The following is a 71208-nucleotide window of genomic DNA, read 5'->3' as shown; positions in this document are numbered from 1 at the left end:
GGCTAATAGGAGCCTATATAAGAAAAAGACCCATTAATCGGGACTGTCCCTATAAAATCGGGACATCTGGTCACCCTGCCCCTGCCCGGTCTGTAAGTGCCTCCTGCTTCCATTGCTGTCACCTCTCCTAAGGACTCATGCGACCAGTGGGTGTATAATCGGGGAATCACACACAGGCCTAGGGAGGTTATTTTACCTCTGTATTTGGCTCTGGCGTGACCACTGCTCAAATCCTGTGTCCAGTTCTGGGGCCCACGACTCCAGAAGGGTGGTGATAAGTGGGAGAGGGGTCAGAGAAGAGCTACGGAAGGATGAAAGGATTAGAAAACCTGCCTCCAGGAGCTCCAGCTTTTTAGCTTAACACAGAGAAGGTTCGGGATGACTTGACCACAGTCTGTAAGTACCTTCATGGGGAACAAATATTTGGTGATGGGCTCTTCAGTCGGGCAGAGGACAGCATCGCCTGAGCCAATGCAAGTAGAAGCGAGACAAATTCAGGCTAGAGCTAAAGGTTACATTTTTCTAGTGAGGGTAATTAACCATTGGAACAACTTGTCAAGGGTCGTGGTGGATTCTCCATCACCGACAATTTTAAAATCACAACTGGATGTTTCTCTAAAGCGCTGCTCCTGTTCGAACAGCAGTTAACTCTGGGAAGCCCTCTGGCCTGGGCTATACGGAGGGCAGACTGGATGGTCGCATAGTCCCTTCTGGCCTGACATCTGTGAATCTTCTCTGCCCTCCCTGCTACCCACATCTCTCCCCTGGCCTGCTGTCCAAAATGATCTCCCTGGCCCAGCACTCAGACCCTGCCACTGCCCTCTGGGTCTCCCACTTTGTCAACTTCAGACTCTCCTTTGAGGCCTTGCCTTCAGACTCTGCCCTGGCCTCCATCTCAGCCTATGTCTCCTGTTGGGATCCCCAGCCCCCTCCACTCCGCCAGCAATGCCAGCCAGCATCCGCTCCACACATCTCAGTCTGTCTTCCCTTGCGGGCTCCCTCTCTCTCTCTGCGGGGCTGATCCTGCTTCAACTCCCCCTGGCTTGCTATCACATCCCCCTGACTGCACCCGGTTCACTCCTGATTCAGGTTCCATCAGGCTCCGCTGGTCCGAGCTCTGGGCTGGACAATGCTCCTGCCCCACACCTAGCTGGTCGGAGGAATGTCAGCTGCCCCCCGCCCTGGGCAGCTGGGCAAACGGTGAGGGCCCGCAGTGTCGTTATGGCTGATGCATCAGGAGGGGGGAGACCACCTGCTTCTCATGTCCCCAGGAAGCTTTTGTTCATGCGCGGTTTCTGTGACAGCCAGTGCACGACTGTGGGGCATGAACGGTTGCAAAGAGGCCCTGGCCCACCACTGCCCTGTGGCTTCAGGCTCTGCCCTGGTTGCCTTTCCCCGTACTTTGGAGGGGGGCAGGGAAGAAGCCCGGGCTGAACTCTATATGTGGGTTTTCAATTACACAATTAAATGCACAATTAGGTATAATTACCAGTGCTCAGAAGCCGCGACTGTTCATAATAGGCATGTAATCTACTGCAGTCACTGTTTATACTGCTCAGCTCCGCTCCCTAATGATTATGGAATGCTTTCACATTTGCATTGTTGCCATGGAAATTGTGTTGGGAGCTGACAAATGGCATTATGGATGGATGGTCCCGAGATTTCTCCACGCCACATTCTCAGCCGAGCTGGGGGATAGGGTGACCAGATAGCAAGGGTAAAAAAATGGGATGGGGGTGGGGAGTAATAGGAGCCTATATAAGAAAAAGCCCCCAAAATCGGGACTGTCCCTATAAAATCGGGATATCTGGTCACCCTACTGGGGGATGAGGCAGGATTGGGACTGTTCAGAGACCCGACGTTGCAAAGGGCCGAGAGGTCTCTGTGCCGTGCTCACTGGGGTGGCAGGAAGCAGAGCTCACACACTCAGACTGGAGAGATTGATGGCACGGTCAGCTCAAAAGGCGGGTTCCCCAGGAAATTCTGGGCAGGAGGAAGCAGGAGTTATGTGGAAAGACCCTTAACTTCAGCAGGTGCTACCAGTGTCATTGGTATTAGCCCAATTGGGGTTACGGAGCCCAAAAGAACATACAAAAGACACATGGCCGGCCATATAGACAGGACTACAATGTGTGTGGACAGATAGATAGGGATGTATGGGGATGGATAGATAGATACATAGATAGATAGATAGGGGTGTATGGGGATAGATAGATAGAGGGGGTATATGGAGATAGATAGATGGGGTGTATGGGGATAGGTAGATAGATAGATAGAGGGGGTGTATGGGGATAGATAGATAGATAGATAGATAGAAAGATAGATAGATAGAGGGGGTGTATGGGGATAGATAGATAGAGGGGGTGTATGGAGATAGGAGTATATGGGGATCGATAATAGATAGACAGGGATGTATGGGGATGGATAGATAGATAGAGGGGGTGTATGGAGATAGGAGTATATGGGGATAGATAATAGATAGACAGGGATGTACGGGGATGGACAGATAGATAGGGGTGTATGGGGATAGATAGATAGAGGGGGTATACGGTGATAGATAGATAGAGGGGGTGTATGGAGATAGATAGATAGGGTGTATGGGGATAGGAGTATATGGGGATCGATAATAGATAGACAGGGATGTACGGGGATAAATAGATATAAACACATTTATGTATGCATTATTTATATACAGATGACCTGATGGTCTGCTATAAAGGCTTTATTGGCATGTGTTTGGGCAGGACTCATTACTCTTGAATGGTGAAGGTATGAATGAATATGTAGACCCCACCCCTGCCTGTATGCTGCACGCTCCAGAAAAACTCTGTTTTGGACAGCTTTAGTGACACCGTTTTTGCCTCCTTTCCCTGTGAAGCCAGGCCGCATTTAGACCAATGTATTATTAAGGAACCTTTCAAAATGGCCAAAAATAGCATTTCTCTACCTACTGCTGCCGTGGCTTGTGAGTCTCGGAGCGCTCTGTGCCGCTGGGGAGCCAGGAATCTCCCCTCTCCACTGCGATTGGTAGAAGGCTCCTGTATGTAGCTCTGGGGGATGTCAGGGTTTAAATCTGCTGTGGATGCAGGATGAAGTAGGAGGCTGGTGACGTTGGGGGGGAAATTCCACTCTTTGAGGGAAGCAGGAAGCAGCTGTTGTTATTTGTATTACAGTCAGACCTACAGGCTTTAGCTAAGATCAGGTCCCCACTGTGCTAAGTGCTGCTCAGACCCGTAGTCAGAGAAAGTCCCGGCCCCAAAGACCTTCCAGCCTCACTAGACAAACGGTTCTCGCGCCACTCCCTGGCGACAGGGATCGATTTCTAAGCAAATGACTTTGCAAGAAAAACGTGTTCACTTTGCCTTAGGGAGCCGGTGCTGTGTGCTGGACAGAGCAAGAATGAGAATGTCAGGACTCCTGGGTTCTATTCCCAGAGCTGCCACTGACTTGCTGTGTGGGGCAGTGGTGATGGGGTGCTCACCTCTCACTAGCCCTGGAGGGGTTCATATAGGCAAGAGAGGCCAGGTAGCCGTAGGCTGCACCTGGAGGCTAGGATGCCATGAGGCTTAACTGGGGAAGAAGCTCACCTGGGCAGGAACAGGCGGGGCTGCTATGAAGCCAGGGACCCGGTAACGGGGGGGCGGGGGGTGGCTGCGATGTGGAAGTAGCAGGCTGGAACAGGCAGTGTAGGAAGCAGTCCAGGGAAGGAACAGCAAGGGCAGAGAGAGTAAAGCTCTGAGCTGCTGGGGCAAGGGTCCCTGGATTGGTGTAGAGGACAGGCCCAGGTTCCCCTCCACAAGTGGCCTGCTAGAGGAGCCTATCTAGGGACTGCCGGAGACAACTGCGAAGGAGACTTTGGTAATAGCCTGGAAATGGGGGAACACCAGTGTGACTTGGCTGGAGGGCTAGGCCACGGAGGGAAAGTGCTGCGGCTCCAGGAGCGTGAGAAAGGCTGCGGAGTGAGTGAGCGGGATGATGGGCTGAGTAACCGCAGGAAGGGGCGTCAGACTGTGCGGCGAGCTAATCCCCCGATGGGCCACTAGGAGGCAGCAGAGCAGTACGAGAGCGTTCCCTGGTACAGGTGGCCTGGGAGAAGGCAGAAAAGCGCTAGTTTGAAAATGTACGTGGGCGCTGGAGGCGGGAGTTGACAGCTCAGTAGCGAATGAGAGCAGGTAGGTGGGGCAGGGATATACCTGGAAGGGCCTTGAAAGGGAAGACAAGCTGCTCGTTTTTGATGTGAGAGAGAAGGGGATGCCCAGAGACAGGGCTGGATTAACCTTTGTGGGCACTGGCCCTGCCCCCTGCTCTGCCCCGGGGCCTTGCTCCGCCCTAATGTGCCTCGAGGCTCCGCCCCTGAGGCCAAGCTCCGCCCCCAAGGCCCTGCTCCGGCCTGAGACCCTGCACCCCCTGCTACCCCGCAAGGCCCCGCTCCCCCCCAGCTCTGCCCACGCTATGCCCTGAGGCCTCACCTCCACTCAGCCTCTTACCCCTGAGCCCTGCCTGCTGTTCGCAAGGGGGAAGGGGCGGAGAGGAGCGAGCAGGGAGCAGGGCCTCGGAGGGAAGAGGCTGAGCGGGAGCAGGGTCTCAGAGCGGGGGTGCTGAGGCCCCTTCTGAGTGTGGGCTTGGCGCCACTGGTGCCATTGTAAACCTGGTACTGCCCGGAGAAGAATGCAAACCGACGGGTGACGTGGTCAAAGCGACAGGCCAGGACACTGGGCTTCGCAGCAGCTCTCTGAACAGATTGTTGCTGCAATCCAGCTGCCAGATGATGGGAGCCGGGATGGGACGTGTAACTGTGTGGATGTAGGAAAGGCCGTATCTTAGAGACGTTATGCAGAAGGAATCGGTAAGTTTGAAATGCAGCCAGCCCCTGAGGACCTAGAGAGGGGCCTGAGTCGAAGGTAATGCCCAGGTGCGGGGCTGAGTGCCAGGCAGCATGACGTTGTTGTCCACAATGCCTGAGAAAGGAGGTAGCAGGGGAGGCTGGGGGGGAGGGGGGGGGGGAGATTAGGCGCTCTGGTTCAGCCACGTTGAGCTTGAGCTGATGGCTGGACCCCCCTAAGGAGATCTGACAAAGACGGGCTGAGATTTTAGTTTGGACAGCAGGAGACAGGTCTGGAGGCGAGAGGTAGAGCTGTGAGCGGGCAGTTGAGCTTGTGTTTGTGGCAGGGCCGGCTCCAGGCACCAGCCTACCAAGCATGTGCTTGGGGCGGCACCTGGAGGGGGGCGGCGTTGGGGAGAGTGGGGCCGCGGCCGGGCTCTCCGCCCTCCTCCCGGCACTCTGGCCTGTTGGGGAGAGCGAGGCCGCAGCCGGGCTCGCCGCCCTCCTCTGCCGCGCTCCCCGCCGCGGGGCGGTGGGAGGCTTTTTTGCCTGGGGCGTCAAAAAAGCCAGAGCCGGCCCTGGTTTGTGGATGAGATTACGCAGAGATAAGGTGGAGAGAGAAGAGACGGGGCCAAGGCCAGAGCCCTGTGAAACCCCACCCAAGAAAGCTGGCAGGGGGGTGAGGTGGTTTCGCCCAGGGAGAATGAAGGAGCAGTTAGAGAGGGCGGGGGAGAACCACCAGAGGATGGAGTCATGAAAGCCAAGGGAGGACATGGCCGACTGTGTCAAAGGCAACTGACAGGTCAAGGAGGTGAGGATTGGGACCACTGGCTCTGGGCTTTAGCTGGAAAGAGGTAACTGGCGACTGGCAGAGGGTTTCAGTGTAGACCAGGGGTGAGAGCTGGACTGGAGAGGGTCTAGGAGGGAACTGGGCGGGAGGAGCTCCAGCCAGCGATTGTAGACAGCGCGGTCAATGAGTTCAGAGAGGAGAGGGAAATGGGGCAGTAGTTGGAGAGGCCAAAGGTAGGTTTTGTTGTGAGGGGAAGAGCCAGAGGAGAGGGCAAGGTTAAAAAGAAGAGTAGAGTGGGGGGAGGCGGGAGATCAGGAAATGGGATGGGGTCACTGGAGCAAGTGAAGATGTTAGCAGAGGAAATCAGACAAGAAACTTCTGTGTCTGTGAGAGGGGAGAAGGTAGTGAGAATTGTAGGGGGGAAGGAAATGGGGAATTATCATCCAACGGGGGTGTTTCTAGAGGGGTTCTCAGGGATCTGATCCCAGCCAACTGCTAGTCAAAAGCTTTATGAATGAGCTGGAAGAAATTATAAAACCAGTGCTGGTAACATTTGCAGATGACTCAGAAACTGGTGGAGTGGTAACTGATGGGGACAGGTCAGTTGTACAGGGTGATCTGGATCACTTGGTAGGATGGGTGTTTAGAAGTTAACACAGCCAAATGCAAGCCCACACCTCTGGAACCCGTGCCTGATGGGGGACTGTATGCTGAAGAACAGTGACTCTGAACAGTGGATAACCAAGTGAATATGAGCTCCCAACGTGATGCTGTAGCTAAGTGGGTGAATGTGATCCTGGGATATAAAAGCAGGGGGATATCGCGTAGGAGCAGGGAGATGATATGACCTCTGTATATAGCACGGGGAGACCATCAATGGATAGAAACTGTGTTCAGTTCTAAAGTCCTCCCTTCAAAAAGGATGTTGAAAATTGGCGAGGGTACAGAAAAGAGCCAAAAGAAGGATTTGAGGTTCGACAAACCTGCCTTATAATGAAAGACTAGAGACGCTCAAATAAGTTTATCCAACAGAAGGCTAAAAGGTGACTTAATCACAGTCTACAAAATCTTATGTGGGAAAAAAATTCTGATAGTAAATGGCAGAAAAAGACAGAACAAGATCTAATGGCTGGAAGCTGAAGTGAGACAAATTCAGATGAGAAATGAAGTGCCCACTTGTAACACCCAGGGTAATTAACCACCGGCACAGTTTATTTAGGGATGGGAATATGGGATGGATTCTCCATAACTTTAATTCTTTAAATCAAGACAGCATCTTTTTCTTAAAGACATGCTACCACTCAGACAGAAGTTATGGGGCTTGATGCAGAAATTCCTGGGTTAAATTCTCTGGCCTGTGCTCTGCGGGTGGTCAAGACAAGAGGATCATAAATGCTCCCTTCTGACTTTAAAATCTATGAATCTACATTCCACCTGGTAGTTTTTTCAGCTCTGATTTCTTGGTCCTTAAGTGGCAGGACTTAGGGGCCTGGCTAGTTATCACACACCGTTACACTGCTGTGAATGTTAAGGGTAAGGGTTTTAGAAATTAAAAATGTATTTTATTAGTTATTGGCATGGAAGAACAGCAATCGTGTTTGTTTGTTTTGCCGTGGAGTAAAGCGGAAGCTAAAAGGTTTGTGGATCAATAAACATCTTGGCCTGTATCCTCTGCGTTTTATTTATTCACCAACTCTGAACTCTGCCTCCTGACAAACTCCCAGGAAGGAGATAATTACTGCTTAATAAAACTAGATAAGAAGCAACCCCCAAGGCGAGGCCTGATTGGGGCAATTTGAGCAGAGAAAGCTCATTGTCAAGGAGCTCTGCAATGCTAGAGAAGGAGTTTTTTCCCTTTGTGCAGCTAGTGCATGCAGAAACGCTGTTCAGTGGGTAGAAGATGGGGGGAGGATCAGAATTCCTGGGTTCTGTGCCTGACTCTGGGAGGAAGTGAGGTCTAGTGGTTAGAATAAGGCACTGGGAATTGTGTGTCTGGGGATCGATGCCTAGCTCTCAGGGCAGAGTGTGGTTTACAAGTTAAAGCAGGAGGGAAGGAGTGAGAATGCCTGGGCTCTGACCCTGGGAGGGAGCATGGACTGGAGGTTGGAATAGGGGACTGGGAATTTGCACTCTTGAGTTTTACTCTCAGCTCTCGCATTGACTTGCTGTGCAAGTCTTGGGCATGTTGATGCCCATCTGCCCTGTGTGCTGGCAAACACCGATCGCATAGTGCCCGCCTGCCCTGTGTGCTGGCAAACATCGATCGCATGGTGCCTGCCTGCCCTGTGTGCTGGCAAACACCGATCACGTGGTGCCCACCTGCCCTGTGTGCTGGCAAACACCGATCGCATGGTGCCTGCCTGCCCTGTGTGCTGGCAAACACTGATCACGTGGTGCCCGCCTGCCCTGTGTGCTGGCAAACACCGATTGCGTGGTGCCCGCCTGCCCTGGTTTGGGAGCGGTGTGCTGGTTGTGGGGGTTTCAGTGAAAGATGCTGTTCCTTCCGACTCCGTACTGAGCCTAGTGCCCCGTCACTTGCCGAGAGGGGTATGGGCTGTTAATGCACTTTGAAAAGTGCCTCCAGCGCCAGCCAGTGCAGGGATGGTTATTATGCATTGATTGCTGCAGCGCCTCTCACAAGCTGGCAGGTGATTTCCAGGAGTGTCGCGTGCAGTGATTGCTTCGCCCAGCAGGGAGACGCAGCTGCCTCTGGGGGATGGGGAGCAGGGCAGGAACCTGTCATTACCTCATCAGCGACTTGGCACAGCGAGTTTAGGACAGGAAGTGAAGGCCCTGCTGCTTTGCGTGCGCAGTTCAAGCCACAGACCTGAGTCAAGTATGGACACGTTAGCATGGCTGTGAGACCCAGGCCCAGCAATTGTAAGCCCAGGTTTACAATGCAGTGTGGATGCGTAAGGTGGGAAACACCATGTCTGCAAGCCCGGGGCCCGCAGATCTGGGTTCACGATGAAGTGCAGACACACCCTTAGGGGCCTCCCAGCCACAGACTGACCACCTGAGCCGGTTGGACATTTCTCCATCGGAACTGCAGCTTTGGCGACGCAAAACGTTTCCTGGAAACGTCGATCTTGATGAAATTTTGTTATGAAGAAAAAATTGGACTCAAACACTTTGATAAGGCGGAAATGTCTCGCCTCGGCCTTTTCTTGGGAACGTCACATTTCGATTTTCCCTTTCAAATCCGCTTTCCGTTTTCAAACAAATGTTATACCACCTAACATAAGCTGAAATGGGAACGGAACATTTTGTTTCTATCGAAATGCAACACTTTCCACTGCCCCAGTCGCATCTTTGTCCAGCCTTTCCTTCCTGGGAAAATGTTGGTTTTCGTCCTGATTAGGACGAGAAACAAATGTCGAAACCCCAGATTTCCCTGCGAAATGAAAACTCCACTTCCACCCCAGCCCAGCCCGACCGCCTCAGCCAAACCTGCTGGCTCGCTCCTGGGCTCCCTCCACCATCTGGGGCTCTGGGAGAGACCAGAGCCTGGGCGCTGGCTGCGTGGGGAAGGCCAGGTGGCTGGCAGGAAAGCTTGTTGGCAGGGCACTAGCAGGAAATGGGGAGATCTAGCAGGGGGCTCTCTGAAGTGACTGTATGTGTTGCAGCCTGGGCACAGGTCACAGAATCTGAGGGTTGGAAAGGACCTCAGGAGGTCATCTAGTCCAACCCCCTGCTCAAAGCAGGACCAATCCCCAGACAGATTTTTGCCCCAGATTCCTAAGTGGCCCCCTCAAGGATTGAACTCACAACCCTGGGTTTAGCAGGCAAATGCTCAAACCACTGAGCTATCCCTCCCCCCATCTGATCTAACCCTGTGACAGTCCCAGGCAGGGGCAGGGCATGTGCGATAGGGATGGTAGAGTGGCAGGGCTTGTGGGCAGGGCAGCTCGCAGCACATGGAATCTGTCATGCCAAGGGATAGCAGCACGAAGAGACACCAGGGAATCCAGCCCCTGGGAACAACAAGCTGATCCTTTGCTGCCCCCTGGCAGAGGGATGGATGAGGTTGGGCAGCTGGGGTATCAGCCCTGAGGAGTTCAGGGCACAGACTGCCCCTAGAGGCTGAGTTGGGAATTACTGGGTTTTGTCATTTGCAGTAAGTGACTGAGCCCTTGCCCCGAGGGTATTTGCTCCTTGCGTTCTGCAGCCCTGGTCAGCGATCGTCACACTGAGCCACGTGCCCTGGTGCTTATTGGACCCGAGTCACGGTGCACCTGGCACTAGTAAATAGCCAAGGGAGACTGGGGCCCTGGGACTCCCAGCAGCCCGTGGGCTGGGGTCGGTTACACTGAGCAGCTTGTGAGATGTGCCGGTGTGTGTCTGGGCCATGGAGCCCCTGCACTACCGCCAGGGGCATGAGTCTGGCTCTGGGTGTGTGGGTGTGTGTGGGGGGGAGAGTGCATGGGGTGTTTTCTCCTGATTATCCCCTCTCCTGTGTCCCCTGACTTGCACACCACCTTTGCCCACGGAGCTACCTGTCTGCAGACTCAAGCAGGCAGCACTGTGCTGGTCCAGGCCGTGTTTGGACCCTTTTCTCCACAGCTATAAGGACTCTCCAACTGAAGCTTGAATTCTGCTAAAATGTCCAGCCCCCTCTCCTTGGCCAGGGGAAGCTTCCGGCTCACCACGAGCAGGGCAGGGAGGAAGCGCGTGGATTGGCCTGGACAAATGCATGTGTGGACGGCCGGCTGGACACACACACACAGACAGGCACCAAACGGGCTCATTGCAATAACTGACCCAGGCCTGCCGGCCCAGATCTAAGTATTTCCCTTCAGAATTGGGAGCTGGTGTGTGGCCCTGTGCAGCCCCAGGAGGGCAGCGCTCTTGTCCCCACTGGTGGAACTGGTCTCCAGTGCTCCCTCAGGGGTAGCTCCATACAGCCAGGGCAGCCTGATGTTGGATGGTGCTGGAGCTGGCTGTTATCCCCCCGCCCGTGCTCTCCCCTGCCAGTAGGGCTGGCACATGGCTCCAGCATGTTTCCATGAGGCAGGTGTCAGAGGGGGGCGGGGCAGGGGAACCGTGGGGCCCACGCGAGAGGCACAGCCCCACCACGCATGTTTGCCAGTGCACCCCAGCTTCTGGCATTAAGGAGTGGAACCCCGTAGAGACGGCAGCACCGTCTGACTCGCACTTGCCGCTCCCCCAGCTGTGCGAGGAGGGGCATGAAGCGGCGCTTGCTAGCACGTGGGCTGATGGGGAGCTAGAGGGGCTTAGAGAGTGGAGAAGCTAAAGGAAGCGCCATGTCTGGGGAAGGACATGGCCAGCGGAGGGCCGCAGAGGGCTTGAGCATTTGTCAGTGGGGGAGGGATAGCTCAGTGGTTTGAGCATTGGCCTGCTAAACCCAGCGTTGTGAGTTTAATCCTTGAGGGGGCTAGTTGGGAATTAGTCCTGCTTTGAGCAGGGGGTTGGACTAGATGACCTCCTGAGGTCCCTTCCAACCCTGATATTCTATGAACATTTTTTATTTTTCTCGCCAAAACAAACAAACAAAAATCTAAAAAAAGCCCCTCATTTTGAGTTAAAGAAAAGATTTTATTCGACCTGAAACAATTTCTTGAAGGGGGTAAGGGGGTCGTTTAGTTTTGAGTCATTTCAGGGGGTTTTCACCCTTTTCTTTGTTTTTTTTTAATTAGCTAAATTTCACACTAAAACCTCCACATGTTTCAGGTAGAAACGGCAGAAAGGAATTGCTTTGACCTGCTTCCGACATTTTTTCAACCCAAACTGTCAACCGATTTTGCCCCGCCTTTGCAACTCGTTTCGGTGTCCCGAAAAATGCATTTTTGGGGGGCAGATTTGCTGCTGGCCAAAACAACTTCACCCAGCTCTGCTTGGAACCCGATCCTGGCTCTCCGGCTGACTCTCTGTGTGCGCCTGCAATTGACTTTGCTCCTCTGTGCCTGCTCTTCTCTAGCGGTACAAAGGGATGAGGATCTTGATTTTTCCTCCATGAAGCACTTGGAGACCTGGATGTGAAAACCACCAAGTGGTACCAGTATTGACCAGCTGGCCTTTCCTGATTCAATGCTGTGATCTAATCCTGACACCGGGATGTCAAGATGGCCCTGGCTCTTGGTCAGAGGCCCCTTGATGTTCTTGTGAGCCTAGTTTATAGGACACAGGGTCTGACTGACCCATCACCGTTGGCATGATCCCACTTGGAATGGGCAGGCAGGAGGGTGCCGCTCATGGGGAAGGGAGGCTGGTGTGAAAAATGTCCCATGAAAATAAAATGATAATAATTTTGTCTATAAATCCCCCTCCCCCCACGCCCTCCTGGGGATTCTGAACACCAGTAAAAAAGACAATCTCTCACTCCTCAATGAAAGAACTGTCTGGCTGCAGCCGTGTTACAGACAAGGTGGTTAAATTAATCCAGTCAGAGTGGAGCAGTCAAGCAATAGTGGCAGTAATTTAAAAACATCTCTGGACAAAATAACCGGACGATTTAGGCATTTTTTAAAAGGGAGGAGCCAGGCAGGGAGATGGGTTTCAGGAGAGAGCCAGTCCCACCGCAGCAAAAGCTCTGGCATCGCCCGAGTTCAGGCCCGATGGTGGAGGGCGAGCGCCAGAACCTGCCAGGAAACAGCTCCGAAATCCGTTCTCTGGTGCACCGTGCCTGACAAGCTCATCCTTCTCTGCGGGCTGCCGCCGCCCTCCCGGCCTTGGTTGGCGGATATCCCCTGAATCAGTGCCCTGCCGTTCTCACCTGCTGATGAGCCAGGCACCGGTTAAACTCTCAGCGGGGGACGGCGCAGGGGATTCAGGAGACATTGCATGGTGGTGATAAACGGGCCTTGCAGTGCTCCCGTTAATTAGCGGAGCCAGGGCTGAAAGGCTCACAGCAGAGGGCCGCAGTACACATTTCCAGCTGCCATCATTAAACAGCAGGGCTGTGGGGTGAGGGATGGTGGAGCCCCTCCACGCATGCTAGCCTGGTTCTCCCCAGGGATGGATGATGGCCCCACACCCCAGGCGTCAGTGGGTGCAGGGGTGCAAGCTCTGGGGCAGAGCTGGAGGCATGAGGCTTTTGAGCGCTCTAAGCCTGGGGCAACCATTTCTGTTGCATTGCAATGAATAATGAGCTTGGGCCCTGTAGCAGGGTGGTTACCCTGCTCCTGCCCTGAAGGGCTTAAAACAGCGCTGGGAGAGGACTGTGGCAGGGGAAAGGCTGGGCTGATTGGAAAGCAGCCATCGCTGTGGCTGGCTTCCTGAGGGCCCAGCTGGCCCTTATAAGAAGGCTGTGAGCCAGAGGCCCCACAAGAAGTCTCTCTCCAGAGTCCAGGCTGGGAGAGAGCAGGGCCTGGCTGCCTGCAGGAAGGGGACTGGAAGTGAAGCAGGGCTGGGGAGAGTCAGGGGAGCTCCAGGCTGGCAACTCCCCAGGCTGCAGGGCCTGATCCAAGGCCCATAGAGGTAATGGGAGGCAGAGGAAGGCAGCAGGCCCGAACCCCCTTGCCTATGATGGGTGGCTTTTACACTGCAGTCTGCCCCAGGGAGCGGAGGCTTGGTGATGACTGGCAGTAGCCCAGACTGAGGCAAGATGAGGATTAGAGGATTGGGGGTTTCCCGGAGAGGGAAGACCCATAGAGACTGGTGGGGTATTGCCAGGGGGCAGCCACAGGGTAAAGGGGCAGTGGGGTCTGGGAGGGACACGGGGCCAGTGGCAAGCGGGACACTGGCCTGCAGAGGGCGCTCAGGAGGCTGGAAAAGAGCTAATTCCCAGAGACGACCAGCAGGAGGCGCCGCAGGGGTGAGTCCCGCACCGTCACAGGCCCCAATCCAGCATTCAGCTCCACTGTCCTTTGATTGGGGATTGCCAGGGCGAAGCCCCAGTGGAATTACAGACGGAAAGAGACGCTGACAAGGCTGGTCTCTCTGTCCCAGTCGAGTGACCCAAGCAGTCCTGACTGCAGGAGCAGGGCCTTGGGGAATGTATTCTGAGAGATGCTAGGGTTACGTCTGTTCTCTCCAGGTTTCATGAAGCACATTGCGAAGCGAGGATGCTGTTGGGATTAAAAGCGAACGTGCACAGCCCTCAGCTTCACCACAACAGGAAACAACCGGAAAACTGAAGGGGCTTTTTGTCAGACCCGGTGAAATTCACCCCTGTGCAGGGGGCCTGCACTAACGGCCCATTTCACCAGGGTGTAAGTGGTGCTTAGTCCTTGTGCTGGGCTGAATGTCACCCTTGATGTGGTCCGTTTCCGTTTTCCACGTCACCCAGCTGGGACGGTGAAGCCATCCTGGTTAGTTTCCCTTTGTGTTTATAGTCCAATTCCCTCTCTTGTTCTCTAGTCTCAGCTTAATGTGGTGCTCACTGATCTTCTCATGCTACAAATCCACTGACTCATCTTCTTTTGTGAATATGTGTATTAAAGGTCAGGAAACTGTTTTTATTAATATCGTATTTAAAAATCCTTTGTGCCAGCCTCCCAGTTTGCACCTAAACTACCTGATGGTGCCCCTTTAAGCTAAGCCTAGGGCAGTCTGGGTGGGGGGTGGAGAGAGGGGCTCTCCATGCTTGTCACCCCTGCCCAGAAAGAACATTGGCAGAGTTTGGACTTTGGTGTCCCGCCCTCCATCAATGGTTGGCTTGGTGGGAGAGGGGAGACAGTTAAAAAGGGAGGGTCCCGAGAAAGACAACGAGAGAAACCAGGTGGTGAATTTTCTTACCCCTGAGCAACAACGTAGTCGTACCGAAGTAAGTTTGTAGCGTAGACTTGGCCTACTTGACGGTATCTCTTTAAAAGTGGGGGAGGGGTAGGAGGGGAACAATTAAAAGGCACAGGCAGCACAGACAATGCAGAAGAGGCAAAGGGTTTGGGGTGCCATTATCTCGCAGAAAGCCATCAACTGCTCCCCAGGACCGGCCGTGGCTGTTGTCATGGTAAAGATGGATTCATAGGCAGAGGTCATGCGCAGCTCTTTTGCTCTCCTAAGCATCCCGAGGTTCCATGCGCCCTTTAGGCGTGTGACACTACAGAGGAAGCCTGTGCCCGCATTAGCATAACGATCTCTGACCAGACAGGCACCCGTCCCCCTCCTGCCTGGGGAGAAGCCGGCTTCAGAGATGGTGCAGAGAAATCAGTGAAACCGACCTGGCACAAAGCGCTGTCAGACACACAAAGGGTGGGGGAAGGAAGAGACATTCTTTTTTCCCTTCTGTCTCTTTCTGTTGCAGGCATCTTAGGTGTGTTCCCTGGAGCCCTCCCAGGTATGAATGTTAGACAGGGTGTCGATGTTAAGCTAATGATTCTCCTCTGACCTGCTGTTATAAGAACAAGGACATGCAGAAGGGACTTTTGCAGAACCATGGCGGGGAGGAGATGGAAGGTCTAGTGGTTAGCGCACAGGCCTGGGCACCAGGTGAGGTGGGACCCTGGGGACTACCTACAAAGATTTAAGACTGTCAAGGGAGGAGTGGAGCAAGGGATCAGTGGGGTGGGACTGAAGTCAATGGAGCTGGGCTGATTTTCACCAGCTGAGGATATGGCCCTTTGAGCACCTCTGCTGTCAAGCTCTGTATAGTTTGATCTAGGCCACCCTCTGTACCCCGTGTAGGCCAGCACCCCGCTCTGGATTCTCCAGGCCTTCCTTTAGACTCCTCTGGACCATCCCAAGTACCAGGGCTTCTACCCTGTCCTTCGGGGAGTCTAGCCCCAGCATAAGGTCTGTCCGCACGTGGAGGCAGGGGGTGATTCCCAGCTGGAGGAGACATCCCTGCGTGAGCTCTGATTGAATGGGTGTGCTCAAAGCGGAGTCTCGAACGGGGATGTCCTCGGGGCAGCTGCTCCACGGGGCTGTGGGTGCACTCTTTGTAGTGATCCGAGCTAGCCCAGGTGCAACTCACCCTCCAGCTTCCTCTGTACAGGCACCCTGAGAGGGCCGCCTCTGCCTTGCTCATGGTCCAGGTTATTTACTGAGCCTATGATCCCTGTGTGAGAGGGTGCAATGAACTAGGCACCCGAACTGCACCGCTCGTCCCTCCCTGGCGAAGGTATATCGGAGGGGGAGGCGCAGACGGCTGGTGTTTTCATCACCTGCCTGCAGTGACAGAGGCTTGTTTGCTGTTCTATGAACAAGGACAATTGTGCAGGCCGAGAAGTGGAGGGAAAAGCCCTGCCTTGCCCCCGAATGCTGGGGGCTCTGTGCTGGCCTAAGAGCCTGTTGCTGTTTTGTCTCCGGAAAGCTCACGCCTCGGCTCTGCTCAGCTCTGAAGTTGGGCACCTAAAGAGGGAGGCAGCCAGGATCAGTGGCTGCTTTTGGAAACCTGCCTGTCGAAGGATCCAAAACATACAGGACTACAACGAGCACCGGTTGTTGCTCACTGTGAGAGGGGGGTCGTGCGCGCCCCAATGGCTGCTTTAGAGAGGGGCTAGCTCTTACGCCGCTAGCTCAGATAACCAGGGCCCGAGCTAGGGAGCTGGATGTCCAGGAGCGTCCCCCCAGCTGCTGATCGATGGGGGGGGATGACATGGCTCACAGAGAACAGACCCCTTGCCGGGGGGGTTGTGCTTTAAAATGCTGAAAATCTGCAAAGTTGGGTGTGGATCGCCCGATCAGCGTGTTTCCCATTTCAGTCACACTCTGCTTGTGCAACTCGCCGCTCAGCGGGTGTGTGAAGGAGACAGAGCAAGAGAGGTGTGTGGGCCCCCCAGGGCCTTATCCAGAGGAAGTCTGGGCCAGCACCCAGCTTTGAGAGACTGGGTCAGCGGTTTGATTCCTGCTGGCAGCCAAGAGGATCTCAAAGTTTGGGGTGCGGCTGCAGAAGCTGGGGGCCGGATTGCCTTGGGGCTGGAGGTGGGAGTGAAAGCCGCTGGAGTGTGTTGTCAGCGGCACAGCGAAGGCGCAAAGGACTATCCAGAGCTCCCCCTGTGACTCATTCCCGGGCGTGGGGTATCTCCTGCTGCAGTCTGCACTGCCGCTAACCGCAGCTTTGGTGGGCTAACGTCCCTCCCATCTCCCCGGCAGGCGGGAACGCATTGGAGCAGAGAGCAAAGCAGACGCGCTGCCGATGCTTGTTCGGTGCTGCTGGGGAAGGCATTAGACCCCAAAGTTTTCTGAGGCGGCCTGGGCCCATGCACTGCGTCTCTTAGGGCCTGCCTGTCATTCCTGCGTGTTGAGCTGATGCCTGTCCCCTTGTCACAGCGCTCGTTTGGCCTGTCAGAGGCTGTTTGAACAATTGAATTCTGCGTCCCCGGCTCCTGCCAGCTTTTTGTTTCCCGTGTTGTACACGGGCTGGGAGTTGGCGAGAGCTGTCATCTCCGAGATTCACTGTGTTGACACGGCGCTTCTCAAATGTAACCGAAAAATGGCTCCGTGGGCCAGACACGGACGAGCGCTGGGAAAATCAACATGTCTCTGTCACCCCTCTGACAGGACCAGTCATTCCTCTCCCGCGAAGGGGCCAGGCATGCTACTCTGGGAAGGGGCAGAAAACCTCATTTGGGTGGGGGAAAGTTGTGTGTTTAAATCCTGGCTGATGATCCTGATTGGTCTTCACACCTGGTGTCTTCAGAGTCACTCCTGCCCAGCCCAGCTCTGACTGTGGCCCCGGTGGGTGGATCGGTGCAGAGCTGTTGGAGCTCGTGGCCTTGCGTGTCCCAGAGAAGGTCAGGACAGCAATCAGTGCATTTCCAGTCACATACCAGGGACCTGGGGGAATCTACATCACATGGGGCACGGGGAAGTAAACTCTCTAGCAACAGGACCCGGTTCTGCAGCTCAGGGTGGGCTGTTTTCCCCTTCCTGGGTGGGGATGCAACCAGTGGTGTGTGTGTGTGTGTTTAGCTTAGAACTGTGTGGAGAAGCAAACCGCTGTGGAGAAGTCCCATCAGCTCCCATCGAGGCAGCTCCCTACCCATGCCGGATAGTTCCCTACAGCAACAAGGGACTATCGGTGGCAACAAACTCTAGTGGGCTGGAAAGCAGGACTTCTGGGTTCCCTTCCTGGTTCTGTTCATAACTCATGTGACCTTGGGCCAGTCACTCAAACTCTGGCTTTGTCTATGCTGCGGACACACACCTGTGGCTGGCCCATGCCAGCTGATGCAGGCTTGTGGGGCTCGATTTAAGGGGTTGTTTTATTGCTGTGTAGAGTTCGGGATCCCCCTTGTCCACATGCTTGTTGACCCCCTCAGAGGATTCTAGTAGATTGCTGAGGCATGATTTCCCTTTACAAAAACCATGTTGACTCTTCTGCAACAAATCGTGTTCATCTATGTGTCTGATAATTCTGGTCTTTACTATAGTTTTAACCAGTTTGCCCGGTACTGAAGTCAGGCTTACCAGCCTGTAATTACCGGGATCACCTCTGGAGACTTTTTTTTAAAAATTGGTGTCCCATTAGCTACCCTCCAGTCATCCCGTACACATTTCACATTGGATGGCTACTGTGGCTTCACTGCTCTGGGACATGAGCTAGCGTTAATCTAGTTAGCTTGGATATGTCTACATGAGGTCCTGTCACACCCCATGATTACAGTGTGGACATACCCTAGAAGGTGCTGTGATTCCCTAGTATGCAGTGCCCTGCCAGCCTGCCCACCAAAGCTTCTTGGGTCATTTGATTATTTCCATGTCCGTGGTGCGAAGACCCTTTGCAGCCATTTCTGTAGCCTGTTTAGACGGTAAGTGCAGAGATTGCACCTGCAGGGTCCTTGTCTGCACTCAGCCCGCGGGAGTAGGTTGGGCGAATGGTGATCCCTAGGGCGAATGCTCCAGTGCGAATGGGTGGGGGCTTGGGGGGAGAGTGACCAGCTGCTTAATTGTCCTTAATTGTGCATCTGTCCTTTGTTCAAGCTGTAGAAGGAATTTGTGGCTTCAGGAATATCCCAGGATCCTCCCCAGTGTTAGTGCAGATGGGTCAGATACTGCCCAGTTACACAGGGGGAAATGCACCATCTCCACTATTAGTAATAACAATAATGATTAGGGTTTGCCACTAGAGCTCTACATATTCTTTGGTATAGCGGTACGGATATATACACACCCGTATAGCTAGACCGTGAAAACCTTCCTGGAGGCGAAGCTGATACCAGCAAAAAGGGACTTTTCCCAGTACAGTTTATAGCGATTTGGTGAGTGAAACAAAAACCCGGCCAGCAAAAGCACAATTATGTTGGTAAAATTGCATCATATTCGTGCTTTTGCCAGCACAGCTACGTCCCCAAAATTGTATCCTAACCAACCCAGCTATGTCCCCAAAGTTGTACCTGAAACTGACTCAGCTCCGTCCCCAAAATTGTACCGTAACCAACCTAGCTATATCCCCAGAATCGTACCCCAAAGCGACCCAGCTACATCCCAAAATTGGTCCCCTAACTGGCCCAGCAATGCCAACAAAACTTCTAAGGGTCAATCTGGCCTAACTCTGGTAGTCTATGGGCCAGACCCTCTGCTGGGGCAAGTCAGAAAATCTCCGTTGACTTCACCGGAGCTACCCACATTGGTGTAAATGCATAAAGATTGATGTCCTGAGAATTCTTCCATCACCTGTATGAAAATCCTGGTCTCAGATCTGGCCCTCTGGAGGAGGAGAGGTGGCCTCGTCTGTTTGCATCAGATGGTGGTTGGTTCATGACTGGGGTGTATTTGTTACACTCCTATATCAACATCCAAGCTGGAAACCAGGTTTTGTGTGGCTGTCACAGGGCTTTGTGGGTGGGCCTGGGAGAACCCCAGGTTACTCTAACCTCCATGAGGTCCTGGGATGGAGGTGGAGTTCATGTGGTCATGGGAATCCCCAGGGACAATAAGTCTTGGCAACTCCAACCCCAGGCTTGACCCCAGCTCTGCTGGTTCAGATGGAGGAGATACGGCTTGTGGGAAGGGCTGGCTGGGAACTGGTTTTCCTGTCTCATGAGAATTTTCAAGATTTTGACATTTTCACATCCCCATTTGGGACAAAATCAAACTCTCCAAAAATTTTGCAAACCGACAAAATGAAAAAGAAATTCAGTTCTGGTCAATGGAAAATCCCAATTTTCACAATTTTGAAATGTTTCATTTCTAGCTCAACCTTTTTTTTTTCTTTCTTTTAACCACTTTTAGATGAAATCCATGAACATTTCTAAACTAACAGTTGTTGTAACTGGAAAAACCGAAACTTTTCATTTTGAAAATGTCAAAATGGGACATTTTGACAATTTCAAATTCCCCATCCTCCAAAATTTTGTGCGTTGGGAAATTTGGCCAAACTTCTTTTTCTTCTCAGCGTAAGCGCAACATGCTGCAGATGGCACATGACCAGGGTTTGTCATTGAATTTGGTCTGCTGGTTGGATCGTTAGCTTCCCCGGGCCGGGCCGGGCACTGACCCTGTGCCACAAAGATTTGGTTCGGATGAACCAGCGTTTTTTGGTGGAAAAAATGGTTTGTCGTCATCCTGCCCAGCTCTGGTGAGGGTGGTAGAAAACCCAGAGCGGGATTTGAATGCCACATGGGGTTGTCGGGGCCAAGCATAGCCACGGCTGCTCCCAAGCCCACCTCACCACTGGAGACATGCAGAGCTAACTGCTTTGGCCAGCTTGGGCTCTCTAACATGGCGGAGCTGGAGCCTTCACCTGTGAACATAAGATGGACGGTGCTTGTCTCCTTGAATCCTGGTCTTGGATTGCCTGAGAGTAATCACTGCCTTCCCTGCTCCCAGCGGAACAGGAGAGCAGAGAGACCAGCTGGAGGTCTCTGAGGCAGGACTGGCCCCGTCCTCCTTTGTCTACTCCTCTCCGTTGTGACTGCATGAGGCATCTTCCCCTTAAATCCTTGTGTTTCCCCAGAATATTCGTAGGAATATTGCACCAGACCTGTGGCTGCCTTCGATTTCACAGCTGTCACGGGGCTGCACATCACAGTCACTCAGAACACCATGGCAACAGGAGAAACAGCACACAGGTCTTGCACAGAAAGCCCAGCCCCTGCCACCGGCAGTGTAGGGGCTAGGACACGCAGCTGAGCAGTTCTGATCCCATTGAGCAGAGGGAGTGGTCTCTCTCTCTCTCACACACACACACACACACACACACACACACACACACACACACACACACACACACACACACAGTTCATTACAATATTGCTCACCTCTTGTTTTCTAAATTGCCCCATGTGGAGACAAAAGCAGCCCCACTGCAGGGTTTTCTGCCCCTGGTCCTTTCCCTACAGCGCAGGGGGCACCAGTTCTCACGTGCCCTGTGACGTTAGTGAGGCAGGTTTGGGCCCGGCCTCGCTGGCATCCGGTCTGACTGCGCTGAGCTTTTCCTGGCAGCAGCCTGGGGTTTCGTCTGTTGGAAATAACGAGTAAGTGACCTCCTGCCCGTCTTGTCAGGGCAGCTTCTGATTATCGAGCTGTCACCACTCGGCAGCTGAGCTGCAGCTGTTGCAGGGAGCTGCTGGTGCCTGCAGATGAAGCACAAGCTCCAGGAAGAAAGCACCTGGGATGCTGCACTCCGGCCAGGGCATCTCAACCCTGGCAGATGGGAGGGAGCGCTGGGAGAGAGCTCAGGGGCTGGAGGGGGAGATGTGTGGGGAAGGAATCGAAGAGCTGAGCTAAGAGAGAGAGAGCGGTTTGCAGATATCCAAAGGGGGGGAGCCCCATGCGCTGGAGCATGTGATCAGCACACAGGATGTCACACCCTGACCCAGGCCATGGGCTTGGGCTGATTATACCTGCCATCCCGAACCCAGTTGCTATTGATTGGGAGCGACGCTGCGTCTCCCCGTGGGAGCTTTGCCAGTTCTTGCGGAGAAGCCTTTGTTATTGGATTCACATAAGATGAGGTGAACCTGAAGTTTGGCATAAGATTTTCTTATGAAATGTTAATAAAAGTTCCGACAGCCGCTGGTGGCCCCAGGGTCTGCCTGGCCAAGCTGCTCTCCCTGCGGATCTCAGCTGCAGATCCCTCTGGGCTTGAGTTGTCTGATTGTCTTCCAACCTGAATCAGCAAAGATTGATGCAGTTTGCTGAGGGAGAGGGCTTTTGAATGATGCTGTGATCCTGGCGAGATTCCCGGGACACGTTTCATAGAAGTGGGGCTGTGTCCTTGGTCAGATTTCCCTTCCTCCCTTCCAGTCATCTGCCACCGTCCCCCGTGTCTAGGGCCTGATTGTCCCATCACACTGGTGTAAAGCAGGAGGAACTCAGGGGAGTTACACCAGCCTTGGGGTTGGGAGAAGAGACTCAGACTCCCCTGGCAAGCCAGCGCTTTGTGTGTGTGCAGGGGGCTGGATGGCTGTAGATAAGGGCTGTGTGTTACGTTAGTGCAGCTAATAAGGGAAAGACCATTTGAACCTGAGCATCATAAAGGTCACCAGGGAAGGAGCTTGCTCTGCCTGTATCTACAGCCTGTGTAGGTCACCTCAATGGGAGCTCCACACACACTGATCCAATAGATAGAAGGCTCCCATGCGGTGTAGTGCACTTGACCTGGCCTGTTCTTACACAGAACAACACGGAGCCCACGCGGTACCATGAGGTGCGTCTGATCAAATCTTCTGCGTGAACACTCTGGTGTCAGTTACATTGTGCGTATACATCCACACTGAGACCCGCACGCCCAGATCCTGCCCTGGCCAGCACTCTGACACACCCAGCCGCAAAAAGACACCGCCCCAGCCCCCCCCCCCCCACACACATGCACACTCTCACACACACCCCTGCACACCAGTAGAGACTAGGCACGGCACACATGTAACACACACACACACACACACACACACAGAGGCCTCTGGGTTTATTACTGGTGCAGGCTCAGATTTCTGAGGTCACCAATAGGCAGGGGAAGGGGAGCGTGGGCCATAGGCAGTCAGTTTACGCCTAAGAACCCCCCCTTGGCTAGGAGAGCGGCGGGGGGAGTGAGGGGCACCTGGCCGGAGTACGACCTGCCTGAAGGATGCAAGAGAAGCCTGAGAAGGGGCCTTAGCTTCCTGCCTGGGATTCAGCCTATACAAGACCGAACGGGTGCAGCGGCCTGGCCCCTCACTCTGATAACCCGCCCGCCCACAAAGCCCAGAGGAGAGCTCCCGGCCTAATCCCCCTGAGCCAAGATTAAACTTCCCCTTCTTAAGAAAAATACCTCTGAGTCCTGGGCCTGTAATCAGGAGCTGCACTGACCTCGGGCGCCCTGCAGCACCCAGGCTGAGCCAGCCCGTTCAGATCCGAGGGGTCTAGAGAGGCAAAACTGGTCCGTGCCGGGAGGAGCTGGGTTCCCCTGGGGGCTCCCTGCAGTGCAGGGGGGTTCCCAGCCCCGGCACCGTCCTGCACGGTGGTCCTGGGAACTCACAGGAACCAGCTGCTCCCTGAGGTCATGGCTGGAGACAGGCCGTTGGGCTAGACGGATCTCGGGGTGAGCCGGCAATTCCCAGGCTCTGTGAGACCGTGCTGCCCGGAAGCAGCTCGCTCCACATGCTGGCTAGGGGAGGGTGCCCCTCCTGCTCCTCCAAGCCAAGGACAGACAGGTGAGCTTGCAAGGCAGCTGCTAACCACTGCACTGGGACACATCTAGGGCTCCAGAGTGCGGGTGGGAGGGCAGGTACCATAAACTTCGTAGCGCTCTAACTTCTTCCTGTCTAAGAGCTAGGAGAAAACTTAGTGCAGCACGGCCAGCCAGGGGCTAATAGCCAGGAGTTCTGGGTTCTCCTCAACACCCACAGTGTGAACCTGGGCCAGTGTTGGCACTCCCGGGCCTCAGTTTCCCCACTCGTAAAACAGAGATAATGCTCCTTCCCCGCCTTTGTAAGGCCCTGTGACTCCTTTAGATAAAGGCTCTTTGGCCCAAAGAGCTTGACTCTCATGTAAGCAGCAAAATAAACGTGGATTGGGCCAAGAGCGGTCCATGTTGCGGGGCCCGGGTGGGACTGTGGCCAGATGGGGTTGCTGCTGGGTGCTGAGCTCTTGGGAATCTGGCCGGTGTACGTGCAGAGCAGTGTTTGACAGTAAGGGCCTTGGCCGTAGAGAGGGTCAGGGTTAGGTCCTGATTCCCAATCATGCTTCCTGGCCGCTAGTCTTCAGCTATTCCCAGGCACTGCAGCCCATTGCAATAACAGGGTCCACAAAACGGACCCTCTAAAAATAACACCAAAGAAAGGCAACATGCGAAGCCATGAACCTTCCCAAGGAACTGCCCCAGCAGTAACTCCACGCCTGGGGCACGTCAGGGCCACTGACGAGTGGCATGACAGGCAGGGGTCAGAGGGCCAAAGGAAGGAGAGGGGAAACCGATAATAAATCATGATTAGGGCACGGAGAGCCAGGCTGGGTTAATGAGGTTAAGCTCTGTGTCCTGAGGCTAATGGACTTGTTACCCACGTGGAAGCTGTCTGTGTGAGAGGGGGAGAGAGCCTGGGTGGAGAAGCATCTACCAGGGCAGAGGGAAAGGCACGGCAGCCTTGTTTCTGGACCGTATTGAAGTCCAGGGGACCAGGCTGTGTGGCCTAGTGGATACAGCGCTGGTTTTGGACTTCGGAAACCTGGCTTCTATTCCTGGCCTTGCTGCTGGATTACTATGAGCAAGTTAATGCCTCACTCCGTGCCTCGGTTTCCCCATCTGTAAGGTGTGGGCAATGTGATGAACTCCTGTGAAAAGCGCTCCATAGGAGCTAGGTATTATTGTTATTACATTCCACCTCTCTAGTTTCAGTCAGATACAGGCTATCTCTTCACTTCCTGCTGAAAACGATTGCGTAGCGTTGCTGCGCGTGGGTAAAGTCACTCTGCGTTCCGGCCCAGAAGTAGCTGCTTTTTAGAGATCGGGTAAAGGAGGTGAGGTTCTTGAGCTGCCAGCAGGATATCACCCTCTTATTTCTGGGGCTCTTCTTATCCCCATAGTGGTGGAGCGTTCACAAGATCCAAACCAAAGTGCTTGGAATAGTGAAGGGAGGGGAGAGGAGCCTGGGCACCAAACGTTTGTTCATGTGTAATAATGGCCCAGATTAATTGTGCTCTTAAGATATTCTCTGTAAATGTCAACTTGGGAGGCTTTATCCCCTGTCCTCATTAATCCCCAGCTCCTGTCTCGCTGTGACACTAGCTCCTCCCTCTGCTCCGCTCCTCGGTCGCTCCAGAGAAATGCACTTGGGCGTGGGTGTGTGGGAAGAGTGACGGCTTGGCTGGCACGGCAGCCCGAGCACCTGACAGCTCCCCCCGAAATATTCCTGGCGCGCTGCTGGCACTGTCACAAATCCACGCCCAGGTGGCAGGTGGATTTGCCTCTTGGCCTCTGTGCCACGCTTTAATCGCGGGGAGCGTGCAGGGAGCAAAGGTCAGCGAGCAAGGTGAATGACCAGCCAGAGAGCCAGGTCGCGGGTGACACAGAGCGGGCGAGTGAGTGGAAAGTGGGGGGAGAGGGGGGAGTACATGAACTGTTTGATTTGTTTGCTGCTGAGCTGGCGGGGATCTGAGTGTGCACAGTGAGAGGGTCGTTGGGGACCCAAAGCCACCCCAAAAAGCAGCGACAGGCTCAGCCTTGCATTATCAGTGGTGGTGAGATCTCAGCCCAACCCAGGCAATCCTGTGGCCTCCCTCGCTCTGTGTGTCCTCGACATGGGGAATCCCATAGCACAGCCCTGCTCTGCGAGCTCTCAGCCTGGGAAGGGCCTCGGAGCTCCCTGGAGCACCTCGGAGCAGGGCCATTTGGTACCTGCCTTCCCAAAGGTGCTGATTGATTAGGAAGGAGATTAAACCATCTCCCTCTCCTGATTCCTGCACCAGCTCTGAGTCCCTTCATCTTGGACCCTCCAGCCCGGCCTCCGGCTGCTCCTATGCCTGCGCCATCTGTTTGAGACAAGCCAGCTCCCTCCCACAGAGGCGGCTGTGTTTGGAAAGCTGATCCCCACCCACTGGTGCCCTCTGATCAGAACCCCTGCTCTGTAATCCTGCCTCCAGGCCTCCGCTTCTCGTCCTGTTCTCTGCAGGTAATCGCTGCAGCGTCCATACAAGCCCTCGGGGCCCGTCTCCATTGCCCATTTCCCCTAGCATCTGGGGTGATTTTCCATTGGCAGCACTCACCACTTAGACAGGGGAAGGAGGTGAGTGGCAGCAGCTGCGGCTTATGGATGGAACTGAAAGGAGAAGGGCCGGGCGGTTTAGGCCAGGGGCCGGGCTGGGGGCTCTCAAACCTCTCACTTCCCCACTCCAGCTCACTGCTTGAAATCTCGGCCAGGTCCGTAGCTGTGCCTGGTACCCGGTCCGGTACCCTGGATGGAATGAGTTTGGTAGGTCTCAGAGACGGGCGGCTGTTCCGAGAGCGCGCGGTGTCTGTACGTGAAAGCGGTTAGTGCCTGGAGAAGGGGCAAGCCGATGGCGCTGGAGAACGGCTGGAGGGTGCCTGGGTTTGTAGCTTGCTGTGGGCTGCAAATAGCTTTGGCTGTGCCACTCTTCCCGTCAGCGTGTGACTGTGTCTGCATCACAGCTACCAGCTCGCCCGCTCGCTGGCAGCCTCGGCAAAGAGGCCAATGGGTTGCTGAGTGGCTTCCCCTCGCCCCTCCAGGACAGGTGGCTGAGGTACCTTGGCAGGGCAGCTCGCCCTTTGCCAGCCCTTTAGCTCAGTCGCTCCCTTCTGCGAGCCCCCGTGCTCCTAAAGGGACCTCACAGATCCCACGCGCCTCCCCCTGTCCGTTATCCCTAGGCCACGTGCCTCCCTCTCGCTGCACCATGCGGCGCCCCTTGTGGTGTCGAGGAGACACGGCTTGGCTGAAATGAAGCTCTGGGGGATTCTTTCCTGGGGCTGCCAGCCACAGACAGACCCTGTGGTTCTCCCCGGCTGGGTGCTGCCCAGGGTTCCCCGAAATCCAGGCCTGGACCCAATAGGCATGGGAGGGAGTGCTGAGCACGCTCTGTCACTTCCCAGCCATGGCCCTTGGCAGGGGTACTGGGGGAATGGCAGGGGAGGAGGAGGAGGAGCTGGGTACCAGGGGCTGCATCCCTCCATCAGTGGAGGGAGCTGGAGCCTGCCCTCTTAGGACCCCTGGGGGAGTCGTGTGGCCCAGGCTGGGCTTTGCTGCATTAACCCAAACTGCACGTTCCCCAGTGACCCAGAGGATATTGCACCAGCCCCTTTTATGTGTGTTCCCAGCACGGCGGTGAGGGTGGTGCCAGCGCTGGACAGACGCCCGCAGCTGGCTGGGCTAGAGGGCCAGTCACGGGGGAGCCCCGCCGTCCCGCAGCGCCCTCGTGCTAGCTGTTGCTATGGTCACTGCCACTCTGCGGGACAGTGAGCCACGGCGCCCGGGTGGTGGCGAGGGGCAGCCGTAGTAACGAGCGCCTGTCTCCAGGTGGCGTCCTCTCCCCAGAGGTAGCTGCGGCCAGCTGGGCGAGCGATCGGCCGGGCCCCCAAAGGGGGGGCTGTTCCTGATGTGGCTGGGGGGCGGGAGGGGGGCCAGCCCGGACAGCGAGGGGGAGTAATCAGTCACTGCAGGGGAAGCCTAAAAGCCAGGCCATCTGGCGGAGCTGGGTCAGAGCCTGTCCCTCAGGAGGCCCCAGGGCAGGCTGCCCCCGCCCCCCCCAGGGGCTGGCATGTGAAAGCAGCCTCGCGTCGTGTGCTGAGAAGCTGGTTGGAGTGTGAAGTGCTAAGGGCCCATGCCTGGCCCATGGGTAGCCTGGGTGCTGAGCGTCTTCTCGCCCCCCGCACCTGCTACCTTCCTTCGTGGAAGAGCCTTTTAAAGCCATTTTGTCCTCCCTTAACCCTTTCTTCTCCAGACTCTGGCGTGAGCCGAGGCAGTCAGTGCACGTCACTGGGGCTGCCACCCTTCGCAGCGCCGTAGGGGTCTCTCAGCTCCGCAGCTGCCCTGCTCTGGACTCTCTCCCGGTTGCCAGTGTCTTTCCTGGCATATGGCTCCCAAACCAGAACTCAGTCCCGAGCAGGAACCTAGGACTTGCCAGATTGCATCACACTGGTGAGCCAGCCAGGCCAGGGTCCTGTCCCAGGTGCAGAAATGCTCCCTGTGAAGAGTCATGCAATCACCTGCCTACATGGGAAGTGTCTCTTTGACCCCGGGCACTAGTGTTTGCGCAGGCCCTGAAGCAGCTGGGTTTGTATCCTCTCTCTCTTTTTTCTCCTATCTAGTGTAGCTCTGGATGTTGGGATACTTTTTTCAATCCTGGTGGACTATCGGCGTTAACGATATCTTGTGGCAATGAGTTCCACAGGCTAGTTACAGCCACCCAACCTATTTTCTGTAATTAGTCAGTGTCCTGATCCACTGCCCTGCACCCAAGTGCCCACTCTGAGTCCCCCTCGAACATGCGTAAGGTCTTGCGGGAGTCGCTAGAGGCAGGAAAGGAAGACAGCTCTCTTGAGTAGAGCCGAGCGACATTCGTCAGACAAAACTTGATTTCGGGGTAGAATGCAGATTCAAGGACCCAGTGGGATGGCACGAATTTGTGTCAAATTAGCCAGAATGTTTCAGTCAGAAAAAAAACCCTGGCAAATTTCAAAAGTCTCCGTTCAACGTTTTCAGAACAAAACATTTCGGTTTTTCGATTCAACTTGATGTTTCGTTTCAGTTTTTTCTTCAGTTTCATTTAAAAAAAAACATTTTGAAATGCCAAAATGTTTGGGTTGACTTGAAACAAATTTTTTTTTAACCTTTTGATTCACTGATTTTTTTTTAATTTTCAGTTTGGGCCAAAATTATTAAAATAGATACATATTGGATTTGCCAGAGAAACAAAGAATCCATTATTCACAGTCCTGAGTGCCAGTCAGGGTCCGTCCCATGGACCCAGGCCTGTCCTGCTGTTCCTTTGCCACCCATCAACCACCCTGGAGTCCGGGGGGATGTGGATGCACATGGAGTGCAGGATCGTGCCCTGGGAACTGAATGGGAATATGTTCTAAACAGACCCTCTCTCTGCTCTCTCTCCCAGTCCCCCGTGGCCCTTGTGGCTGGACCCAGTTACCCACATGCTGTGCCACTGAATTCCCTGCAAGCAGTGTGTGACTGCTGGCTTAGGTTTATTTAAAGGGATGGTGTAGGGGTGGGGGGCCCACAGCCTTTCCCCTCAATTTGGATCTGGTTCCACAATCTGTAGTTGTCCCTGTCTATGTTTTTAAAACAAATGCTCCAATGTATTTAAAATCTAGGCATGGAGTCTGCCCCCTGTGACCAACCCAACAAGAACAAACCAGTTTGCATAGCCAAGTGGAGAGATCCTACAAGAACAGACCAGTGTGGGTGCCCTGTGCTCCGGAGCAACCCTACAATAACAAATCAGCATGCATGCCCTGCATGTAATAAGAGACTCATGGGCACAGCCCAGTGCTCTAGTGGTTCTCAACCCAGGGGTACACGTACCCCTGGGGGTGTGCAGAGCTCTTCCAGGGGATACATCAACTCATCCAGACATTTGCTTAGTTTTATAACAAGCTACATAAAAAGCACCAGCGAAGTCAGTACAAACTAAAACTTCCTTCCGACAATGACTTGTTTATTCTGCTCGGCCTTTTCAGCGGTGCTCAAGCAGTGCGTCGCGATCCCAAAGTGAGTCGTGAGGTCGTTTTAACGGGGTCGCCAGGGCCGGCGTTAGACTCGCTGGCGCTCGAGGCAGCAAGCCGAAGCCCGAGCCCCACCGCGTGGGACTGAAGCCGAAGCCCACGTTTTTAAGTGAGATGAAACTTGGGGGTAGGCAAGAGAAATCCGACTCCCAACAGGGGTACAATAGTCTGCAGAGGTTGAGCACCACGGTCAGAGAGCAGCATGCGCCCTGCTAAACCAAGCCAGCCTGTGCACACACAGTGTCTGGGGGAGTCAATTGAAGGAAACTTCTCTCCGTTTTCAAGGTTCCCAGGGGCTGGTGTCAGAACTAACAGGGCGTTCAGACAAACAAGCCCTCCCAGGCCACGTGCCAGCTGCTGCAGGGGCGCTAATTGAAAGCGTTACCAAACCCCCTTCATCTTCCTCTCCCTTCCCTGGTGGCGTTCGGGGCGCGCTGTGACGCCTGATCAAGGAGGGCAGGTGTGGGGGGGGAAGTGCTTTAAGTCGGCTCTGTTTACTCAGAGCCCCGGTGCGTCGTTTTGCCAGTGCAGCTTGTTAAGCTGGCTGGATTTCGCTGCGCCAAGGCCTCTGGTTTAGGGGCAGCGGAATCAGTGGGAAATCTCCTGCACCGCCACTGCTGGAGCGGTCTCCGTCGGCTCTAGGCAGCAATTATTTTTAATTCAGCCACCTGCACAAAAGGCTGGCGTGCAGGAGAGGTCGGGGTGCCACCTCCCGGGGAGAGAGCACTTATCAGACAAAGCAAAATGAAAACTGACACTAGGGAAAAAACCCAAACCCAGCACCACGAATTATACACGGGGCGCCCAGGGCCTGTTGTCTCTCTTCCGGTAGCGCTTTGGTTCTGACTTTACTCAGGATGGGCCGTAGCAGGAACTCCCCTTCCCGACCCACCTGTGTTCTGCCCCCCCCCCCCCCCCCCCCCGGTCATTCCTTACAACCACCCCACTGAAAATGGCGACCGAGCCGGAGCTCTATCAGATCCCAGGGGCATGGAGCAAATTGCCAGGAAAGTTCGGAAGAGAGCCCAGCAGTCCTAACTCCCTGCCCAGGGCACTGCAGATGTTTCTCTGAGCCCACAGCTGAAGAAGACATCAGATATTGATAGGCAAGCTAGCCAGCCCCATGGCTGGGCCCCGACAGCCACCTGGGGCCCATCGCCTGCTGCAGGAGCAGCAGCCCATCCGAATGGTGAGTCACCGGAGAACTGCTAGTGGGGTTACCAGTTCTCCTACCGATTTCTATTGCCATCTTTAGGTAGGGAGTCAGTGGAAGACACTTAGTGCCCTGGACAGGGAGCCAGGCCCAGGACTGCTGGGATCTTCTCTTTAACTCTCCAGTGACCGTAGACAAGTCACCACACCTGTCTGCCCCTCCGTTTCTCCAGCTGGAACATGGGGACACAGGCCACGGGGGGATCTGTGGAGGTATTGTTGGGATATAATTGGACTCCTCTGCAGTTCCCCATCCGTGCACCTGCTGGGGAGGTGAAGGGCACTGGCACCCGGCCTCCTCCTTTGCCTGCAGCGGCTTCAAAAGGCCTCCAGACGCTTCACCCAGAGGGCAGGTTCACACCCTGCACCGGATAAAGGGGATGATCCAGCATCCCCAAACATAGACCCCGTGTGACATCCACCCCCAAGCATCACTGGCATGTCTCCAGATGGCCGATCGGCCATCACAATTCAGAAGGCTACATACATCGCTGTCAGCAGGGGCATGACACAGCACGAGAGGTTGATCAATTTAGCTCCTAAAGCGAAAAAATAGGTAGGAGCTGTGCTACACTCTGCTGCTGCCCGGAGTCACTCACCCAGCACTGAAATGCAGCCACTTCTGGGGTGGAAGGCAGCCGCTGCTTAACAGCCATATGGCAATGTCACTGGCCCAATTTCCCTATCTGTACTGGGGGTAATGGTACTGACCATTCTTTGTAAAGTGCTTTGAGATCTGTAAATTAAACCACTCAGGGTAATTTATTAGTAGCAGCCACCACGAGGCTTTGCCTGTTGGTCAATAGAATAACTGATGCCTATCATTCCCAGGCTTCTGTCTTGCAAATAGAGCCTTTCCCACCAGTGTGTGATGTTCCCCTAAAAGACAAGCAAGTCTAATGATTGGCTGGGAAGCCCGGGCACCCTGAATCACTTGCATGATAGGAGGCTCCTTATTCCCTTTCTGAGACCAGATTTCTGAGAGTCCCTGTTGGTGCCCAGCACCCGAGACACCAGCTTGTGGGAAAGGAGGAGCTGTGCTGAAGTCACATCCCTGCAATCGGAGAGGTTAGAACACCAGTGGGTGTCGTTTGCATTTTACCACCTGCAATAAAAGTTCTGACAAGGAAACAGGCTGGCGGCTCTGGGTTTGACAGGCCCACCCTGCAGAGCTCGCACTCCCCCAGACCTGCTGAGCCGGGGACTCTTCCTTTTATGATGCCCTCTAGCTGGTAGCTAGAGAAGCCTCTTATCCTCTTATCCTAGAGAGGGGACATGTCATCCAGGCTGACCAGTGGCCCAGCACAGCGTAGTGCGGCTTCGCCGCTAATATACGGTGTCGTTCTGAGGAAGTCACTTCACCTCTCCGTTTCATTTAGAGCTGGGTGACATTTTTCAAGACATTTTATTTGTTGGCCAGAAAATGAAAATTCAAATTGACGGAAACAATTTGCAAATTCGGTTCGATTTCGGCAAATTGTTCCAGTTGGAAAAAAAAAAAAAAAAGAGAAAAAACACCCAGCAAGGTCGAAATGGTTCACTGGAGCATTTCCGTAATGGAATGTTTCACCTTTTCGTTCTGGGAAGACAGTTGGTTTGGAATTTCCCTCCATTTTATGTAGAGAGGTCATTAATGATGTTTTTAACAGCTTTGGAATGGAAACAAACGTCTCAGTTTTGTGCCGACTGAAACATTTCGGTTGCCAGGAAGTGAAACCTTTTTTGATGTTCCATTTGCTGGACATTTAAAACATTTTGTTTTAAGCTGACCTGAAATAATTTTTTTTGGTTTTTCAGACCTGCACCTGAACCAAATACACAGCTGTTTGGAGACACCTAGTTTTAGCCCCGTCTCTGAAAAAGAGAGAGGATATTCTCTAGTGTCTCGTTCTTTCTTTGTACTCCCCTGTCTGTAGCCACCTGCTGTCTTTTGCCTTATACTCAGATTGTGAGCTGGTGGGGGCAGGGACTGTCTCTTTGTTCTATGTTTGTACAGCACCTAGCACAGTGGGGTCCTACGTACTACTGTAATAGAAATCAGACTAAGGATTCCCTACCTCATGGGAGTGGGAGAGCTGTGACTAGAGGTGGCTGAACAACCAAGAAACCTGCTACTAAACAGAGTGCTGAATCAGAAACCAGGTCTGGATGCTGGGCTGCTCACAGCCCACTGGCCTGTGTCTCCCGAGGACTCGTGCGATCAGTGTTTTGCTGGCAGGAAGCCTCATCTGAAGCAAATCTGGGGGCCTGGTGCTGAGATTCATGCAGTCACCTGCGGAATCTGGCTCGTGCCATGACAGAAGAAATTTGTTTCGGGAGCATGCAGTTTGGCAAGCTCAGTGCCCTCCCATCAAGAAACAAAGAGGCCGGGTCATGTGACATCAGTGAGAGGTCACACAGCTCAGACAGGTGAAATTCATCCCTGGGCAGAGACATGGGGTTGTCACCTTTCTAATTGCTGCTACTGGACCCCTGAGGCCCCGCCCCCTGCTCCTTCTCTTCCCCCAGGGCCCCACCCAGCTCCACCTCTTCCCCCAAGGCCCCGCCCCCATTACTGCTCTGCTCCTCTCCTCCCCTCCCAGCCCCCCATCACTCGCTGGAGCATCTTAAGGAGCCTGCCTGATTGTAGGAGGCGGCCCCAGCTGAGCAGGGGCTGTGTTGGGTTAATGACCCAATGTCTCCCCCGCCCCACGTTAACCAGACTATTGGATCGGGTCAGGGATGCCATTTAGGGTTGCCAGGTCCCCTTTTCGACCGGACTTTCCCAGTTGAAAACCGGGCACTTGGACACAGAAGCCAAAAACAAGATTGTCCCTAGCAGACAGTCAGCATAAGATTTATGGGGCCTTGGCTTTATGGGGCCTTGGCGTTGTGTTGTCTCTGTACTGCGGTGAATTTCACCCATTAGAGAATCACAGCTGAACGTGTGTTCGGGCTCCTGGACTCCAGTAGGTTTGTATCAATGATCTGTACGATTCTGAACGTTATTATTAACATTACTATTAATTATTTGTACTCCTATAGCATCTGGGTGCCACCGTCACGGACCAGGACCCCCGGGTGCTGAGCTGTGTCCAAACAGAACAAAAAGGTGGTCTTCATTCTGAATGGCCAAGAATAACAAAGGGATTCGTGATAAAATCCTGATCCATTTGCTGGCAATGAGCGACCAGCCAAAGGCTCAAACCGAGCCGTGGTGAAGCGCGGGATGTAAGGGGTTATTGCCTCTTTGTACGGCCTTGGTACGTGCTGCTGTTACTGTGTCGGTTTTACGCGCCGTGGTAAAAAAAAAAAGAAATAATTGATTAATAAAAACAATTTTTATGGAGGCTGGAGAAGTCTTTAAGGAACTCCCATCCACTGCAGCTGTTAATTGGTGTTTTTAATAACCTGTTGGTGGTTACATGGCATTCTGCTTAACACACCTTATTAAATCTATGCTCTTATTAATGGGTAAGGTGGCATCACGTTTAATGGCCAATTGTTATTTTGCTAGCACACAGTAACTGTAAAAAACACTCTCAAGTTTTATTAGACCAGTTTCCATTAATATCAATATTTAATATGCCAGTTCACACTGGTTTTCCTTTGTATACAGACATCCCTTTCCAGTGTCTGTCATCACAACTGCAGCCTTATTCTAGGGCAGTGGTTCTCAAACTTTTGTACTGGTGACCCCTTTCACATAGCAAGTCTCTGAGTGCGACCCCGCCTTATAAATTAAAAACACTTTCTTATATATTTAACAGCATTATAAATGCTGGATGCAAAGCGGGGTTTGGGGTGGAGGCTGACAGCTCACGACTCCCCATGTATGAACCTTGTGACCCCCTGAGGGGTCCCGACCCCCAGTTTGAGAACCCTTATAAGGCACACGGCCCAGGGAGTGAAACAGACAACTAGAAAGCAAATTAAAAGAGACCCAATATCTTAGACATCACAGGCCTGGTGCAGGAATCTCTGGGTGGAATACTAGGGCCTGGCTTATGCAGGCGCTCAGCTGAAGCTAAGGGTTCTGTCTAGCCATAAATGGTTTGTCGACTGGACTGAGCAATAGCTGAGATGTCAGGAGATGTGGGTTCACATCCCAGTGCTGCCACAGACTGGGTGTGTACCCTGGGGCAAGTTGTTCTTTGGCCCAGGATTGTAGAGGAGCGTTGCCCCACTCAGGGGCTCCCACCCACCTCCCGGGAATTAGGCATTAAATACCTCCAGGATCTGGACTGAAGTGACTTTAGGGTGTGTCTACACTACAGCGGCACATCTCCAGCACTGTAGCAGAGATGCTTCCTGTATTAGCGGAAAGGATTTTTCTGGTGCACTGGAGGCAATCCACCTCTCCGGGAGGAGGTAGCTAGGCCAATAGGGGAAGAGTTCTTCCATCGACCTACTGGTATCTACCCGGGGGGGTTAGGTCGACCTGTCTGCGTTGCACAGGGCAGGACATTTTCCCCAGCCCTGAGCGATGCAACTAGGTTGACTTAAGTTTTAGATGTAGCTGTGCCGCTGTAGCTGCTCTAGTGCAGACGTCCCCAGAGTCTCAGTGAAAGTGGCCTTTAGGCTCCCAAGAGCCAGACTTTCAAAGGTGTTTAGGGCTTGTCTACACTACAGGGGTGTGAGTTCTAAAGCGCTCTAACATGTTGTGCCTTCATTGGTTTGAGTAGACCCTGCTGGTGTGCTTTAAAGCGCACTAGAGAGCCTGTAGTGCACACCCTTGTCTAAAATGGAGAGAAAACGTCCCTCCCTCCTGATGTGGCTTGGGGGTGATGCTCAGTCCCTGCTGGGATGAGGGCCCTGTAGAGCTTGTTATTGTCCCAGGCCACAACCAAAACTCCATGACTGGTGAAGGGTGAGGTAGACTGAAAACCCCCTTTCCCTGTTCATAGCCCATAGTGTTATTGCGAGCACAGGCCAGGGCATTGGTTTTTAAGAACGAATCGGTGGTTAGAGCTGCAGGGTCCCTTTAGCTGAGAGCATGTGCATGGGGAGCCTGGGTCAGTGGGAGACGGGGATTTTACGGCGCAGGTTTTCCATAAGTGATGCAATAACTCCCTGACACCTGGAGGGAAATAACCAGAGCAGAGTAGAAATCGCTCCCCGCTCCTCTTCCTGCCTTGGGGGAAGGCATCCTGCCTTTCTAGTGCGGTTCAGGGCTCTAGAGAATGAGATTGTGCTGATGTCTATGCAAGGTGATCAAACCACACCTGCTCTAAGCAGCAGTAAGGACTATATAATGCCTCTTATCCCAATGAACTTTACAGCCCAAACCACCACTCCTGCCAGTGAAATGCAGCCACTGCTGGGGTGAAACACAGCCACTGCTTATCAGCCACACAGCAATGCTGGTTAGAGGTCATACCCCCCAGCACGGAAACGCAGCCATCTCTGGAGGGGAATGTGGCAGCTGTAATCTCCACAACAATTCCGACCAGCTAGCAAAGAGCACGAAAGCCAGGGGATATAACGAGACAGACAGCAATTACCTGCGTTGGCTTTTGGCCAGAATACTGGGGATGATTTAGGGGGAAATGCCAGATGGAATCTTTACTAATCTATTAAATAATAATCATTAATACTAATGGTACCTTCGATAGATGCCTTCATCTAGAAGGACCCCAGCCTCCTCCTCCACAGCTGCAGAGGGGCTCCGTCCTGCAAACCTGTGTGGCTCTGATGTGGACAAAGCAGGAGGGAGCGAATTTGGGGTCTCCAGAGAGATTCGTATCATGGAGACACTCAGATGTTAGGGCGAGGAGCGAAGGCGTTCACACTTCAGAGCTGTGACCAGCTGTGGGGGGACTCTGTGCACCCCACTGTGCAGCGGAGGAGTGGGGTCAGGGGTTCCATGGCTGTGCCTCTAGCAGCATCTGCGGAACATCTCCGCTGGGGGCTCCCCACTGCTTGCCCCCCACATCCTGGCTGCAGGCACAGTTTGCAGGACTGGGCCTCTAAGAGGGATCCCCCATTCTGTGTTCCATCCCAGTACACAGCCGTCCATTTGCCCTGGATCACCAGACAATCACCCTCACAGCACCTGGATGGCAGGTGGGGGTCACCCCGCTTGGGGGTGGAGTCCTGCCCTGTGCAGGGGGTTGGCAAAGGAAGGGCAGGTACAGAACAGCTCCGCCTCCTCTGAGCGCCAGGCACCAACCAGGGCCCGGCACAGGCGACTAGACTCCCGCAGAGCTGGTAACACAAAGACCCAGGGGGGGCTGACCTGGGGCAAAACCATACTGGCCCCAAGAGAACAAATGACCGGCCCCGTCGGGGCCTATCCAGAGCCCTGCTGGGGCCAGACTGTGAACCGAGGGCAGGGGGAGCCTTTGGCCCACCTGGCCTGCCCAGTGCAAGGGCCAGGGACAATAGCAGTCCTTGTAAATAGGGGTACAGAGGCTGCTCCCTCTGGGTGACCTGGGGTGCAGACTGGCTCAACGGGGGCAGGAGGAGGTGTGAGCATTGTCCCAAGGAGCACATGGTAACATCCCGGCGCTCTGGAAGGGCAGAGCCCGTGCGCCGCCCCCTACCCAGGACTGTGGGTGAGGGGTGCCATCTTGCCTCTGTTCCTAAGCCCCCAGCATCTCTGGCACAGGGACAGGCCGGGCGCTGCCAGGCTCCACATTTAACCACTTCATACTGAATTATCCTTTTGTGTTCTGCCCATGTCAAGATTTATTGACCCACCAGCACAGCGTCTGCCTACAGGGGCCATCAATCTCCCCGGCTGACAGTAACTCGCACTTAATACATGCATATGAAACCCGTAACGACTGTCACGCCGCGTATTAAGTGGGTTGAATTAGAGATGTGAAAAATGAACCAAAACAGCTGAGCCCAAGCGGTGAGTGAGGGGATGGCGGCGGATTGCGGCTGACGGGGAGCAGATGGGGCGCGGGGGTTATTGATGGGGTCGTTAGGAGGAATCCATCAGCAGCCCCTCGTGTGGCTCATTCCTGGCATCCAGGTTGGATAAATTGGGTGACAGCCCAGGCAGGAAGGGAAATCGGCTCCTTCCTTCCGCCGCCATCCTGCGGCTTGTTTCCAAGAGTTGCTAGGAGCCTTTGACCCCTGCGGACTCCAGTGGCCACGGAGGGCGCTCTGTCATTTGCACCAGTAGCTCCTTACCTCTGCAGACCTGAGTTCAGAGTATCTTTGTCACCTTGGCAATGCCTGATTGGCACCGTGAGCAACCAGAGCAGGCCAGTCCCCTGCAGTGCCCATGACTGCTCCGGCAGCATCAACTCTTGCAAGTGGGAACAAGCCAACCCTGAATTTAGGTCCTAGAAGATAACCACAGAGATTCTGGCCTTTTAACTGTCTGCAGAGAGTGTTTTAAGTTGCAGCTTGCCCACAGTTTCGGGTACTCAGTCGGGATTGGAAGGCAGCTTTTTATAACATTGTATGCTGGTCATGCATCTTCCAGGGTTTTAAATTCATGGTATCATCTCAGGGCGTCAGCATAGCTAACACAATGGAGACCTCCGCTCCATGGGCAGCTGTGGTCCAAAAAGCTGACAAGTTGTTGGGATGCATAAGGGACAGGCTGGAGAATATTCTAATGCCGTCATATAAGTCCGGGGTGCGGCTTCGTTGGGTACTGCAGGACTGAAGATCCCATCTCTCCAAGGATATTGAATTGGTGGGGGGTCAAGGAGGGGCGAGGAGACGAATCAAGAGCCTCTGAAGCGAGATTGAAAGGATTGGGATTGTTATGGGAAAGAGGAGATGAATGTCTATAAAAAGTCTATATAATACTCATGAGACTAGAGAAGGGAGATTGGGGCCTTCTGTTCTGCCTGTCTCCTAGCACAAGAACAAGGGGACATTCAATGGAATTGGAGTGTGGGGAATTCAAAAGCGATCAAAGGAAATTCTTTTTCACATAACGCGTGATGAGGCTGTGGAACTCATTGCCACAGGACGTCATTGAGGCCAAGATGATAATAAGACTCCAAAGGGACTGGACATTGACATGGATATCAAGAATATCCAGATCACAATGAATCACATCACATTCTGGCAGGGATATTAGACCTTGTGCTTTCAGGGGTAAGCCACCTTCTGCCTGTCAGAGGGTGAGATGAGACCTAATGTGTGTGTGGGGGACAGATTATCCCACCTCTGCCACCTTTCTCTGAAGCACCTGCTGCTGGCCACTGCCAGAGGCGGACCTCAGGGCTGATGCAGTCTGGCAAGCCTTATGTTCCTGCAAAGATTTATACCACAGAATAGCCACAGTGGGCCATCATCACACTGACTGTGTGCCTCGCAGCCAATCTGGGGAGTGAATTCGGGCCCCGGGACTCACTCAGCCAGCGAGCTCCATCCCCGGGGGTTGGTTTTAAACCCAGGGCACGTCTGCATTGCAATCCGAGGTGTGATTGCAGCTCGGGTAGACACAGCCACTCTAGCATGGCTAAAAGCAGCAGTGGAGCTGCGATGGCGTGGGCTTCTGGGACGCGCCTCGCCACAGCTGGTCTGCTATTTTTAGCCATGCTGGCGTGGCTATGTCTGCCCGAGTCGCATCTCGGCTTGCAGTGTAGCCATCCCCACAGACACCTGCACGCGAGCCACAAACTGACCCACCAAACGTACTCCACATAGGCCTCCAAAGAGCCATCAGCTGCTAAGAGCTTTCACTCTCACTGATCTGCATTGGAAAAAAGTGTCTCCGTTTCGCTCCCAAACCCCTCCCCGCCCCCTGCCTCCGGAATTCCAGCCTGAGAAGGGAACAGTGTTATGCAGTTGACCCGTAACAGTGCCTGCAAAGGAGAAAGAACGGACGTGGGCCTCTTGTTGCTTCTTTGCCACACGTGTAGAAGGCTGGAAAGGGGAATTGTTTCTGATGGGTGGTTTGTGCAGATATTTAGGGCCATGTTTCCTGGCCTGTGTTCTGCGGAACGTCAGACTAGATGACCAAGGTGATTCCTTCCCGTCAACTCTATTATCCCCAGGCTGGTGTTGCTGGAGGACTCACTGGAGGCGCTAGAGATAGGGGTTGTGAGCAATGTCAGCCTTCCTGTGAAGGGATGGGAAGGGTTGAATCTGGATGGCGCTCGGCTGTTCTCAGTGGTACCAGATAACAGAACAAGGAGTAATGGTCTCAAGTTGCAGTGGGGGAGGTCTAGGTTGGATATTAGGAAACACTCTTTCACTAGGAGGGTGGTGAAGCACTGGAATGAGTTACCTAGGGAGGTGGTGGAATCTCCTTCCTTAGAGGTTTTTAAGGCCCGGCTTGACAAAGCCCTGGCTGGGATGATTTAGTTCAGGGATCTCAAACTCGTATCACCACAAGGGCCACATGAGGACTAGTACATTGGCCCGAGGGCTGCATCACTGACACCTTTAAAGGTACAAAAGCCCCGGCCCCACCCCCACTCCACCCCTTCCATGAGGCCCCACCCTTGCCCTACCTCTTCCCACCCCCATTCCAACCCCTTCCCCAAAGTCCCCACCCCAACTCTGCCGCCTCCTCCCCTGAGCGTGCGGCTCCCCGCTCCTCCCCCCTCCCTCCTGGAAAGCGCTAAGCACCGCCAAACAGCTGTTTGGCGGCGGGAAGCGCCTGGAGGTAGGCAGAGGAGTGGGGACATGGCGCACTGGGGGGAAGAGGAGCGGGGGAGAGGGGAGCTTGGCAGCTGCAGGGAATAACTCGGGGGTGGCGGGGAGGGGTGTGGGGAGCTTGGCGGGCCGCAGGAAATAACCCCACAGGCCGCGTGTTTGAGACTCCTGATTTAGTTGGTGTTGGTCCTGCTTTGAGCAGGGGGTTGGACTAGATGACCTCCTGAGGTCTCTTCCAACCCTAATCTTCTTTGATTCTATGTAACAGAAGAACTTTTCTTCCGGCTGTGTGGCAGATGTTTGAGCTCGTGGGGGTCCACAAAACCAGAGTCTGACTCAATCTGCAGTGTTGCCAACCCTGGTGACTTTATCTTGAGTCTCACGATCTTGAGGGGTTTCTTAAAGCTCTAGCTGCTGGGATCAAGAGAACCTGATTTCCACTGGGAAAAAAAGGAAGTTTCCAGCCCTCCTGATGGCCCGGAAAAGCTGGAAAATGTGATGTGTGCGTGCGTTAAACGCTCAGAAGCTGAATGCAAAACGGATCGTTTTTTAAAAAGCTCATGATGTTAAAGCCAGTCTCCTGATTTGTGGGGCCTGACTCCTGATATGTGAACTCTTGGGGTTGGAGGTTCTAAATCTCATTAAAAGCCCCTCCCCTTCTTGATCAGTCAGGTCTCACCTCCTTGGCCATCATGATGTTATAACTCTAGAGTCTTTTAGTGTCTTCCAGGAAAACAGGGTAGGCAATTGCTAATGGAGATGACAAGCAGAAAACACCCCCCACCCCCACTAAATACACACACACACACACACACACACACACACACACACACACACACACACTCCCTGTGTCACAAAGAAGGACACCAACACAAGCAGGTCACCTTTAGCACGATGCCACAGCAGTTCAACCTGTTCCTGGCAGCATCCACTCCTGTGAGCAGGAATGTCCGCATCAAACGCTCCGAGGTAATATCCCCCGTGGGTCCCGTCGGGAGCCCGCGTTTCACCCGGCTCTGTGTGTCTAATGACTGGCTGTGCCATTGCGCCGCTCCCTCCTGGGGGCAGCTGAAGGAAAACAAACACAAAGAGCTTTCAGCTTCAGCGCTAATGAGGAAACCGCGTGGTAGGCGCCCCAACGGCCTGCGTCCTGCCCTCTGCCAACCTACCGGAGTGCTCCCATCCTTGTGCGCCATATGGGCGCCCTTCGGAGGAGTGTGCAATTGACGAGTGGAGAGAAGTGCTAAGCACCGGCTCTGGCAAAGCAGTTAAGCGAATGGAAAGGAAAAGAAGCCGTCATGTCACGGCTGTGAGCATATGGGAGGCCGATCTCATCAGCACGCTGCGGCTCTCCTAGCACATTTGTTGTCTCTTTTCTGGGGCTGGTGTTAGATTGCTTTCAAGGGCAAGACGCTCAGGCTGGGGTCTTCAAAGTGAGTTAGGGGCCTGGTTTCCACTGAAATCCAACGGGGTTCAGGGCCTTACACGCCTTTGAAAATCGCAGCCCTGAGTCTCAGATCTGATCTACTGTAACAGGGATCACTGGCAAACCCCAACCCAGCCTGCAGCTCACGGTAAGTTGTGCAGGGAATAGGGCTGGAGAAGGACAGAGCCAGTGGGGCTGACGTGGACGACCCCTGCCTTGAGAAGGTAGGAAACTGTATCTGGGAGCGCGGGGGTTAGGGATTGTTTCCGGCAGCCCTGCCACTTATGTCTCCGCCAATTCCCTCTGAGCCCCGGGGCTCCAGCACGATGCCAGGAGCGGCTAGCAACAGCTTCAGAGCAGAAGAGTTAGTGCAAGACTGCACTTCCCAAGCGTCGCCAAGCTGAGCCCCCACTTCAGAAGCTGAATGCAGCTGTGCCCCCTGCAGCCCTGCCAGGGGCGTATGCACCATCCACGTCCCCTGCAGAAGATGTGCCCATTATTAACAATTGTCATAAAGACGGCTAGCGTTTCCTCCCTCCCAGGGGGCATGCCTCAGCGCTTGGGAAAGGCTGAAGGAGCTCTTTGTATTCCGATCCTCACTCTCTCCTCTTACATGCTTTGGGCAATTAGTTAACGGTGGTGCAATCAATGGGGCAGCTCACACCTCTCAGAGCTATTGGTTCAGGCTCTCTGCAGACTCAGGCAGACGCTGCTGCCTCAGGTACACGCACTTTGTGTTTTCAAGGTTTTCTTCATGAGTAGAACAGCTAGAGGCTTAACTTTTCCTTTAAATGAAAGCTGGGCATCTGGAAAACAATTGCGAGGAATTGCATTCCCAAAGCAAGGCCTTTGTGCGCCCCGAGAGAAGCACCGGAGAAAGGAAACACTGATAGAAAGAAATGCCTTGTTAACGCAGACTAATGCCGGGCTCAGGGCATGTGCATGCACTGCTGCCCCCTACTGGATGGAAGAGGAAGATGGAAGAGCCAGACTGCAGTGCATGACTTTCATTTGCCTTCTAGAATCTGAAAACCAGCAGAGGCTATGAGCCCTGATACACGACCCACGATGGTTCGGCTCTGTGGTTCTGGAGCAGAATCAGTTCTTCGCTGCAAGGGTAATACACTGGGTCAACATGTCTCCCTCTAGTGGTGGCACCTGATTAACTACAACAGTTTGCTACCTGCAGCTAAGTTTACATCTGTGGTCCGGCTGGTATGGCCTTGTGCTTTTCAGGGTTTGGTCCCTCCTGTCGGACACACACAACGCACAGTCAACCTGTGGAACTCCTTTCCAGAGGATGTTGTGAAGGCCAAGACTATAACAGAATTCAAAAAAGACCTAGATAAATTCATGGAGGATAGGTCCATCAGTGGTTATTAGCCAGGATGGGCAGGAATGGTGTCTCTAGCCTCTGTTTGCCGGAACTGGGAATGGGCGACTGGGGATGGATCACTTGGTGATTACCTGTTCTGTTCACTCCCTCTGGGGCAGCAGGCATTGGCCACTGTCAGCAGACAGGATACTGGGCTAGATGGACTTTTGGTCTGACCCAGTATGGCCGTTTTTATGTTCTTATGTTCTTACGTATGTCAGGTTGTAGGCACGGGTGTGGGTCGCTGATGACTGTGGTATCTGCACTGCGTTCCTGTGGATTCAGCACATCTCATAAGGCCAGGAGTCCTTTCCTGGAGCGGGGAAGCTGGGAGGGCGGGTACTGTGTGCCGCGCTGTGATGGATGTCTCGTTTCATCTCTGGTCACGTTGCCAGGGAACCATGCAGCGCAGTGACCAGCCAAAAGGAGAGGGAAAGGAATCCCAGATTAAAAAGTAGCCCCTTCCAGTGTTCAGCAAATGATCCCTCGCTGGCGGATAGTGCAGAGCACAGCAGCACCAGGGAATGTGCCTGTCCCTAGCCTGCCCGGGACTGCTGGGAACAGGGCGCAGGGAAGGGGGCTGCTGGCATGCTAGGCCACCGTGGGAGGGCTGGACCTGACAGGTTAACGACAGAGCAAATCATCCACTTGGTTGTTGCAGCAGTGTCCTAAGTGGGAGAACTAGAAAGCTGAGCTAGCAGATACAGCAGAAATACGACAGCATTGGACAGGCAGCTGGAGGAGGGGCGACGCCTGGGAGCCAGGGCTCCTGGTTCTCTTCCTGACTCTGCGATGGCCTAGCTAGTGGTTATTAGGCGGGAGAGGGAGAGGATTCCTAGGTTCTGTTCCTGGCTCTGCCACTGACTTGCTCTGTGCCCTGGAGCAAGTCACCTCACTGCTCCGTGCCTCAGTTTCCCCATCTGTGGCATAAGAGTAATCTTGGAGCCCAGTTAACGGGCCAAAGCCTGTCTCCGGGAAGGTGTGCTGTACAGTGGGGAGTGGTTAGTTCTGAGCAGCGATCTGACCCCGTGTTTCTGAGAGGCTCCCAGACCCTCAGACAGAAGGGGCAATAGCAGAGTGATGTGTTAATAGGGTGAAAGCTTGAGGTGCCCGCCGGGCTCGGAAGCACAAATAGGATACACTTTGCGCCTACGGGCTGAAGGGAAACCCAGCACAGGAACCTGGAGGACCCCGGTGTGTGCCGGGGAGCGCACTGCTGAGTGCTGTGTGCTGGGGGTCTGCATAAGCATGTCTCAGTGGAGCAGTCCCTGTTCCTGGCGGGGGGCAGCTCGCACTGGTGCCTTCCCTGCGTGGCATCTGCAGGCGTCTCCTCTCGCTGCCATCCCCTCTGAGTTCAGTTGGCTCATCCTAGTGGAGCAGACCAGGATTTGGTCCAGCATCACCGAGTGCATCTCCGGAGCGCCGAGATCCCAGCTGGAAAAGCAAAAGGGAGGCCAACGGGTTTGCGGTCACAGGTGGGGCCTGAAGGCCTCTTCCAGCCAACCTCAGAGGAACTTTTCAGCGGCTGCCTCGCTACATGCAAAGCCCCATGTCCTTGGGAAAGGGCTGGGCATTATGGCTAGAGGCTTTGGTTTGCATTCTGCGAGGGGCTGCCTGGGCACATGGTGGTCAATGGGCCTGATCCCCCATGGGTGTAAATCACTCCCTGATATCAATGGAGTGACACTGATCTGGCCCACGGAACCTGCTCCAAAGAGCTCGGTCTGAGCAGGCAAATACCATGCGAAGAGTGGGGGGAGCAGGGTCAGACACGGGGCCAGATTGCGCTCTCTGTTACCCTGGTGTAAATCTGGAGTAAGGCCATTGAAATCAGTGGGATTACACAGGGTGTGTCTACATGACAGCGTCATGGTGTAGGCGCTGCCTACAGCGACAGACGGGCTTTTTCCAGGATTGTCCCCGTGAGGCGGTAGCTAGGTTCTTCCATCAACGTAGCTGCATCGACAGCGAGGGGGTAGGTCACCCTACCTATGTCGCCCAGGCCAGGACATTTTTCACAGCCCTAAGCGCTGTAGCTAGGTCGATCTAATTTTTAGATGTGGACCAGCCCTTAGTGCAAAACTAGTGTAAGGGGGAGGAGAATCAGACCCAGAGAGTCAGAAAATGTGAACGTAAATGCAACTGTTACCAGCTAAACCGTAAGGGGCAAACTGCAGTGATCACTGCTGCCATGTGGATAAAGTCCAGCTGTATTGTTATGCATGAATCTGTATGACGGTAGAGCCCTGCTCACGGCCTAGGACCCCACTGCGCTAGGTGCTGTACAAACACAAAACAAACTGCCCAAAGAGCTTCCAGTTGAAGTGTGAGAGAGGAGAGAACAGGTGGAGACAGACAGGCTGATGGGGGAGCACAAAGAAACAAAGAGACAATATTGGTCAGCACAATAGGCAGTGGTCTCAGTGTAGCAGCAGCGGGGTCAGATTTATTTTAGGTCTTCTGCTGGAAGGTGTGAATGGCTGCTGCCCAGTGGGTCTTGGAGCTATAGACAATTACAGAGCTGGTTAAAGCTGATGGGTTACTAAGCACCTTTCATTCAGGCTACATGGAAGGAACAATTAAATGTCCCGTTGTGTAATGACAGCTGATACAATCGTAAGCCACTGCCCAAGGCAATGGGCCACATGATCATGAAGCTGTGTCGGCGGTGGGGTTTCCTCAGGACTAATTGTGATATGCAGGAGCTAGGGGATTGATTGGTTGCAGGTACGTGTAGTCTGAGAGACAGGAAACCAGCAGACAGTGAGAAAGGCAGCCGTGAGTGTAGCCTTGAGAAAGAGCTGGGAGACAGAGCTCCTTGGGGCACAGGACTGGCTGGAAAGGCAGGCTTGGATATTGTGAGCAAGGAAACTGCCTCCTGTTGTGTGTTCCATCTGTGTCCAGAGGAACGAGACCTCGAGCACATTATATGTAAACATGAGAACGGCCATACTGGGTCAGACCAACGGTCCATCCAGCCCAATATCCTCTCTTCTGACAGTGGACGTTGCCAGGTGCTTCAGAGGGAATGAACAGAATGGGACAGTTAGCAAGTGATCCATCCCCTTTCATTCACTCCCAGCTCCTGGAATAGCAGGCATGCTGGCAAAGCAGATTTAAGGCACTCCAAGGCACCCAACATAGGCATGCGTACGGGGTGTGCCAGGTGTGCCCAGGCACACCCTAATGGCTCCCCAAAAAAAGTGGCTTTGCGTTTTAATTTAAGTTTAGTTGATCATTTAAAAAAAAATAAGTTTAGTTAAGTTTTAGTTTCTTTAGTTTGTTTGAAGAATAAAAATAATGTCCTTTATGACTGAGTATTCAATGAACGTTCGCCTTTAAAAAAAAAATTCCCTGAGTGCACACTCTAATGAAATGTGCTGCGCACGCCTATGGCACCCAATATGTCCCCTGTCCTAGGTCTCCTCCCCAGCAGTAGCACACCTCGCTGGACTAGTCTAAATCATCAGCTGCTGGAATGCATCTAAGAAAGAAGCGATCAGTGACTAGAGAAATCTTCGTGCCATTTCAATGACGCAATCAGGTGCTGTGCCTTCAAAAGTATCGTCGTGTGTCCAGGTCAGTTTGCAGGCTCCCGACCAGGAGGCAATGTCCAGAAGCTTCGAGGGAACTCTTAGCTGGATGAAAACTGCAGCCGGGCCTGATCCTTGGATTTTCTAGGCGTCTGAGTGACACAAAGAGCATCAGAGAGTTGGGCAGTCTGGGTGCCTAACTCCCCTAGGTTCTTTTGAAAATCCCAGTCTCTCTGACTTAGGTTTTGTAAGTCTCTGCTGTTAGCAGATGGGATCCATCACCCATAGGATGAGATGATGGGTGCTCAGGGAGGTGCCTCTTGTCCCCCTCATCTCAGAGGTGGCAGCCACCCCCCTTCAGCCCTGGATGGATCTGTCAGCAAACTCTCTCCTTTGCCTGTCTGTCTGCCGGGGCCCTCATGCTTCAGGGAGCAAAGCTGGCCACCAGCTGGGGTCAGGCAGAAACACCAGCTCCCCATTGTGGACGTAATGAGCCGCCTGGGCTGAATCGGGCTTGGGGCAGATGGTTGAAATTATAGCGAGGTAAATAGTTTTTGCAAAAACACTCCTGATTTTTTCAAAGTTTTGTGAACTTTTCAAACAGTCTGTCCAGATAGTTCGTGTGTGACCATGACTGCCCTCTGCTGGCTGGAATCACAAACACACAACCGTGTGGCAATGGCCTTTTCCTGGCAACAGCGCTGCCCTTTGAGGTAACTGGCAGGGGCCTGCGATCTCAGAGCCACGTCCCTGAAGTCCTGCCTGGCCATTGGTTTATTACAACGTAATATTGCCCGTTGGTGCATTCGCAGGGGCAGTGCCTTCCTCTGAAGCATCTGGCTCTGGCCTGTCTCCGGCCACAGGCTGCAGGGATGAGAGAAGAGCAGTAAAATTCCAGCTGGCTTTCAAACGCGAGAGCCGTCCAGAGCGTTTGTGTTCCAAGCTCTGGCTAAGACTAAGTGAGAGGACTCAGCGGATTTCACAGACACCTTCCCGAGGTCAAGGTGCCTCTTCAGAATAATCAGTTAATAATTCTTCCGGCACGACAGCTCCCGTTTCCAGCTCTCACTCAAGCGGCACTGTTTATTGAGCAGGCGGGGAACGACAAGGCGAGAAAGGAGCTGGAGGTGGGGTGGGTGTCACCCTGTGGAGGTGAAAGGTCAGAGGGCAGCCAGGGGTCATTATTACCATGCTGCTCGAAGGATCCCACATCCTCCCACAGTGGCGTGTGGCTGATGGATGACGCTGCTCTAAGCAGCCGTGCAGCTGGCGTATTGGAAATCTCTGCCTCATTCCGCCACGCACAAGCCTGGATTCTAGGGTTGCCCATTTTGGTTGGATGTGCTCCTGGAGGTTTCATCACGCAACATAATCTTTAATGGAAGATTAATCTTTAATTCCTGGAGCCCCCAAGACAATCCTGGAGGTTTCGCAACCCTTCTGGCGAATCAAGGGGACATTCCAGCGGACAGCCCTCCATGCCTCCGGCCCATTTGGGCACCCTCCACAGCTGCCCGTAGCAGAGGCACCAACTCCATATGCCTCGGCCACCCCGTCTGTTTCTGGCGTCTACCAGCCTCAGTGTGCACAGAAACATCTCTGGCTCTAGGGCTTAAAAGGGGATTTTGTTGCTGAGTGGCTAGGAAATGGTTATACTGGAAGGATCCCCTTTCCCCAGGCTGCAATATGATTGGTTTTCCTTTCTCCTGCGTGGTTGTGAGAGAACCAATAAATGGTGTGTCCACACTGCAGTTAGACCCCCATCGCTGGCAGGGCTAAGGGGCTGGTTAATTGCAGTGTAGACGTTCCAGACTGAGCTCTGGGACCCGCCCACCTCGCAGGGTCCTAGAGCCTGAGCTCCAGCCCGAGCCCAAACAGCTACACCGCAATTAAACAGGCCCTTAGCAGAGCCCCTTAGCCCCAGTCAGATGGCACGGGCCAGCCGCAGGTTTTAAATTGCAGTGTAGACAGACCTGAAGTCTCCTAAGCCCTTTGTGGAGGGTGTTCGGCTGCTGCTAGGTTCCCAGGGTCGGGATAATAAATAAAAAATAACACTGGACTAGACAGTCATGCTGAAGGCATAAACAATCAGCGCGAGCAATATGGCCGTGTTTATTGTAACCCACTGGTGTGGGCGTTGTAAGTGCCCCATGGAGCATTAGCTCAAGCTAGAGCAGCTCTTGGTTTTAGCTCTGGAGGCGCCCGGTTCAATCCCCAGTTGGTCAAGAGGGCGGGTGGCAGGTTCTCACAGCAGTAACATGCAGGGCTTGGTTCCCCCACTTCCCACCGCGTGCTTTGGGTGGCCATTTACATGGGTGTGAAATGCCACTGCTGGGGTGAGTGCACGGAGAGCCATGAGGTAGAAGCAATTACCCCACATCTCCCAGGTGTAAAGGACAACACAAGGTGCAGAATGGCCTCTCCCTCTAGGTATTGTGTGGCCTGAGTCAAAGGGTCTATGAAGTGTTTGCCCTTGTAAGAGGGGGTGTTATTATTATCCCCATTGTACAGATAGGCAAACTGAGGCATGGATCAGGGCAGTGATTGCTGGATAGCTAGCTACACTGGTGTCTCCAGCACACCCAACAGCCTGGTAATGGTCCCACAAAGAGACGACGGCAGGGCTGGCAACCAGTGGTGGAACTGAAAGTAGGATCCCGTGTCCAAATCCTGAAGCTGCGGAGTGCACTGGACAGCTTGGCAGTGGGGGGCCTCCTTGTGCTTGTCCAGTCCCAGGCCAGCTGTGCGCTGGGCTGGCCTGGAGTGACTTTCAGGGGGCAGCTGGGAAGCAGCAGAGCCTAGAGAAGACCTGGCCAGACCCTTTTACAGGCCCTATGCTGGCACCAGAACAGCTGCCTTGGGAGAATTTGGGCCCAGGAGTCCTGCCTCCCAGCAGTAATCTCTAGTCTAGACCACACTGACTGCAGAACCAAGCTCCATCAGGGCCAGTGCCCTGGAGGAGGAGGCGACATGGAGGATTCCCTTGCACATGTCGTGCCATTATGGGGCAGGTGTGGGGAAAGCTTCTGCAGACCTTGCGGTCTGTTAAAGCTGAAGTACAAAGCGAAGGCTCCTGAGTTATCCAGCCTGGGTAGAAATGCCCTCTGCCAGCCCGTCTAAGCTGCTACTTTGCAAGAAATCACCCTGATTAGAAAGAAACCTGCCAGGGTTTATTGTATAAATTCCTTTTGTACAGCCAGCTCCCTTCTTGTGGGCTGTAACAGACTAGACCTGTGCTGTTGTCGGTTAAGTTAATCTCTTAAGCCCGTGTCGCAGAAGAGTTTTATCCAGTATTTTAATGCTAAAAATTGGATAAATGCTGGCAGGAACATGAGCACGCATGGGGCTGGAAGCACTGTCCCAGCGCAGCGGCTGAGTACCCGTCACTCGGAAGTTCCCAGAGCCGCCTCCCACCTCACGTAGTCTGGGAGTGGGGCCAACTGGGAGCAGCTGCTGGGTTCTGTATGTCCCTACATATTGATTTGACATCCTGTGCTAAGAACTTCCCAGTCCAGCGACTGAATTACTGTGAACTCCGAGGCCTGGTCTACATGTAAAAATTAGCTCGACCTAACTGTGTCACTCAGGGCTGTGAACAATTTTGTGCCCCGAGCACAGCAGTTAAGTCAGCCTGGCTTCCAGTGTAGCCCTGGCTAGGTCAGTGGAAGAATTCTTCCATCGACCTCACTATGGCCCCTCAGAGAGGTGGATTAGCTACAGTGATGGAAAATCCCCTTCTGTAGATGTTGGAGCGTCTACACTACAGCGCTACAGCCGCAGAACTGCACTGCCATAGCTGTGATGGGTGTAGTATGGACATGGCCAGAGAGGGGATTTGGCCTTTGACAGGGCATCTTGTGTGCAACAGTGGGATACTGAGGCGAGATGTTCTGTTCTGTTTAGGTTTCTACCATGCCCATTGCTGGGGTAGCTGAGGGCCTCGGATTTGTTACCTATCACTGTTGTATCTGAGGGCTTGGTATCTATTGCCCATTGCTCTAGCTTGAGCTAATGCTCTACGGGGCACTTGCAACGCAAACACCAGTTGGTTACAACATGTCCATATTGCTCACTCTGATTGTTTATGACTTCATCGTGATTGTCTAGTCCAGTCACCCATCGCCATGGTACCCAATGGACACATATCCCTCACCCATTGCCATGGTACCCAATGGCCTCACATCAGTCACCCATGGCTGCAGACACCATGAGTGTTGTTGCACCAGTAGCTGAGGGCCTTGTGTCACCATAGTGTCATTTTCCTAGGCCATGCATGACAATGTGAACTGGCAGGCCAAGAGCATCTCCACTAGGCAGGTCTCTGACAGTCTGGAGTGTGCTCCTGAGACAGCCCTGAGGCGTAACACAGCCTGTCCTCCCCTCTCAGCCAGCTCAGCAACTGACCTGCTCTGATCCCATTTCCCCACCCCCCTCGGCCTGACCCATCAGGCCCTTCCTGGCTGGCACCACATCTCCCCCCTCGCTCTCCTCTCGTGTAGCTCACTCTGTGGCCCTCCTTGTGCCATTTCCCTCCTCTCTGACCAGATGAACAGGAGGGGCTCGGCACAGGCATCTGTTGCCATGGTGATGATTGAATTTGCTCCCCATCCTAGCTCTGCTCTGAATCTGTGGCTGGCAAATGCAAACGCCCAATGTCTGGGCCATGGGCTGCCATGATAGCACTGATTCCTCCCTTTAGATGGAGTTCATTCCTCGTCAGTAAAACAAATATTTGCAGAGCCACCCCAGGCCAGGGCTGGGATACTCACTCCCAGCTGCGGCCCAGTAGCCCCGGGGTGCCACTGTCATCACAGCTCCTCTGCAAGGGATGGTTTTTTTGCTCCATTTCCCATTCTCATTAGCGCCCTTGTTACTAGGCAGATTCCTCGCCAGATTTTCTTTTCAGTCTTCAGGTCGTGGGAGGAGGGACTGCCGGTTTCCATAGCGATAAGGTTGGCTTTAATCAGTATTTCTTTCCTGAGAGAATTGATTGCGAAAGGTGTCACTAAATAAGTCAGTAAATTGGATTCCCCCACCCCCCATCGGATTATATTAACGGCGTCTTTGGCTCTGAGTCGCTATTCAAGATCTGGGGGAAATTACCTCGCGCTGCTTGCCGAGGTCGGACTAAAGAACTTATCCAGAAGAATTAGCATCGAAATTGCCTGCAGCTTAATCCTTGTCCAAAGGCCCCTTTTATTACCAGCCAGGAGCGAGTGGGAAATCTCCCCCTTGCTATTCAGCGCCGGGCTCTGCAGGGCAGATAGCGCCAACGGCTTTGAAATCAGCTCCCTTTCCAAAGGGGTGGGGGACCCGTGCATAGTCAGTGGGGTCAAGGCTAGCAGTGGTTACCCCTGATGCCTACGATCAAGAGATTGACTCTCACCTGAGACGTGCCGGAGCAGCTCACAGAGCCCAGCTCAATGGAGCGCCTGGAACCGTGACTGGCTGGCGGGTGGGCTGGAATGGGGGGGAATGGGCGCATGAGTCAAAGGTCATTCGTAGCCACTTGTGCTGCTCCAGGGAATAGGCAGGGGCGGCCTGATTGGAATGAACCCTGTCCCGCCCTCCGTGTTAACCTGGAACACGGAGGCAAGTTACACACAGGTAGCTCCGCTCCAGACTTCTCATGAGCCCTGCTCTTGACCAGGTTGGGGGTACGTGTCACTCAAATTCACTGCCCCCAACGCCCAGCCAGGAAACCAATCAGAGCCAAGATACAGCTGGAACTGCCTTATCTAGGGCTCTCCATCCCTCCCACCAGCCCCGTACCGGCAGGGCCTCTGCCTCTCAGGGCTGGTCTACACTGGGGGGGAGGGGATTGATCTAAGATACGCAACTTCAGCTACAGGAATAGCGTAGCTGAAGTCGACGTATCTTATTTCGACTTACCTCCTGTCCTCACGGCGTGGGATCAACGGCCACGGCTCCCCCGTCGACTCTGCTACCGCCACTCGCCCTGGTGGAGTTCCAGAGTTGACGGGAGCGCGTCGGGGATCGCTATATCGCGTCTAGACGAGCCGCGATATATCAATCCCCAATAGATCGATCTCTACCCGCCGATACAGCGGGTAGTCTGGACGTACCCTCAGACAGTGCAGCAATGGAGATGTAAGAAACTGCCCAAGCCAGACACTGGGTAATGATCCTGGCGTGAGGGCAGCTGCTGCGGCCAGGCCCCATATTTCACCTCAGCCATGTTATTAGGCTTATTCCCTTCCCACCTCTCCTGTAGCAGTAGTGTCATTGCTCAGAGCACTCAGCTCACTTGATATACAAGGCTGCCCCGGCGGGATAAATTCTCCACCTGTGTCCTTGTGCTGCATCATCTGCCGCTCCCTCCTGGGCCTTTGCCATGTCCCACCAGCCTCACTCAGCAGCCTCCTGCCAGGCCGTGTCTGCACGAGGGACAGCTCGAGACATGTGCCCTGGGCTGTGGGAGCAGGGGGGACCCATTAGGAATTTTCCAACAGAAGCTTCCAGCATTGGAAAAGCCTGATTCGTCAAGCTGAACATTTTCACGCCCTGGCATCGATTTGAATCAAATTTGTGACGAAAATGGTTTGGAACGATTTGACAAAAAATATCGACTAGTTTATTGAGTTTTAACTTCTATGTTTCATTCTGGTTTAGAATTTCATCCTGACTTTCCCGTCTCATTTCATCTTTAGCGTTATATTTTTGTTTTTTTTCCTGGCATACTCCTACCCTCCCTCCCCCTGCCTTTCCCTTTGGTTCCAAATGTGTTGGAATCACCGAAATGCAACGTTTCGAAGTTTCTAAAACGAAATCTTCCTGGCAGTTTGGTCCTACAAAACATTTTAAAAATTGTCTTTTGGGTCCTGATTTGGGATGGAAATCCTGGAATGTTTCACGAGGCGAAGATTCCATTTTCCAGCCAAGTCTATCAGCAGCCAGGAGACCCCATTTTGGCCTTAGGGTGCGTCTATACCAGGGGTCGGCAACCTTTCAGAAGTGCGGTGCCGAGTCTTCATTTATTCACTCTAATTTAAGGTTTCGCGTGCCAGTCATACATTTTAATGTTTTTAGAAGGCCTCTTTCTATAGGTCTATAATATAGAACTAAACTATTGTTATATGTAAAGTAAATAAAGTTTGTAAAATGTTTAAGAAGCTTCATTTAAAATTAAATTAAAATGCAGAGCTCCCCAGACCGGTGGCCAGGACCCGGGCAGTGTGAGTGCCACTGAAAATCAGCTCGTGTGCTGCCTTTGGCACGCATGCCATAGGTTGCCTACCCCTGGTCTATACTATAATCACAGGGTGTGACTGCAGCTCATGTAGACACACCCACCTAGCTCTAATCCAGTTAGCTCGGGTACTGGAAGATCAAAATTGCAGCAGCAGCTACTTCAGCGTGGATACACTGCGAGCAATTACACAGGGTTCCAGGTGGGCTTGTATAGCTTGCGACCTCGGCTTCACTGCCCCGCTACCCAAGCTGGCCTGATTAAAGCTATGTCTAATCAAGCCGTAATCACACGCTGTGTGAAGCTGGTGTTTCAGGCCTGCTTTAGTGACGCAGCCCAGGAAGTGAGTATGGGCATGTCTCCACTTACAGCTATTCCAGTACAGCTGTTACCCAGGGTTTCTAAATCCAACACTCTCGGTAACTTTACTCTTTGTGAGGCCGTGTCAGGAAACAAATCAATGGGGACACGGCCCAGCTGGCTAATAGATGGGTGGCACAAACAACAGAAACAAAAGTGCTTTCTCTTCAGGCCTTTACTTCATTAGTCTCAAGCCCCCCCACCAGAGTGCTCGTACCCAAAGCTTCTCCTTTGTTTCGTCGCAAGCACATACAAATGCAATAGGTTAGAGAGCACCCCAAATCAATAGTTATCCCAAAGGTCTGGAGTGGTCCACGACAGATTTCCGGCGGCCAGCCTTCCATCTGCTGATGGGGACCTTCACAGCAGAGTCCGCTCGACCCAGACCCCAATTGCCCCTTTATTCGTAGGTGTTCTGTAGCTTATCAGTCAAAACCAATCAGCAAGCAAGAAGCAAGGGTTACAAACAAAAAAACCGTATCACTAAAAAATCCCGATAGGCAAGCACTTTTGAGCCGCTAGTCTTGCCGCTGTATTTCCCTGTTACCACAGCACTAAAGATGTAGCCAGGCTTCCCGCTTTTCAAAGACGCATACCGTCGCAATTTTAAAAAGAGATTCTATCAGGAAGGCGGGGTCATGCTCACTTCTTGTGGTTGCTCAACCCCTCTCCCCTCCGGCTTGGCGAGTTTGCTAAGGGAGCTGCAAAGCCTAATATCTAGGTGCTTTTTATTAATAAGCAACACAATCAATATTCCATTCCCATTACTGGCAGTGGCCTGGGCATCCTGCTGGTTGGCAAAATCTTCCCTAACTGCTGCCGGGCACGTGGTGCAGACGCTCTATGCCAACAGGAGAGAGCTCTCCCGTCAGCATGAAAACCCCACCTCCACGAGCAGCTGTCGCTGTGTCGGCAGGAGAAGCTCTCCCGCCGATGGAGAGAGCTGTGCACACTAGCACGTATGTCGGTGTGGCCATAGCCTAAGTATTAATGCCTGAATAAAGGGAAACCCAACGGGAGTCCTTCCGACCAGGGTGTAGGAGAGGACACAGCCTTTGGAAATGAAAGCTGGCCCCTGGTCTTTCCTGGGTTATCTCAATGCAGGTCAGATTGGCAGAGACCTTGGGGTTGGGGGTTGCCTTCCTCTGCAGCATGGGTCACTTGCAGGTTTAAACTAGTCTAAATGGTCAATCATCTGTAACGTGAAGTCTTGAAATCATGAATTCAGTGACTCAGCCAGAGGTTCTGGGTCTGCTACAGGAGTGGGGGAGGTTCTGTGGCCTGTGATGTGCAAGAGGTCCAACTAGATGATCATGATGGTCCCTTCTGCCCTTAAAGCCTAGGAGCTATTACCCAGGCCCCCCAGCAGGCAGTGGCGGAGGGGCAGGGTCTCACACAGGGTCGAGGGTGACTTATCCGCGCTGCGAGTCGATCTCGTTTCTGCTCCTGGATGTCAGCAGCCCCCGCGAGTCCTGGTAGCCCCATGCCTGGCACAGCAGCCGCAGCCCATTATGATCTGGGGAATTAGCTGCAGCCAGGAGTTATTTGTTTCCATACACATCTGAGAGCTGCATGTTAACCTGGCGATGAATGCAGGGCTTGCCTGGCTAGGGAGAAGGACTTTCCCCCTTCTCTGGATTACTGCATGCCACGCTCTGAGCTGCTGTTCTGGATGGGTTGAGCTCACAGCTAAGGACAGGGACCCCCCACCTCTGGTGTGAATGCCCCCCAGACACTTGCAGGGATTATCAAATGGGAGCGTTACTCCAGGCAAGCTGGCATGGAGGAAGCAGAGAAACTGAGCCCTCCTGGCTGGTGCATTGTGAGATCTGCATGTCGGGGCCTCTGGGCTGGGCGCTGGCACATGGATGAGACGACCTCGCAGCCATGGCTCTCTGGGGCACTCACCCCATTGCTCAGAGTCACTGAGCCTGTGTAACCCACGGGGGGTGTGGTTATCTGTCCCCCCCAGCATCTGACCCAGAGGATGTGGGTCTGTTACAGCCCCAGTTGCGCTGCCTGTCTCATGCTGTGGAGACTTAGGCTCTCAGCTCTGGAGGGCTCCGGTTTGATTCCTGATCTCCGCCAGGGTGGCAGCTGTCACCTTGGCCAGCCAGTGCTGGGGGCAGTGCCCTGGGCCAGGACTCAGGGCCCCAGTGCGCCTGGTACCTGGGTCACCTTCAGCTGCTCAAAGGCAAAGCGTCTCGTCATGGGGAGAACCCCACCCCAGGTAGTGGGGAAGGGGTGCAGCTGGCCTGGTGCTGCCCTGACCCATTGTTTTCATGGCAAATACTGACCGTTTTTCATTTTTTTGGAAATTCGCTGCATTTTTTTTCTTTTTAAAATGAAAAAGCAGCCCTCTGAAAATGATTGGTCCCTCCCTACATCTTTTCTCCCTTTCTCCCTTCTTCCCCATCTGCCTCTTTTCTGGTAGCGCAATGGAAAAATGGAGAGGGGAAGGGGGGGGGTGGAAGATCAATCACCAAATGTTTCGAATGAAGCAAACGTTTTCTTGTGAACGTATTGGTGTAGGAAAAAAGGCCATTTTCACGGCAAAAGGATTTGGAAGGGAAAATGCTGCTGCCGTCTCCTGTTCTGGGGCAATATCTGGAGCCTTGAAGACGAGGATGAGGAGCCCCGGGTGTAGGCTGTGGCTACGAACAATCCCCAGCTCTCAGAGCGCTTTTTATCAGGAGATCACAAAGCCCTTTATGAAGGACGTTCGGCTTATTCGCCCCCTTTTACAGAGCAGGTGTCTGGAGCCAGCAAGAGACACTAGCATCTGACCAGACAGATACCATCAGACACCATCGTGGGGAAGCCAAGCGTTCCCTGCCCCAGGAGCACCCACCCTCCATCCTCCCAGTGGACGAGGCAGCAGTCAGCCGTCCCTTCTACGACTGTCCAGTGCAGACTCTGTCTTAGGGACATCCTGGGTGGTGACTGGAGCTGGGCAAAATGTTTTGACTGGACCTTTTTGTGCGAAAAGATGCAGCTGGATCGGTCGATTGGCTCCCGTTACCCACAGCATCTGAGCACCTCACCATCTTCAATGGCTACTTGGTCCCTGATCCATTTCAATAACTAACCAAGCACCAGGCCATTTACAAAGCAACCTACTGAAAAGGCACCCGGTGTGGGACGTTCTTATGGCCCGTCACTCTAAACGGGCCCGATCCTGCTTCCACTGAAGCCAGTGGTGACTCTCCCATTGACTTTCAATAGAATCGGATCTGGCACCACCTGTGTTTTATTGTTAACTCCCTTGGAATTTAAAATCCAGCTCCTATTAATAATTTGAAAGCGCCTTCCTCTGTCATGCAAACGCAGGACAAATTACCTCCGAGGCAGCCTGTGGTAATGGTTGCACAGCTCAAGGAGAAGGCTGCATCTCTCCCCGGCTCAGAGAGTAATATTTCCTGCATTATCCCTGGTTCCAGGGATTGCTGTGTGCTCTCATGTGAAATCACTGCTCTTTGAAAGCCAATGGGAATGGGCTCACTCCTGCATGCACTGTAGCCAATGGCTAAGGATACAATTATATGATTCTGTCATGGAGGGCACGGATTCCGTGACTTTCTAGGACCTCCAGGACTTCTTCTGGCGTCGGGCTGGAGTAGTTCTCAGCCCCAGGGCTGCTGGAGCTGCGGCCGGGTTTGTGTCAGCCCCCCTGTCCGTGCTCTATTTGTCCCCCCCCTATCGGTGTGTTTAGTCAGGGACAGGTCGTGGGCTATAAACAAAAATTCACGGAAGCCCACAACCTGTCCCTGACTTTTACTAAAAATACCCGGGACAGAATCTTAACCTTACCAACGCCTAAACTCCCGTTACACCGGATAAATCTTGTTCCCTGTGTCGGAACATTTTCCCTCAGCAAACTGTGTTGGATCATTTCCGCAATCAAACAGAAATGTAGCATGGCCCTGAATCGACTTCCTAAGCTCCCCCAGATCTGAGCAAGTCCAGACGTGGGAGGAATTCACATCTGGGAGTTTGCGGGACACATCCCAATGTTTGTGGCTCTGGACAGAGTTTGATAAGAAGTTTGCAAAGCACCAAACAAAACTACGAATAATCTGCAAAAACTATGTGAGCAGCTGTAGCCAGGACATCCTGATGAAGCTGGTTTGTCCTGGGGGGACATCCTCATACAAGTGGCAGCCCTGTGATACTGTACAGACAAGGCGCTTGCTGAGTGATATTTACGCTGGCAAGTACAGTCGTTTGCACTGAGCGGAAGTGACTGCTTTACAGCCAGGGAGATACCTGGGCTCTGGTGCTGGGAAGTGTTAGGGCAACCGACATAGACCAAAGAGGAGCAGCAGGTAGATGAAAGCGCGGCCTTTGCTGGATTGCTCTAGTGTCGTATGCGTAGGGGGAGATCTTGGGCAAGGGAAAGCCCAGCAGAGCAGTTGGCCAACGTAAGTAATTCCCCACTCACACAGCAAACTCCTGCAGTGGCATGGGCGGAGCCTGATTCTGAACTCCCACGCGCTGGTTTGGATCCATTGCAAATCCCTCCTTGCCTCGCATTTGGGTCAGCATTGACACCAGGGCAATGTAGGAGTGAAAGGCCACCAAGCCAGGCCACTCCTCCCACGCTGGGCTACCGTTTCATACCCGCTTTGCCAGGTGCAAGTAACTTCACCGGGGAAGAGCAGACAGAACCAGGCCCATGCACCTACCGCCCCCTGCTGGCAAAGAGGAGGAAGTGCAGGACTGCTAAACAATCCCCATTTTAGTGCCCTGCAAAGTTTTTTTGCTACTTCTTAATTAATTCTCAGCATCTAAGTGCTTGCGCCACTAACGTGCTTTCCACTGCGAGTGTCTGACTTAAGCACGTGCTGCAGCTCATCGTATTTAATTGAAGCGCTTGATTAGTCGCAACTTTATTTACACGGAAGCTTGTTTGTCTGGAGCCGCTTTACCCTGGGGAGTGGAGTTTCTGCTGAAGTTTCTGTCCCAGGCACTCCCGCCTTGGAAGTGGAGCCGGTTCCGCCAGCAGTTGCTTGTTTCATGTCGTTAATGTGGGTTGAACTCCTCTCCCCCCTCAAACGCTTCTTCCCCCCTTGCTCCGAATCAGACAGTGGGCAGGAGGGAAGGGCAGAGGTGTGGGGGAGGGCACATCTCAAGGTCTGAGGCTGCTTCTGAGCATAACTCAGCTAATGTGCCCCTCAGGTGACTAGATCATGCATAGGGGCGATGAGTCTGTTAGTGCCTCCCCTGCAACAGAGCTGGTCCTGTAGCTCAAGGGGTAAAAGCCCCTGTTTTGAGCTGCGGGTTGAATCCCTGGGTGCTGCCAGGCCAGCACTGCTGTTACTAAGTACTGGCTCCATGTACCAGGTAGGATTACAAAGCCCACACCAGCTCTTACTCACTTGAGAGCAGGTTCTGTCCCTTTAATTATCTTCCTGAACGTGGTGGCTCTGCAGGCTGACGAGGAGCCAGACGGGAGAGCCATTAGCAGGGCCTGGTTTCCAGACGGCGCTGAGCACCCGTCCTCCGGCCTCGTTAGTGTGCCACCAGCTGGAGAGCGAGACAACCACAATCAGCAGCCTCCTTGGCCCCCGACTTGGGCCTAGGGTGACCAGACAGCAAGTGTGAAAAATCAGGACAGGGGGTGAGGGGTAATAGGCACCTATATAAGAAAAAGCCCCAAATATCGGGACTGTCCCTAGAAAATCGGGACATCTGGTCACCCTACTTGGGCCAGCCGAAAAGTGGCTGGCCACTGAACCAAAGTGGCATATGCAGGTCCAAAATCAGGTGGTTTGGACAAGATTTAACCCTGGGTTTGTTGGGTTGGCAAAGCGCCTTCCTGGCTGGCTGGAGGGAGTGTGAGCTGAGGGTTAGAACAGGGCGTAGGTGTCAGGATTCTGGGGTTCTCCTCCTGGCACTGGACGGGGAGGGCTGTCACACGGCCGAGGTGGAGCGTAAAGAGCACTTCTGGGTTCTGTTCTTAGCTCTGCTGTAAGACATTTGGAGAATGGTGTCACCTCAGTTTCCCCAGCAGTAAAACGAGGATGATGATAGTAGCGACCTTCCTCCTGTGGGGTTGGGACCTTGGCTGGTCAGAGGGAAATGCTGCTATTTATTCCTGGGAGTCTGCTTAGCCATCCCCAGCCCCTGGTGCTGTCACTCTCAGTTGGAAGCCGCCTGTCACATCACATCGTTAGCATTAAAATAAGCCGCTTTGCTAGACAGCGATGGAAGCAGCACTCAAATTACCGCAGCTCAGTCATGGGCCAGTAACCAAACCAAAGACCCTCCAGGGCGCTGGCTGTGTCTGGAGCGCAGCACGGGCAAGCTGAGTGCAGAGAACGGGGACAGCTCATGCCACTCCCCAAACCCCCTGGGAGGGGGACAGAGAGGCCTTGTGAACAGAGCTCTCCCTTACACTGCAGTCAGAGGTGTGATTGCCTCTCAGGGAGGCGCATCCCAGCTAGCGTTCTTCTCGCCAGCATGACTAAAAACAGCAGTGAAGTGGGCTTTAGCACAGTCTACACAAGCCTGCCGGGCTCACTGGGAACGTGCTCTGGTTGCTACCTGCTCTACCACATCTTCACGGGTATTTTGAACTGCGTTAGTTGGATTAAAGCTAGCGTGGGTCCCACCTCTGACTGCCGTGTAAACATACCCTCGGAACTAAACTTTGCCTTTCCCTTCTGGGGAGCCGACAGCCCCTGCTTGCAGCGTCCCGCGGCTTTGTGCCTCGCTTGATTGCAGAACCCGTGGGCTGTTGCGTTCTGTAGGGCTAATGGAGGGCGTCCCTTCCCCGGGGCCGTGTTCTGGCTGACTGGGTAAAGAGCCCCGGGAAAGTTTGTGGTCTGAGTTCTGCAGCACAATCAAACCCTCAACACTTTCCAGTTCATGGGAATTTGAAACCGTCTTGTGTTGTTGGCCCAATTCTCTACCTCAGCCAGGGATGTCCCAAGACAAGGGACTCTCCCTACCAGCCCGGAGCAAGTGGGAACAACTGGAGCGGAATGTAAATTGCCATTCACTCCCCGACCAGAGGGTGAGCAGGCTGCAAACTCACCAGTTAGAGACAGTCAGACGTTCTGCTCCTCCTTATAATATGTGGGTAACCCCCTGAGGTCAGTAGAATTGCACATCTCTCTCTCTCTCTCTCTCTCTGCCTTCATGCACATCTGGCTATCCATCCCGTAGATCGGGGTGGGCAAACTATGCCGGTGCTCCAGCCGGGGCACTGGGTCGGGGGCCGCAGCACGCGGCTCAGTCCTGCTCCAGCGCTCCGGCCGGGTGCTGGGTCGGGGCCTGGACCACACAGCTCCCGGAAGCCGTAGCATGGCCCCACTCCAGCTACTATGCACTCCAATGGCCCCCTCCAGTGCTCCAATGGGAGCTGCCCGGGCGGTGCCTGCGGATGGGGGAGCATGCAAAGCCACCTGGCCACGCCTCCGCATAGGAGCCGGAGAAGGGACATGCCACCGCTTCCAGGAGCCGCTTGAGGTAAGTGCCACTCGGAGCCTGCACCCCTGAGCCTCTCTTCACACCCCAACCCCCTGTCCCAGCCCTGATCCCCCTCACACTCTCCAAACCCCTTGATCCCCCAGCCGGAATCTGCATCCCTTCCCACACCCCTGCCCCAGCCCTGATCCCCCTCCTGCCCTCTGAACCCCTCAGTCCCAGCCCCACCCCAGACCCCGCACCCCAACCCCAATTTTGTGAGCATTCATGGCCCACCATACAATTTCTACTCCCCGATGTGGCCGTCAGGCCAAACAGTTTGCCCACCCCTGGTGTAGATCATCACTGAAGTATCCCAGCCCCGTTATTATAATCAGAATTAGCCCCAGAAACTGCAGCCTTCAGGATCTATGCAGCAAGCCCTGTTTATAATTGTTCCATCTACCCAGTGAGTTCACAGAACTTTACAGACTTTAATGGATGGAGGCTTTTAACCCTCCTCTGAGGCAGTTATTATCCCTGTTTCAAACTGGGGAAACAGAGGCACAGAGAGGCCGTATGGATTGCCCTTGATCCCGCATGGGCAGTGGATTTCCACTAGACATGCATCAGTGGTGCTGAGAGTGGATTTAAGGTTAGTCGCACAGGCAGGTATGTGCATCTCAGCCCAGTGACGTACTCCCTACCCTGTCCCTTTTCCCCTAGCCAGTGAAAACACAGGAGTGATGGTAATACTTAACACTTGCCTAGTGTTTTTCCAGTGTCACACTTGATATTAAGGTTACATTTATAAATAGTTTATACATGGTTAATAAATGCTCGTTAGGTGTTTCAATAAATGGACAATCATCCAGCAGTAGGTTGCTCATAACCACCTTGTGATGAGGTGGACTAGGCCCAAAGGCCCTCTGCTGGAGGCCTCTGGGTTCTGCCACCCCCATCCCAGGAAAGGACCAGTGAAAGCAGGCTAGAGTGGCTGCAGGAGAAGCAGCCAATCAGGGCCCAGGAGGGCCGTATAAAAGGAGCTGCAGAACAGAACAGAGGAGAGCAGCAGATAGTTGGAGCTGGAGATGAAAGGACTGTGTGCCTGGCTGGAAGAACAGCAGGACCAACGACAGTCTGCTAGCAGGGACCGAGGGAGCAATGAAAGAGCTCCTGGCTGGCTGTGGAGACTGAGTATGGACTGAGCGTGGGGAGAGTCACCAGGAAGCCCTGGGGATATGGCCCCATTCCAGGGCTGGAGTACTTAAAGACCAAAGCCGTGGGAGAGCTAGAGAGACACACCAGAGAGGTACTGAGAGAGGCCCTGGTGGACTGTATACCCCAAACAGGGGTCTGTTCTGGTTAACATGCGTGTGTGACTCGGCTGGAGGGATGCTATTGAAAAAACAACATGAGAAACACTGAAAAGGGTCACCAGCCCTGAAAGAACGCAGACACACCCAACCGGAGGGGGGCTCATGAGAGGTGGGTGCCGATCCCGTGACACACCTCTGGCACCTTCTGCTGATGTGATTGTAGCTGCACCGCCGCAGGTCTCAACCAGCTCCGCTCGCTTTTCCTTTAAAAGCCACTGGCTCTTCCCATCCGCAGCTGACTGCCCCGGGATTCACCTGTGCTCTGTGCAGCTGTGAAAGTCAGGCCGGTCCCGTGTAATTGTGTGGCAGGGGAGGGCGCTCAGCAAAGAGGCAGGCCTAGATTCATTTCCTAGGATGCCTGTGTATCATTTTGGGGATCTCCCAGACCAATAAGGGGTTCTGTCACCGCCTGCCTTGTAACTTTGGGTGCCTTATGTTGCTATGGCTCCCAGACCAGTAGCCAGCCCTCAAACACACGGTCCCACCCTGTCTTCCACCACCTAGTTATTTCTTGCAGGGCATCCTCAACAATCCCTTCTCGTCCCGAGTCCCCCCAAATCCATCTCCCCGAGTTCTGAACTACCTGAGACTCAGCCGGTTCCTCTGTGGGTCACCACCCCTGACGGTGTGAATGCGCGCCCCATCTATCCGCTCCCTTCGGCACACCCACACCCCACGGTTTGCACAACAGAGACCGGTGGGAGGGAAAGAGAAACAGTTTACTTACTAGAAAAATCCTAGATTCAAAGATGAAGTAGTGAGGAAAAGCATCACATAGAGGTTACATGGAAAATGAACCTAAAGACGCCATCTCAGGCTTTATAAATCTAGGTTAGCGAAATTCCCTTTTCTAATCCCAGTTACCTATTGCCTCTGGATGGTTTCCAGAGGGGATCCAGCACCCTGCTTAGATGCTGGCCCTTTAGCTTCTGGATAGCTACACTCCCCAAGCCCTGCCCCTTTTCACGGGTTTGCAGCCCCCCGCCCCTTTTCTGAGGCTCTGGTAATTCATGGTTACACAGAGCAGGCAGGTTTTCCAGTCTGGGGTTTCCATTTCAGTTTCAAGTTGTTTCAGTGTTTTCCCATTAACTTTAATGGCCCAGCATTGTCTCTTCCTGGCTGGACAATGCTAGGAGTTTGGAGCCTGGTTCCATGTGAACCCCTGGCCTGGGAGGTGCTGTCTCTGCCTGACTGCCTCCCCACACTGCTGGGAGGTGATGCTGTAGTTACAGTTACAATTTTCTACACATACACACAGGCATGTATTCATCCCCATAACCCGGATACAGATCTCCTAACGACCATCAAGTTCAGGACATTACAAGCTTTCGTCAAGGACCTTACTTGTCTTATTTTGTACAGACAAAAACATTCTTTACATCCAGTTGATTCATTTGTTTTTTGGGGGGTGGTTTGGATTCTCTGCTCTCCCCTCCGGGTGTCTGGACCGTGATTGACACAGCCTGGTACAATTCAGTCAACCCCCACTTTGCTTCCCCAATGGATTTACAGGCAGCCCAAACTGGCTGCTGTAGTTTGAGCATCTGGCCTGGGAGTAAAGCCCAGCAGTGGGACTGGGATCCCACAGGTCCCGCAGGACCCGCTGCCCTCACAGCAGGAGAGGGTAACATGTACTTTGGTGTGGGTGGGATTGGGTGGGCAAAAAAAAAAGCAGACTGCAGGAATTTGTGGGAAAACAAAATGCTCGTTTAGCAACATGTACTATTTACGTTGACCTTATTATCGATCACTTACTTTGAGCTTCTATTTCAAATAAATTTCTATCAAAAACCCAGTGCTGTGAGCAGGTTTTCCATTAAATGTTTTTCAAAAAGCAATAACTCTCCTGACATTTAAATAACTTAAATGGCTGGTTTCAAAGTTCTAAAAACAGTGCTTAAGTGGTTTAAAAAATTCCAGATTTTTTTTAACAACTTTTTCTAACAATTTTAAAAAGCCTGCACCTCTTAAGGCAAAAATGTGGTGCAATTTGTTCTGACGTTCCGTGTGATATATACATGACAGCAGTTTGTCATAAATGGAATTTCAGCAAAGTAAAGCAAGCTTTTCTTTATTTTTCAAAGAAAAGTTCTAATATGTAAATTTAAGTGAGGGTTAGAAAGAGATTTGATGTCTATTATAACAGGCGTTAAAGTATTTTTACATGGTTTAAGTATGTTTTATTCTTTTAGTGGTAAAAATTGTGTCCGAATTCCGTTTATATAGATAATATATTAACCAGCCAGGTTTTTTGTTTGTTTAGTAGCATGGGGAAATCTGTCTCTCTTGCGGGATTTGCGGGATCTAAGGTGTTTGCAGGTGGGAGCGAGATAACAATGCTGGAGGAGCGGGTGGGAGTGGGCATGGGGGGGTGGGACAGGAGCAGGATTAAAAAAATAGCCCCACACTGGAGTGATTGGGAAGGGGTTGCACAGCTCTGCTGCCCCTTGGCGGATGTGATCAGCCGTACGGGACTGACTGCATCTTGGGCCCAGGAATCAGGAATTTGTAATACAGCCATCACCCTTTCAGACTGACTGTAGCAACCTGGGTGGGCTCTGCCCAGGTGTGTGCTGGGGGGAGAGGAGAGGTGAGGAGCCGGTCCCAATCCAGGCTGGTCCTGCCCAGGTGTAGACGGTGGTGGCAGGGGGAGGGGCCAGTTCCTGATCCTGGCCAGTTCTGCCCAGGTGTTTTCTATGGGGACTGCATGGCTTAGCCCAATGACTTACCTGGGAGTCTCATGCCCAGGCCGCCCCAGGCCTCTCCCCATCCCTCAGTCATGTTGGCTGGAACTACAGCTGTTCCCGATGTGGGAGGAAAACCTCTCTGCTCAGCATGGGGGCGGGGGAGGATGTGGGGCCTGGCTGAGCAAAGAGCAAACCTGTCCCACGAGGGGACGCTGCTGATGTGGACCCTTTGCATCGGGCCCCACCCCACGGGCCGGGGATGTGGGGGGTGAGGGTAGGACAGCCACCCTCTCAGACATGTTGTTAAGGCAACAGCTGTGGCTGGCTCTGTGTGGATGAGTACTGGATACAGCGCTGCTGCTGCTGGGGGAAACCCACGAGAAGCCCCGCTCCTCGGGGGGCTCAGGCCGAGTATTAGAAGCAGAATGAAACGATCAGGGCGATTCTTCTGCATGGAGGCGGGTCGGATCGATCTGTCAGAGGACAGCTCCATGCGTAGCTGAGGCTCTCTGCTGAACCATCTGCTACTGACTGCCTCATCCATCCCCCGCTGGCTGCAGCGGGGTGCATACCAATCTGAGCCCCATGAAATCACCTGATTTCCCTGGGAGATACACTAGGGATTGTCGTAGCAGGGAGCGAACCGGGGGGATGCAGGGCTCTGGGTCCAGAGCTAGTCGTGTGCAACTGGTCAGTCGGAGGCCAGCAGTGGCTGGAGATCTCTACCTTCGGACGGTGCACAGATGCTCCAGTGCTGGGCACCTCGGAAGTGCCCGATGGCTGCTTGGTGGCCTCTGTGAAAGGCATTGGCCTGAGTCCAGGGCAGGCAGGAGTTCAGCTTGCCAAGCTGCCATCCCAGCTGACACCAGGCCATCTCCTCCTCCTTGGCAGTCTCAGCCCATGAGCCCTGGGGCCTGACCTCTTCGCTCATGAGTTCTCCAGGGCAGGGCTGAGTCACAGGGCCAGGGAAGCTTGCCCTGTGTTGCTGCAGGAGCTGAGGGCTGAGGCCTGTGGGTCAGGCGGGCACTTTTGCCAGCAGTAAACTAATTTCAGAAGAAACAAAAAGGGAGCAGGGGCTCCCAGATTCTCCCCCGCCCACATGGCTTCATTAGGGGCAATGGATCATTTGTCATTGGTGGAGAGTTTATTGGGCCTTTCTTATGGACCAGTTGATGTTTTGCTACCTGTCAAAGGAGGAATGGTGCAGTAGTTAGGGTACCAGCCTGGGACTGTGATCACACTGGTTTGAGACCCTGCTCTACCACAGGTTTCATGTGTGACCTCAGGTAAGTCCCTTAGTGCCTCTGTGCCTCAGTTTCCCCTTCAATAAATGGGTATAAGAGCAGTGCCCTGCCACACAGGTGTGCTGATAAATCTCTTGTGAGGTGTTCAGATCTGGAGGCCAGAGAAGGACCTTTGATAGAGAGATAAAAGCACTCAGCGTGCTGGGTATTATCCCGCAATGGTGCCTCTGTCTCTGCAAATGCCTCCATAGCTTCCCCTCAGCCTTAGGCCGCTTCTCTCAAACAAAACCCACTGCTGAGTCAATCACACCTCAGGTCGGTGGCAATGCCTGTGCGGCAAGCGCTGCACTGTCTGGGGGTGGGCCCCTTAGGCCAGGACTTAGGGTACGTCTATACTTACCTCCGGGTCCGGCGGTAAGCAATCGATCTTCTCGGTTCGATTTATCGCATCTTGTCTAGACGCGATAAATCGATCCCGGATCGATCCTGGAAGTGCTCGCCGTCGACGCCAGTACTCCTGCTCCGCGAGAGGAGTACGCGGAGTCGACGGGGGAGCCTGCCTGCCGCGGTAAGTTCGAACTAAGGTACTTCGACTTCAGCTACGTTATTCACATAGCTGAAGTTGCTTATCTTAGTTCGAAGTGGGGGGTTAGTGTGGACCAGGCCTTACTGATTGGCCACTGCCCTCCCACCCATCCCCAATACCATCAGCCTGGTACTGCATCGTCCCACCTGCCATAGGCTTCAGGATGCTTTGTGATGGGGAGATTGTTCTTACCCCATTTGCTGCTGGCCCCTCGTCACATCCGACTGTTAACATGCCACCACCTGGGCTTAACCTGGAGCACCAAGACAGGGCGGGTGCTTCAGCTTAGGGAGACGCTCAGCAGCAGAAGAGGTGGATGCTCCTGCAATGGCCGGCAGCATGGCAGGTGGCCTTCCAACTGGGTGCACCTGGGCCTCCGGTGTAGCTTCTCCTCTGTGTGAAAGGGCAGGGTAGCACCTGGCTGATGGAGAACCCCTTGTTCTTCCAGGGTGCAGAGACTTCGGACGGATTGGCCATGGTACAGCTCACCAGGGCCTGATTCACTGGGCAGCAATGACCATAAGGCCCCATTGCACCTTCCACTTGGCAACATCCCACCCCATGTCATTACTGGGGACTAGCCTAGCAACCGGAGAGACAGAGCCACTAGAGAGACAGAGACCCTGTCTACTCCCATTAAACTAAATCAGTGCAACTCCCTTGTTGGACAATTCAATCAGTTTGCGAGAACCTTCGATCGATTTAGCTTAAGTTGATTCCTCACCAACTTCAGCTCAGTAGGTAGAACGTGAGCTGTGTGAAAGATTTTCAGTGGAACAGCTTTTTGTCGGAAAACTGCAGTTTTGTTGAAATCAAAATCTTTAGCAAAATTTCCACTAAATTTGGGGTGGAAAAGTGTTGAAATGAATCACTTTGACTTTCTTGTTTCGATAAAAACAGTTTTGACTTTAGCATTTCATTTAATCTTCTATATGATATAATGTTTAATGTAATATTGAGATATTTTATGTATAGAGTATATTTAATAGTGTATAATTCCAGTTTTCTGAATTTCCTTCATCCAAAAATCCTAGTCTTCCGAATCCACAGTGTGGCCCTTATGTAGCCCTATGTTAGTTAATCACTTTCATTTATCTGAACGCCCAGTCGTCTGAAAGGTTTGGATGTCTCCCTTGCCATTTGGATAACTGGAACAATACTGTATTAGAGATACTGCATTATCATATTTTGACATTATCGGAACAAAAGGATTTGACATTTTTGAACCAAAACATTTCAATGGTTCCCAATCAATTTTGTTCAGAATTTTTGTTCTGCGGTCAATTTTGACATTTTGTCTTTCTGGTCTGATTCAGAACGAAAACAGATTTTGAAATGTCGGAATGTCCCGGGGGACGGAAATTCCATTTTCTGAGCTGCTCCAGCGCTGACACCCTTATGCGGATCTGAGTGTGCACCCAAGGGGGCTGCAAACCGGTTGAGTTACATGCATAGGTAGTGCCAGAGAGACCTTAGTGAGAGAGAGCCAGCTACCTAGCTATCCTTCCTTTGAGTTAACGTGACATTGCTGTAGTTTCTGCAGAGCTCAACCACATCCCTCCCTAGAGGCAGTGACCCTGGCAGGATCAGGTCCTATGGCCACCCTACAGTAGGGGCCATTTCCCTACAGTCCTAGTGGTTGGAGCTTAGGGTGCCAGACATGCAGATACCACCTCTTGCCACGGCTTTATCGCTGGCTGCACCAGGCTGTAGAGCAGGAACTGCTGAGGAACCGTGCTAGGTGCTGTACAAACAGAGCACGTCTCTACAGCCCAACCCCCCAATGACTGCGAATCTCAGCACCCAGATCAACTGACTCAGGCTCACAGGAGCTAGCAGTCACAGGGTAGATGTTCGGGCTCAGGCTGGAGCCCAGGCTCTGAGAACCCTCCCTGGGCTACAGAGCGCAGGCTGCAGCCCGAGCATCTACGCTGCTATTTCAAGCCCCACAGCGTGAGCCCCGCAGGCCCGAGTTAGTTGACCTAGGCTCTGAGACTCGCTGCCATGGGTCTTTTTTTGCTGTGTAGACGTACCCACATAGTAAATGAGACAGAGAGCAGTTTGGTAGCTAGCCCAGGAGAGCAACCTAGCATGGGAGAGTGGAACCAGCCTGTGACTATTCTCATTCTGTGCAATCCTACGGGGCTCATCTGGCAGGATTTAGGTATCATCCATACATTTAAGGGTACAGCATTTCCCATTTACTTAAGGAACCAAATCTGGGTGGTGTGTTCCCTAGAGGCAGTGACCCTGGCAGCACAGTTCTTGGGAGACTGTTAGAGGGCTTTCCCTTCACCCTCTCCCCTGGTTCTTATCACGCAGACAGAAAGCAGAAGACCAGAAGTCCAAAGTGCAGGCAATGCCATGTTTATTGGGGTTAGTTTCCAGAGCCTTGTTTCCCAGTGTCCCGTTCCCCCCTCCTCAGCAGTCATAGTTATACCCAAAATGCATGCCCTCGGTCTCACCCCTTACAACTTATGGTCATGTTCCATTTTGGGGGGTCATGGGTCTGGGGTCTTCGTCTTACCTCTTTTGTATCCTATGGGAGGGGGGAGGAGTGAGGTTGTGCTATGGTCAGGGGCAGGCATTTCTCTGACCTTTTAGTGTTTTACCTTCCCCCCAATCCACCATTTGCTGTTAGCCTTCTTGGCTACAAGGGCACACTGCTGATTCATATCCAGCTTCTCGTCCACTGTAATCCCCAGGTCCTTTTCTGCAGAATTGCTGCTTAGCCAGTCGGTCCCCAGGCCCAGTAACACTTTAACTGCTCTTCTCTGTTCCTATTATACTAACAAACCCATCTGGGCTGGGCAGAAGCAACATACACAGTGTCTTTGTCCTTTGTTCACACACATTAGTAAGAATGTTAGAATGTAATCAAACAGGCAGGCAAAACTCAAAATACTATCTCAGGCGAAAATACAGGCCTGAATCCTACATTGGCACTAGCACTCCTAACAGACGATTTGACCAAGTCCTACAGCAGGCTCTACAGATGGCAGTTTGGGCTGTGGGGGTCCTCTAGACACAGCTTTTCTAGGTGGCCTTTGTAGAACTGGCCCAAGTACAAGATGACTGCAGGAAGATGAGGAGATTTGCAGGAGGCGAGAGCCCTGGTGAAACACCAGGGCCAGGGTCTGACAGGGAAACGGCTTCGTACGTGGAGCTGCTTGGAAAACTGAGATGATTTTCTGCAAAAATATTCATTGACTCCTTAATCCAGATTTCCATCTTTTCTTGGTTTGTTTTGTGGTTTTGGAAAATTATTTTCGAGGCAAATTGTTTGTCCATGTATCTTCTCTGGGCCTGATTCTGCTCCCCGGCACACCAGTGTAAATCAGGGGTAACCCCAGTGAGAGAAGAAACAGGCAGCTCCAGCACACCTGGGTCTCATCGTCTCTTGACATCGCAGTCAGAGCTGGATACACATTGGAAATGGATGGCTGTGATTTACTCTTTTAAATTGAATTCTTCCTGCAAACACCGCTGCCTCTCCATGGCTGCCTGGTTTCTCGGGGCCTGTGCTCGTTCGTACCTTCCTTGGCAGTCTGTATGAAAGAGGCTGCTCTGGGGGAAGGCTGTTAATAGAAGGGTTGTGGGCAGTGCAGTTTCCACCTTGGCTCTCTAGTGGACAGGTTTGTCCTTTTGCTCAAGTATTGGCGAAGTGGTATCCGGATTGCTCTTCAGAGAATCCTTCAGAGTAATCCGGGTACGGCCTGGGCTCCGGGACAATGCCAGGGTTGGGGCAATGTAGCTCTGTGTGTGCTCTCTGCAGCAACCATGCTGATTCCCAAGGCAGAAATGGGGTTTACAGCAGCTGCTAGACTGCTGGCCAGAACAGCCAGACGCAGATGAGTTTCAGCAGTAGGCGAATTACCCCTTGCATAGAAAGGCCAAGGAATGGAAATTTCACTGGTCAAGGGTCTGCGACTTGCTATATTTAGTCCTAGGGCAGTGCCAAGAAAGTAGCCCTAGATTGAGACACCACTAACGGTTTATAGTCTGATATTTCATAAACTCGTAGGGAATTAAATGCATGTCTTATGCCGCTGAAAAGCTGGCAGTCTCGGCTTTCTGATGCCATACACCATCTGTTTCTAGGCCTAG

Source organism: Trachemys scripta, chromosome 20, assembly GCF_013100865.1.
Source record: "Trachemys scripta elegans isolate TJP31775 chromosome 20, CAS_Tse_1.0, whole genome shotgun sequence".
Taxonomy (NCBI): Eukaryota; Metazoa; Chordata; order Testudines; family Emydidae; genus Trachemys; species Trachemys scripta.
The sequence above is the reverse complement of the archived record's forward strand: the minus strand, read 5'-3'. Positions refer to the sequence as shown.